Raw genomic sequence first — 58,026 nt, 5'->3', positions numbered from 1 at the left:
GCCAGGCAGTCTCCGGGCAGATCTTTGCCATGCATAACATGACCCAAGGGACTTCTAGAAGTCCTGCTGCCAGCCTTACCTCCCAAGGCGGCTCCAAAGTTTGCTTAGTCTAGGTTGCATATCAGGAAGGGCTGTTGTTAAAGACGTCCCTAGTGACTCTTACAGAGACGATGCCTGAGACCCAGAGCAATCTCAGCTCTCAGAGTCACAATATGGAGTCAGTCCCACTCAGGAGAGGGTCAAGGTCAGGAGAGACGTGGTGTACCTGGAGTCTACCTGACAGTATAAATTCCCAGGCTCTCAGATCTAGTGATGAGACCTTCAGGCAAGCAGAAAGAATGGAAATTCCCCTTCTCATGGAGGAGGTTGGCTAGGATGGGCAAGGGACTTCATCAGCAGAAGCCAGAGGGCCACCAAGAGGAGCCAGTGTGAGCTCCTATAGAGGATCCCTGTCTGGGGTTCCTTTTTGTATGTAAATGTCCTCACTTTGCTGATTTTTGTGACATCTAAGTGTGACATTATAAGTGTATATCTGCATGAGTGTATGAGTGCATGCATGTGTCTATGAATTCACAATTGCCTTCTGTGTGATGAAGGTGAATGGGTGTTTGCATATGTCAGAGTATGTGAGGGAGTGTGTGTTAGCATGTGTGTGTCATTCTGTGTGTATATGAATGCATGGTTGTGTTGTAGTGGTGGGTATGTGTGTGTGTGCCTGTGTTGAGGTATTTGAGTGTTGCAGTGTGTGTATATACATATGTCAAAGTACATATGTGCATGTGGTGAAAGCGTGACTGCATGCAATGGTGGTATTTTAGTTTCTCATCTGCTGCTGTGATAAAACCCTAACCAAAACCAGCGTGGTGTCATCGTGTTGGCAAATGCTGTCCAGTCTAGGGATGAACACACTTTATCATTTTTCCCATAGAACAGCATCCGTGGTGTCGTTTCTAGATTTTGGCTGTCATGGGCAGAACATCATGGGTCAGGGAAGGGAGCTGACTCAGCAAATAAAAGCATTTGCTATTGAAGGCTGGATGGTCAGCCCAGCATGGTGGCACACTCTTCTAATCCCGGCACTCAGGAGGATCTCTGTGAGTTCAAGGCCAGCCTGGTCTACAAAGCATATTCCAGGATAGTCAGGACTGTTACACAGAGAAATCCTGTCAAAAAAAAAAAAAAAACAAATTAAATAAATAAACAAACAAGGTTGGGTGATCTCCACACACAAATAGATAAAAAAAAAGTTTTTTGAAAAGCTTCACACACACACATGGGGCTGGAGAGATGGCTCAGAGGTTAAGAGCATTGCCTGCTCTACCAAAGGTCCTGAGTTCAATTCCCAGCAACCACATGGTGGCTCACAACCATCTGTAATGGGGTCTGGTGCCCTCTTCTGGCCTGCAAGCATACACACATACAGAATATTGTATACATAATAAATAAATATTTAAAAAAAAAATAAAAAGCTTCACACAAAACTTTGCATAATATGTAAGTTTTTTCTCCACAATGAATTTGTAGGAGTGGGATTGCTGAATCAAATGGAAAATGAATGCTTAACGTTGCAAGAAATTTTCAAACTCTATTTCATAGCTGATGTGGTCCACCAGCTACCTAGGAGAGACCCAGCTACTCTGTTCCCCTGCCAGGGCTAGCATTCACCAGGCTTTTCACCCCAAATCATTCCAACAGGTGCCTGGTGGGACCTCTGCGTGGTTTCTGTTTCTGTTTCTCTAATAACTGGCAAATGGTGTGGGATGTTTCCTCGGGTGCTGGTTGCCCTGTGAATGCCTGAGGCAAGTGCCATTCAAACTATCTTCCTTTTGGTTTTGTTTGTGAGACAGAAGTCACTATATGTCCAGTTTGTGGGCTCAAGTGACCCTCTCACTTCAGACTTTCCAGCAGCCTGGACTATAGTCATGACATGACATGCCCATCTTGACCAATTTTGAGATGGATTGTTTGTATTCTTGTTCAGTTCGGAGCTTTCTTTACAGATTCTAAATACAAGCAAACTAAAAATGCATTTTCCATTTGTAGCTTTAAACTGCTTTTTTTCTTTTTCTTTCAAAGATGAGGTCTCATGTAGCCCAGGCTGGCTTTGAGCTACCTACGTGCCTAAGATTGGACTTGAACTCCTAATCTCTCTCCCCTCCTAGGTACTGAGGTCACAGGTGTGCACAGCTGCACCCAGCTCAAACATCTTCTGAAGAAGAGAATAATAAAGTTTATTATTTTATATGCATAATATTTATTATAAAAAAGTTTAATAAAGCCCTATTTATTAGCTTGAATTTTAGTAATCAAATTTAAGAACCTTTGGCCTAACTTTTTAGGCCAAAACATTTTTCTTCTGTTTTCCTCTAAAATGTTCATAGCTCTGCACTTTTTTCCTATGATTCATTTTGTGTTTCTTTTAATAGTGTGGGATTTATGTGGAAATCACATTTTTGCATATGGATTTTCAATTATTTTAATAATATTTATGGAAATGTCACTAAATTATCTTTGAGTTGCCTTAGCAACAGTCAAAAGCCAATTATCTTACAAATATGGGATTATTTCTGTGTCAATAGTATATTATCTTTTTTCTTTTCTTTTTTTTCAAGACGGGGTTTCTCTGTCCTGGAACTCACTTTGTAGACCAAGCTGGCCTTGAACTCACAGAGATCCGTCTGCCTCTGCCTCCCGAGTGCTCAGATTAAAGGTGTGCGCCATCTCACCCAGATCGCTATCCTTTCTCAAAAATGTATTTATTCACCTCTTGTGTATGTGTGCTCACATACACGCTCATGCATGTGACCTTTGTGTGCGACTAGAAACTGATTAGTGGGAAAAAAACAGTCTTTCATCTTTATAATTTCTTTCCAAGATTGTTTTAACTATTTTAGCTTCTTCATTTTTTTTTTTTTCATGAAAAGTTTTATTGTAAGGACTGATAGGATGGACAGGCGGGTAGAGGCACTGGGTACCAAACTTGACAACCCAAGTTGATTCCTGGTACCCATATGGGGGAAGGAGAGAACTGACCCCTAAAAATTGGCCTCTGGTCTAAGCTACACATACATGGCATGCATGTGCAAACGCACACACACACACACACACACACACACACCAGAGTATATAAATAAATAATAAATAAAACAACATTTTAAAACATTTTAGAATGAACTCTTCTTTATATATGAGCAATCCTGCACAATTTTGATTGGTATGATATTACATTTACAGATCAATTATGGAACAACAGGTTTTCTGTGTATAGATATAGTGTGTTTTCCTATTTGCTTAGCTACTACTTGACTTTTTTTTTACTGTCAGTGTTTTTTTTTGGGGTTTTTTTTTTTTTTTTTTTTTTTTTTGGTTTTTCGAGACAGGGTTTCTCTGCAGCTTTTTTAGAGCCTGTCCTGGAACTAGCTCTTGTAGACCAGGCTGGCCTCGAACTCACAGAGATCCGCCTGCCTCTGCCTCCCGAGTGCTGGGATTAAAGGCGTGTGCCACCACCGCCTGGCTGTCAGTGTTTTTAGTTTAACAGAAATGTGTTTTTATTATATTTGTATCTAGTTATTTTAATTTGTAGTCATTTAAAATGCTTTTAATTGATTTGAAGAGATGGCTCAGTGGGTAAAGTATTTGCTTTGCAAGTGTGATGATAAAAATTCAGATCCCTGTGCCCATATAAATACTGGGCAGGTTGGTTGCTTTCTGGTGGTCCCAGCACATGGGAGGTAGAGATAGGAATCTTGAGGGGAAGCTTATCGCCAAATGAGCCGAAATGTCAAGCTCCAGGTTCAATATATAAAATGGAGAGCTTCGACAGCCTGGGAGAACAACTCCCAGGTCTGTACCCAGGGTTACAGAAAGAATGCCTTCAAAGTATCAGGACTTGGAAAAAATTCTTCTCAGTCTGAGGGCTAGGCTTCTCTTTCTGAGGGTAAATAAGGAAACACACGCACTTTCTGATGGCAACCTTCTCCTTTGCTTCATCTTAAAAAGTCTCCTTTCTGAAACTCTCTCCATCTCCACACAGCTACATAGCACTCCCCTCTCATCCTCCCCTACGACGGCAGAGCCTCTGGATAAATAGGAATCACATTTCCAGAGCCACGCAGCACTTCTTGAGTAAGCGATAAGAAACAGAGCCACACTGATAACATACTTTCTTTCTGGCTACAGATGTCACACTGACCAGCCAGCGAGTAATGTTTGGCCATGCACGTAGCTCTAAGTGGTCAGGGTTCCCAGACAGAAAGCAACATTGAAATTCAAGACTTAAACAATAAACAGTTAGTTGGCTGAACCTTGAGGCTAGGAGTACGTGGAGGAAGTCCATTACTGCAGGGGGTTCTGTCTACCAAAGTTGCTTCATGTCTGATCTTGATTCAGCAGTAAACACCTGGGAGTTCATCCTTGTGTATTTGTCTCCAGGGGCAGAGAGTTTGCTTAGAATTTGTTCTGAAGTCTAAAAACATCTGTCTTTGTGACTGAGAATACTATTACTTTCCTATGTCAGTCTGAGAAATGAAAAATATCCTAATATTTTTTCTGTTCATCAGAATTATACAGATTAAGAAGGAATCATCTTCCTGACCACAGTTATACATGTGCCCAGTAGATGAAATATTTATACAAGATAAACACACAGGCAGTGGTGAAAACATCCAGAGCTGTTTTTAGGGAAGAAATGTATGCATATGAGAAAAATTACAGACAGAAACAACCAGTCATTTACAGTGACCCCACAGTCTAAGTAAGGCTCCCCCATCAGAGAGCTATTCATTTGGTCGATTGACCTGTTAGATACTAATTGTCACCTGCTATATACTCCCATATCCTCCAGGAGAGAGCAACTAAGGAAGACACTTATGTCAATGTTGTACCTCCACATACACATGTGCCACAGATATGTAAAACCACACATGCATATGCATACCTCACACATATATATATATAGGAAACAATTCAAATGGTGTGTTTTTAGTACATAGCAATGCAATGGGCTTTTTGTGTTGACCTTGTATCTTGTTTTTTGTGAAGATTATTGTTGTTGTTGTTGTTGTTGCTTGACATTTGTGCATAGAACTTCCATTGCTAGTTCACAGGGGAGATGACATCTTAGTCTAGTTCCAGAAAGCACTGTGCATCCCAGCATCAAGTGGTGCTAGCTCTAGGTGTATGGTTGCTATATGTGTAGTCGGCAGTTTCTCTTCCTTCTGCTTCAGTGTTACCAGCAATGGATGTTGAGTTTGAAACAGACTTTTTTTCTTGTTCAGTTCCAACAATCTTGTAGCTTTTCAGTCCCTTGAAGAAACTGGTGTCAGTTTTTGTTTATTTCAAACAGGGTATCTCTATGTAGCCCCAGCTGTCCTGGATCTTGCTCTGTAGACAAGGCTGACCTTGAACCCAGAGATTCCTCAGAGATCTTTGTGTCTCTGCCTCTTGAGGGCTGGGGTTAAAGGCATGTGCCATCATGTCCAGCCTTGGTGATAGTTTTTGAAATATGTGATAGCATTTGCTGATGAGACCCTGGAGGCCTTTTTCTGGAAGATCACACCTACAAATTCAATTCCTTCCACAGAGTGGAACCAGTCCCTTTGGGAAGTGTGTTTCTCTCAAGAAATAAGTAACTGGGCAGAGTGGCACACACCCGTAATACCAGCAGTTGAGAGGTTGAAACCGGAGGGTCCCAAGTTTGAGGCCAGCCTGGATTACATAGCAAGACTCTTCATTAAAAGGTGAAAGAAATGAACTCATAACTCTGCTCCTTTGAAATACTCTGGAGGCTAGTCCGTATGTCTAAAACAGGTAGACACCTGTTTGTCACCAAATGTCACCACAGGTGGGCTCTTTGTTCCATGGTCACCACAGAGCCAGGTGATCTACTATGGTTAGACCTTGTCTAACTTTCCAAGTTCCCTGGCATGATTCCCCTCAGCTGAGTCTGTCTGTCATGGACGTTGCCATGACATCTACTTCCTATTGCTCTTTCCTATTAGCCATTCGGCCAGGACATCTCTTTGCAGGCCTGTGCTTTCCAGCCCTCTAACGGTTTGCTGGGCTTGTGATCAAGCACAGTGGTATCCCTCTGGTCACAGCACTAGGAGATTGTCAGCCCTTCAGTACGGAGTTTTAGACTAAATATATAGAAATTAATTGAAATTTCTTATCTAATGGGCCATCCAGATCCAAATGGGGTATGCCATGAAACAAATATTTGATGCTTTCAACATCTCCCACAGTAGAAGCAAAACAAACAAGGACCTTGAACCTAGTATGGGCAGACTAGGGTGGCATTCCAAGTTAGGTTCAGGTGGGTCCTGTGATACTTGGGTCCTCCACTCCTCTGGACAGGGCTTGCTCATTCTCTAGGATCAGCTGTTAAGTCAGCTAGTGGAGTGGTCTATGGCTCTTATATCAGATATCATGGCTCTGTTCCACAAGGCTAGCTGGGACTTCTCTTACAGAAGTGGAGGACCAAGACTGAGTGGAAGAACACAAGGCTCCTGGAGAATCGGCCTAGGAAGTGAGCTGACACCAGACTTTCATTGCCACTTGTTGAGGAGCTTCCGAGTTCCTCTATAAACCATGTGGGTGGGCTGTGGTCATTCTTGCAGATGATCCAGCACTGGGACCCAGAGTTTTCTCTCCATAGCACCCATGCATTGGGAGGGTGGGCTGAGGCTGGGGTGGGCCATACCTCCCGTTTTCTCTAGCAGCTTCCCACGCACATTCTGAAATAAGACCTGTGCCCCATCCAGGATAGTCGTGACTGCTAGGAAGACAGAGCCGTCTTTACTCTCAGGACTGGAAACGGGAGGAAGAGTTGAGCTGAGCCCCGAGCAGCTGGGAGGAGATGTAGGCAGTCATATGAGTGGCTTCTAGGGAGGCCCTGAAGGAACTGATGTCCTCCTTGCTGGCCTATTTGACAGCAGATTTAATTCTGAGCAAGACCAAGCTAAGGCATCTATGATATCAGTCCCTCAATATCTGGGCCCTATCTCTGCTGACATGCTTGCTTGGGCCTACCTGTCGGCCATTCGCCCCACAGAGCATATCATTGCTCTGGTGTAAATGATCACAGAGACCTGGTCACTCTGTCACTACTCAGCACACATTTTTAATTTATGAAATGGGGTTTGGTGGTCCATGCTTGTCTCAAACTTGTAATCCTCCTACCTCAGACTTTTGCACCCTGGGATTATGGTCTGTCAGTGAAAAGAAGCAGCTTGTGTAGCCCCAGGGCTCTGGGGACAAGGGCAGGCAGTCTGAGTGGATAAAACTTTTATACCCTTTCACACTCTTTTCCAGAAACTTCTACGCTCTCAATAACCTAGGACTGGTAAGGGCATGACATCTGAAAACATAGAATAAAATATAGAATCTCATTATGTACTCCTTGGCAGGCCTGGACCTCTTATGTAGACCAAGCAAGCCTCTAACTAGAAGCAATCTTCCTGCCTCTGCCTCTTACTGGGATTAGAGGGATGCACACCTGCACATATTTTTAATAAGGAAAAATAGCACTCCTAATCTGATAGCACTCAAAGCCACCAGTGTCAAAAATTGCCATGTATATGTCTAGGGAGTCACCATTTGTAGGAGTATATGCGTCCAGAGGAAGCTACTGGCCGTGAGACTTGAGGAGCCAGACCTGGGCTAGGGGTGAGCAAGACAGGCAGGCAGGGAGGGAGGAGGGAGGGAAGAAGGGAGGAAGGGAAGAAGGGAGAAAGGGAGGAAGGAAGGGAGGGAGGGAGGGAGGGAGAGAGGGAGGGAGGGAGGGAGAAAGGAAGGAAGGAAGGAAGGAAGGAAGGAAGGAAGGAAGGAAGGAAGGAAAGAAGGAGAAAAGATTGGTTGTAGAGAAGTACAGTCATTTACAACCTAGTGTAAAAACACATCAGTGTGCTGGTGCCACGTGACCATGCCAGTATCACCCTAATGCATCTGTCCCTGACTTCATGAATAGAATGCCTGTCGCTAACCATAGTCTGGGAGCTTAGCTTGCCATCAGGACAGGCACTGTCCCAAAAGGCAGCAGTGCCCAGGTGGTATGGACTCCCTGTGGTTGGCCCATGTCCTGTCCTGCTAAGCCTTTTCCTGGCTGGGTAACGGAAGCAGGTTTCTGCCCCTTGAGACTCAGTTTCCTTCTCCAAATAGTGATGGCAATAGCCATTCCTGTATCATGGGGTATGGTAAACAGGAAATACATAGAAGAGAAGATGCGTGCCACATGTTTGACACATGTTAGGGAGAGAAGGGTGAGCTGGCTCGGCTCCTGCCATCACACAGCTTGCTGAGCAGTGAGAGAGAAACAGGAAGAGCCACTGTTACTGTTCCCTTGACTGAGAAAACAAAGAATACTGTTTTAGTGCGAATATAAAATCACCGACAGCCAGCAGGGTATAAATTCAAACCACAGGCTGTGTGTGTAGAACAGTGGTAGACACCTGCCTCCTGTGTGTGGATTCTATCCCTGGCACCACAAACACAGAGAACCTCAAAATGCCCTGGGTTCCAGCCCTCAAAGGGAGACTCCAGCTGGAAGCCTGGCATGGTTAATCCTGTGTTAGTTTAGCTAAGCCATGGCTTCCCTCTATGACCCAGGAAAGTGTTATATAGGTGTGATTAACATTAACATCAGTGGCCTTAATAAAAGCGATTGCTCCTTAATGTGGAGTCTTTGTCTTATGTAAACAAGGAAGGAGGAGCTTCTTCCAGGCTGTCTTTGAATGTGAGGTCCAACAGCACCCCACTCTGCCCCTCAATTACCAATGAGCTCTCCCTGGCTCCCACATCTCTCCCTCGTGAGTAGGAATGCAGGTAACACACACACACACACACACACACACACACACACACACACAGTCTATACATCAAGGGCTGGAGAGTTGACTCAGTGTTAAGAACACTTTCTGCTTTTGCAGAGGACCTGGGTTCAGTTCCCAGCACCCACATGGTGGTTTACAACCATCTGTAGCTCCAGTTCCAGGGAATCCAACGCCCTCTTCTGGCTTCCAAAGGCACTGCATGCTTTTTGTGTACAACATACACACCAGCAAAAACACTTATACACATCAAATTTAAAAGTAAATCAACCTTAACAATACAAATGTGATATAGATCAAATATGCATGTTGTAGCTTAGATATTATGCATATCCTAGTATATTAACTGTGTGGGTCATGCTTGTTCCTATTGCCTCTGTTTCTCTGGAGACCCCTAATGCAAGGGCTGTGGGCAGCTCCCAGTGTGAATTCTCGGTTCTCCCTCTGTGTGTGTGTGTGTGTGTGTGTGTGTGTGTGTGTGTGTGTGTGCGCGCGCGCGCGCGCGCGCACGCACATGTGTGTACATGAACTCACATGCACGTGCTCAGTGGAGGAGTTATATCCCTCAACTTGGTGTAAAAGCAAAGCTCCAGAGAAAAGCAGTGCAGGAATTTCACCATGACTCAGTGGTGACGGCCTTGAGCCTTGGCTTCGCAGGCCTGAGTTGGCAAGTGCGATCTGTCCTCTCAGAGACCTAAAGGCACCAAAACATCTGTGTTTCCATTAAGAATATGCTGACAAGACACATAGTTGTGGCTTAGGGGAAAGGAGCGTAAGAGGCAGCCCCTCCCAGCCTGAGGGGTCATCTGTGGCCGCCTGAGAGCCCAGGGCTCTATCACAAGGTAGCTGTGAAGTTGTTGCCATGCTGGTTCATGTTGGCACTGTGAAGGAGACCCCTCAGCTGGGTACAGAAGAGCCTCAAGGACCATCCGGAGCCCTCACCCCACATGCCCTGCCTGTGGGAGTCTTGTCATCAGACTCTGGGCCTTGACTTTATGTATAAACTGAGCCCAATAGCAAAGAGGCCTGAATGGGACAGCAAGGGCTAGGCCTACTAAATTCCGGGATGAGGACAGGTGATCTTGGGGTCACACACAATCCTTAGCTGTGGCCCCCTCAATCAACCGGTGGGATCTGGGTATAAAGGGTCCTTGCAGATTTCTCCTGGTTGGTTCTCAAAGAAAGAGGAGCATGACAAATTCTGAGGTACTTTGAGAAAATACTGTAAGGGAGCCAACTACGTAAAGAATTAACAAGGACTTCCCTGCGGAGGACAGGAGAGATGGGATGTGTGTGGGGTGTGTGTGCGTGTATGAGCGTGCATGCGCACATACACTTGCTCCTGAGAGCCAGAAGAGGACATCAGGTACCCAGCTCCATCACTCTGTACCATACTTCCTTGAGACAGACTCTCTCGGTGAACCGGGAGCAGGGTTGGGGCCCACTCCAGTGACCCTCCTGCCATCCACGTCCACAGCCCTGGAGTTAGAGACACATGCACACATGCCCAGCCTTTTACCTGAGTGCCAGGCAAGCCTTCTTACCCACTAAGCCATCTCTCTAGGCCCCAGAGAGAGTATTCTCATCATTCTCTAGACCCTTCTGACTCCTCTGCCCAGCTCTCAGACAGACATCATGTTCTAGAACCATCTATGCCTGGGAAGAGCTGATGGTAGGACCCTGCTCCTCACCAAAGGCTTCATATCTGTCAACTCTGAGGCTGGGTTTGAGTTAGGTTGAGTGCTGTCTCTTTCAAAAGTAGCATAACAACAATGAGAAACCCCAAGCCTGGCACGGTGCCTCCCGCCTTTAATCCCAGCAATTGGGAGGCAGAGGCAGGCGGATCTTTGTAACTCTGAGGCCAGCCTGTTCTACAAAGCGAGTTCTAGGACAGCCAGGGCTGTTACACAGAGAAACCCTGTCTCGGGTGGGGAATGGGGAGATAAGCTCTGGTCTTTTTATTCCCACAGAAATGGAGTAATTTCCCTAACCATCTTGACTTTACCTTAAATGTTATTTAAAAGTAAGAGACAATTTTTCCACAGGTTTTTATAGTAGCACTGGGTGTTTTGCTGTGTTTTGGTTTTCACTGTTATTTCTGTGGTCTTGGAACTAATGACCTTGACCATGCTAGGTAAAGAGCTGTCCCACTATCCTGTCCTTCCAGCCTGACAGCCAGGGACAAATGCTCACATCAACCTAGGGAAATCTCTTCAAGAAAAATTTCAAAAACAAACATACAAACAAGGTATTGAGGGTTCTGGGAAAAGCCTGTGAGATTGAAGGCCCAGACAGAATGGGTTGCTTTGTCCTTTCTGGGTTGTGGGGTCACCTGCAGACCTAACTGAGGTTGACCTTGCCTAGTGACAACCTTGTTGAATTTTCCCTTCAGAATGGGAGGTCTGTTGCTGAAGGTTATGGGGAGCCTAGGGTCACCTTGAACAGGCTGAGTCTGGGATCTTCTAATGAGAAGGACTGGGCCTGGTCAGCCTTTTGCTGCCAAGCTGGCTTACCTCTTACCCTCTGCAGTCAATCAGGCAACCTCAGCAAAGCCTACAATTTAAGAAATAGGAAAATGTTTGGTTCCCAAGCCTCAGGTGCTTGCACTCTGATCAGGCGAGGGTGGTGGGTTGGGGAGAGCACAGTGGACAGAGGGACGGTGAAAAGGAGCCCCCTCACACACACACACACACTAAAATGTCCCTAGAGGAATGGAAGTGAAGTTGAGTTAGTGACATGCTGTGCCCACTGAGCTGAGAGTAACACTACATCCCACAAAAGGAAGAACGGTCAGCACCGTGTGGTGACCGAGCCTGGCCAGACGGTATCGCAGATGTGTATGTTTGGTCTGACTCAGAAAGTAACATGGAGTAGGAAGTTAACATTGGTGTCTCTTTGCTTAGATTAGTTTTGTGTTTCAGATTGTTTCTCAGGGTGGATGCTCTCCCTCAGCAAGTGAAGATAATTAATCCTATTTCAATTAGAAAATGGGGACCATTTGGGCCCTTTATCGTCTTCCATGACTCACTCATCCCCAAAACTCATGCCTCTTGAGCATTTGCCCTGGCTGAACAGAGGTTCCAGGGTCATCACCCTGTTCTCAGGTGGACTAGGGAAGCAGATTCTGAGCCTGGCTCCCACCAGCTCCGTAGCTAACATTTGGGACCACAGACCTGCCTGGCTAGTGGCAGCTGCAAAGACCCTCAGACTCCCTGTGGAAGGCCCCCATTCGCTCAGCGCCTGCCTCTCATCCGGCAGGACAGCTTGCCAAGAGCACCCGAGATCTTCCTTGGACTACCTGAGACAGGTCAGACAGGGGTGGGTTAAAGAGAGCCTGCCTCATTGAGCCATCACAGCCTCGCAGCTGGCTCCCTCTTCACCTGTGTTAACACTGCCAGGTGTCAGCCCAGTGACAGCTGGAGGGATGAAGCACCTGGTGTAGTTGTCCGGAGGGGCAGTGCTGAGGCTAGAGAAACGGTACTGCCCAGTAGTCACAGGACAGCAGGCCCTTCCTCCCCCCTCACATGTATACACCCTCCTCCTGTCATTACTTCCTGGGGCCCCAGGGCTCCACCCTGGCTTCCCATGTGTTTGCCCTTCCCAGTAAAGCTTTTGGCATTCAGAAATCTCCACTTTGCCCATCCCTGGGCCCAGCAAGCCCATCCCACATATCATGACCTAACGTCTGGACCAGGAGAGGTTCTTTCCCAGGCTACTACGTCCTGCCCCTACTGTCAAATCTCCAACTTGCACAAGAGTTAAAACTCCACTCCAGGGGTGTGAGTTCCTAGTGCGCATTCCTGAGAAAGACCCCAGCACACAGGGCTACGTGAGGGCACACGAGTCTGCTCCTTGGTGAAGCCCGCAAGTCGCAGGTGCTCAGGCTACCCCTCCCAGGTTACATGATTTGGGTCAAATCCCCTGGGTCAGCCTCTGTGTGACATGGGGACTAACATAATCCTAATAATAATCATGAGTAGAGGCTGCCTTCTCCACACGTAGATGCCAGCCAGCTGGGAAGCAGCCTCTGAGGAAGAGAAGCATGTCTTCACAGGCAGAAGTGCATCCCAAATGGAATTGACACAAGCCACAAAGACATCCGTTTTCTTTGTAGCACAGGAAGATAGGTGTGGGAGCTCGGGTCTGGGAGAGTTGGCCATGCAGTGCCAGGCAGGTAAGAACTGGTCATCAACCAGGTGCCCAGGACTTGTGTGGAAAGGATGGCCAGCAGTCAGAGAGGAAGTAGAAAAGCAAACTTCTCTTCCTGGCAATTGCCTTTTGGGCTACGCTTCATCAAGACCTGGTTACGGCGGAGGCCAAGGAGCCCCTGTGGGTTAACGAGTTCCAGGGACAACTGGGAACTCAATTTTGTCAAAAGCATCCATTGAATCTAGCCCATGAGTCATGTGTTTGGTGAAAACTCCAAGGTGTGGCAGCCTGGCAGTGTCTCCGGGAGAGTGGCCCACTGTGGCCACAACGGCTCTCCTGAGTGGCTGGACACTACCCAAACTGTGGAGGCCACATACCTCAGCTGCCCACTGGCTTGTGCACACTTCTTTTAATTATAAAACTTAGACATGGGGCTGGGGAGATGGGTAAAGCACCCATAGCGCAAACATGAGTTCTTGAGTTCAGATCCCCAGAAGTGGTTTAGAGGCTGCTGAGCCTGGAATCTCAAAGCTGGGTAGACAAAGGCAGGAGAATCTCTGGAGCTTGCTGGCCAGCTGTTCTCCTGGAACCAGTGAACTCTGGGGTCAGGGAAAGAGCAACTGAGAAAAACATAAACACCAACCTCTGACCTCTACATATGTCAACTTGCACACACATGGCTACACACATGGACATATACACACAGTACACGCAACTGGTACTCAGTGAAAAAGCCCAAAATAAGTAATGATCCATATCCCTAAGACGCATAGTCACAGTGGCGATGTATTGCCTTTCCTCCCCTGCAAGTCATACAAACCAGGTCAGACAGATTCTGCTTCGTGACATGCAGTTCCCAAATGAACGAGAATGACCTTAACCCATGATCAATTACCCAAGGCTTTTCACCTTTCTCCTTCCTGAATATTCCCCTTCTTGTCCCCACCCATGGCTCTTTTCTCTTCAAGATTTCTTCTGTTTCAATGATGTGTATATGTGTGTGAAGAGTGTGTTTTGGGGGGGGGCGAGGGCAGCAGTAGGTGATTGTGTGTGTGTGTGTGTGTGTGTGTGTGTGTGCAGATGGCCTCAGAATCGAGAAGAGGGCATCAGACCCCCTGGAGCTTACAAGCAGTTGCAAGCTCCTCGTGTGTGACGGAAACTAAACCTGGGTTCGGGAAGCACTCGGAACCACTGAGCCATCTCTCTGGCCCCTGCTGTCCTGACTCTTGAAAGCAACAGAGACTGCAAGGAAACCTTGCAATTTTTATCATCCAGTATGATGTTTAAGTTGCTTTAAGTCAGATAGTCTTTGTCAATGTTAAGTACAGTCCCATTTCCCTAAAAGAAAAATAAAGTTATTAAAAATGATCAAAACTGGACATTGCATTGAACACTTCTTTATTCTATTTTTCCCTTATTACTTGTTACATTTTTAAAAGCCTAGGGACCACCAGGCCTCCCTGACTGTTCTCTTGTTTTTCAAGGTGTCCAGTAGAGAAAGGAAGGAAAATTTCACCCAGCCCAGAATTCAGAGTCTTAAACTTAGAGTGAGTCCATCGGTGTGACAGACTAGTGATTATAAAGAGCTTTGGGTTCAAATGGTTACTTAAACACCCAGTCATTTAGTCGCCGATGCTGCCCTGGTTGTGTTGTGTCAGGGGGTGAAGTGGGGCTCTGATGGGTTGTCACTTAGCAATTTAAGCCAGCAGATTATGTTGTTCAGGTAGAGAAGTGATTCTTGATCTTCCTAATGCTGTGACCCTTTATACAGTTCCTCATGTTGTGGGGACCCCAACCATAGATTATTTTCGTTGCTACTCTATAAGTGTAATTTTGCTCTTATAAATTGTACATATCTGATTTGCTAATGGTCTTAGGCAGCCCCTGTGCCAGGGTCAGTCAACCCCTAAAGGGGTCACGACCCACAGGTTGAGAACAGAGGAGAGAGTGTCTGGTAGGGAGGGGTGCCTTGGAGAGGCTGCTCTGCCGAGGTGTTTTACAAGGCACGGGGGAGTTTGAAGCCTGTGGGTCAGACTTCTGAAGCCCGGAGCATGGTGATAGAGTGAGGCCCACAACAGTCTCTCCTCTTCCCAGAGCTGCCCCAATCAGCAGCAGCTCCTGACAACCATCCGCCAGCTGCAGGTGCTGCTCAAGGGCCAGGAGACCCGCTTCGCGGAAGGCATCCGGAACATGAAGAGTCGGCTGACCACGCTGCAAAATATTCTGAACAAAATGGCCCCAGGCGCACCTCCAGGTGGGTCCGAAATCATCAGGCTAGGGCCAAGCCCTACGACACTCAAGTTCCCTGCAACTCTCTCCATCCAGTTAGCCCCTGGCGTGTCTGTTCACACGCACACATTAAAGTTACTCCTATCCCCTATATTTGATAGTCACCTATTTCCAGGGTTTTTTTTTTAATGATTTATTTATTCCAGTTTTTAAACATGATTTATTTATGTGTGCCTGTGTGTATGCACGTGTGTGTGCATGTGCCCAAGAAGGCCAGAGAGAGCGTTGGATCCCTGGTCCTCTTCAGGAGCAGCAAGCCCTCCTGATCACTGAGCAATCTCTGCAGCTCCCTTGTTTTCTTTTTATATTATGCAGCTCAAGTTGACCTCCGATTTGCTGTGTAACCAAGGATAATCTTGAACTCCTGATCCTCCCACCTCTACCTCCCAAGAGCTATGGTTTGTCACCACACCCAGCCCCTTTCCTCTTACACCTTTTATTCTAGGCTTAATAGCTACATAGGTAGCAACCTATAATCCCACGGAATCGTCAGGCACATCACTCTGCAAACAGAGGTGCGTTTCACCTCCCTGTCCTCCCCAGGGAGCACGGTCCACTCTCATTTCTGCTTCTGTCCCTGTTTTCATTTTTGGCATAACGTCTCTTTGTCCAGCCGGTTTGAAGCTCACAGCCTGGAAGGCTGGGCTCCTTCCCACCTGTGCCCTCCACACTTCCACCCCAACCCGCCCAGAATGCAGCACTACAGCCCTTGTGATTTTCCACGAGCCAGCATGGCTCTGGCTTTTCCTGCCTGGAAGTACATTCTCCAGTGACTCACCCAGTTGGTGTGGGAACAAGGGCCCCCTGAGTAAGTCTCACTTGTCTGGGGGACAATGGGACATCCCAATTCCCTCCACCAGTGGGAGGGCTCTAACACTGGGTCATGTTTTCCTGGTGACACTTTTCACTTTCTAGGCCTGGGGGTGAGCACTGGGTTTCTCCTGGTCTAGGGGCTTAGGGGACAGGAGATGGAGCCTGTGAGATACCTGACATCATTGGTCCCCCGTGACTTTGTTTTCTTAGGGCCTTCTCTGTTATGTGAAGTCACATTTCCTGGGGAAGGCTTTCATCAGAGGTTCAATAAATCACATTTCTTTCAAGGCTCATTTATAGAACATACTCTGTGTGCCAAGCACTTGGCTGGGGCTGGGGCTAACAGAAAGAACATAGGCCAGATCACACTTAGGCAGAGGGCGCTGACAGCGAGCATGAAGACACAAATGTGCAGTAGTCACAAATGCTAAGAAGAAAGCACAGCACACGGGGACAGAGATGCATGCCAGCCAGGGATCCCTCTGGGAAGTGGTGACATTTGAATAGAGACCTGAAGAGCAAGGAGAAGCTGGCCTGGTGGTAGACTTAGGATATCCAGGAGGCTGTAGACAAGAGAGAGCAGAGGAAGTAAGTGTTGGTCCTCATCAACCTGATGCTCGGCACCGCACTGTGAGGCCCTGTACACACAATCCCCCTGTCTCTGAGCATCAGTTTCCTCAGCTTTCAATGGGCCAACCGTGTGTCCCTCCTCCTCTCCAAGAACACTGGGAGGGCTTCATGAGATGTGGCATGTAGCAGGAGCAGGTCTAGCCCCATGCCCAGCCTGCAGCAATCGAGAAAGAGAGAGAGAGAGAGAGAGAGAGAGAGAGAGAGAGAGAGAGAGAGAAAGAGAGACGGAGAGAGAGAGAGACAGACAGAGAGAGACAGAGAGAGAGAGGAGAGAGAGAGAGAGAGAGAGAGAGAGAGAGAGAGAGGAAGAGAGGTCTTGTGAGTGGCATCCAACAGTGGCAGCCCATGAGAACGGCTCCTAATCCCTCTTCTTTACCTTACAGTTTCCTGCCCTGCTCTGGATGCCCCCGCTGATGGCAGGAAGTTTGGAAGCAAGTACTTAGTGGATCATGAAGTCCATTTTACCTGCAACCCTGGGTTCCAGCTGGTTGGTCCCAGCAGCATAGTGTGTCTTGCTAATGGCACCTGGACTGGAGAAAAGCCGCACTGCAGAGGTATGGCCATTCTGCCCTGTCCACACCACACAGCCTGGGTGTGTTGGTCAAAAAGGGTCATCCCAGAGACATCTGATTCTCTCTTTTCTTTGTGTGTGTGTGAGAGAGAGACAGAGACAGAGAGACAGAGACAGAGAGACAGAGACAGAGAGACAGAGACAGAGAGTTCAGGTAAAGACATGGATTAACCCTTAGGTTGTGAGTTTATTCTCAGTCTCATTGTTTGCTACTGTGTATGCCAGGCTGGCTGGTCAACAAACTTACAGGGTTACCCTGTCTCTTCTTCTCATCCCCTGGTAGGAGTGCTGGGGTTCCAGGCACCCGCTACCGAAGTCTATGGGTAGGTTTGGGTAGGTTCGGGTAGGTCCTAGAGATCCAAACTCAGGTTTTCACACTTAAGTGGCAAACATTCCACCCACTCAGCCCCCTCCCCCCTCCCCATGCTTCTTCAATCATTCCTCAGCTGAGAAACAGGGGAACGTGCCTGCTCCCTCACCGCTATGCCAGGCCTGAGTGGTTTCCACCGTCATGAGCTTGCTTAGTCCCCACAACCATCTGGTCTCAGTTTGTCTGGAGAGAATCTGAGGTGCAGATTGGGTAAGGAATCACTCTCGCTTCTCAACAGCTTACCCTGTCCTGGGCTCCCGTGACTGAATATGTTTGTTTGAGATAGGGTCTTATATAGCCCAGGCTGACCTTTAAAACTCACTCTACAGCTGGGGATAGCCTTAAACTCCTGATCTTTCTGCCTCTGCCTCCTACCTTCCAAATGCTAAACTTAACAGCTGGATGCCACTGCCTGGCTGCACACCTTTAATCCCAGCCTTTGGGAGACAGAGGCAGGCAGTTCGAAGCCAGCCTGATCTACAGAGTTAGTTTCAGGGGTTGCCAGGGCTACACAGAAAACCCTATCTCAAAAAATAAAAAAAGAAATGGCTCTTATCTGGGTATAGTGTCTACAGCTATAATTACAACACTTAAAGGCTAAGGTAGGTGGGCTGCCTGGACTCTGAGATTAGCCTGGGCTATAGAACCTGAGATTCGCATGAGCTACAGAGGGAGACCCTGCTTTAAAAACTAAAATTAAACCAAACCAAGACAACACTAACAATCATATATGTCAGGGCCTAGGTCTACCTAGTTAAGAGAGGGAACTAGGAGAGGGGACAGCTGAGCTACCTGGGGCTACAGTCTACTGGGCTCCTGGTAGTCGGGGGAAGAAGTCCTCAGTTGTCCTCTGGGTCTAGGCTGGACTCGGTGTGGAGAGCTCTGGAGTGACCTTCCTGAGGTCACTGTGGGAAGAAGCAGTTTCTCTGTCCTGGGCTTGAGAACAGAACTGTTTTGACAATAGAGAAGAGTGAGGCTTGGCACATGAAATTTATTAGCTTTTCAGAAGCCTATAGACCACAGTTTTGTTTTGTTTTGTTTTTATTTTTTAAGTCATGGCTTTTGGTCATTTTAAAGCATCCATGGAACATCTTTTGAGGCAAAATGCCCATGAGTTTAGTCAGGATTAAAGGGAGCATTAGACCCCTTTAAATTAAATTCAAGAGCGGTGTAGACAGGGGACTTGGGGCTGTGTATTCATTTGAGATAGGGCCTCTTTATGTTACCCAGTCTGGTCTCAAACCCTTGGTGAATACTAGGAATGTAACAAAGGGCTTCACGTATGCTCGACAAGAGCTCTGTCACTCTGCTGCAATCAGTAGCCCTGAATTCTTAAAAATCCTGAAAACAGAGAGACCTCAGGAAACCCAGTACCCCTCAGGAGGAGTGGGGATTGACAGAAGGAGCGGAGACCCGCGGCAGCGCTCACAGTCAAGGTGCCCTTTCCTGTCTCCTGGAAGGAATGGTGGCTCAAGGGTTGGCTATAGGTTCCCGTTCTCAGACCTCACTGGGAACCATCCAGATGATAAATCATGAGCCATGCAAACACACCTGGGGAATGCCAGAGCCTCCTATTCACCCTGACTCTGAAGGAATTCCATCCAATTAAACACCTCATGAATGATAAAAATGTCATCCTAGCTCTGAACACAAGGCATTTGCTTTTCATTTCTTTGGGCACCTTTCGTTTCAACTTTAACTTCCAGGCTGAGTTGTAGAGCCCTGGTGGGTTCTTTCTATGTCCCCTTGGCACCTTCGGGTCCCATTCCACTTGGCCTCCTGTAGTGTGTACCCCCACATCTGCCTGTCTCTTACCCTGTCATGGACATCTGTTTGTAGTCTACCCCAACCACCATGACAGGACTGACATGATCTTGTTTCCCTACCTTGTCCCTGGACTGAGTATCTGTGTATCTGTGATGGCAGTCAACAGTCTCGACTGGTGACCTGAGTTCAATCCCTGAGACCTACAGAGTAGGAGGAGAGAGCCAACACCTAAGAAAGCTGTCCCCTGCCCTCCACAAGCATACTGTCGCATGCACACACCCATACACACACACACACACACACACACACACACACACTATAAATAAATAAATGTTAACTTTCCCCAGGAGGCTGGAGTGAAAGCCCAGCAGATAAGAGCTCTTACTGCTTTTGCAGAAAACCTGGATTCAGTTCTCAGCACCCTCCAGTTCCCGAGTTTGGACCCCAGCAATAACACAAAAGTCAGGTGCGGGGGCTGGAGAGATGGCTCAGAGGTTAAAAGCATTGCCTCTCTTCCTAGAGGTCCTGAGTTCAATTCCTCAGCAACCACATGGTGGCTCACAACCATCTGTAATGGGGTCTGGTGCCCTCTTCTGGCCTGTAGGCATACACACAGACAGAATATTGTAATATATATATTACAATATATTAGAGAGAGAGAGAGAGAGAGAGAGAGAGAGAGAGAGAGAGAGTCAGGTGCAGAGCTGTGTGCCAGCAACCCCAGCACTGGGGAGAAAAGGGATAGGTAGCTCACCAGAGTCCACTGGCCAACCAGTCTAGTTGAATTAGAAGGCTCCAAGTCTTGAAATAAAGTGGACAGTTTCAAGACATTTGACACCCTTTTCTGGCTTCTGTGGTCACTACACACATATAGTACATAAATGCACAGACAGGCACACACATGCATATAACATAAATGAATATTTTCAAATTTTCCCCAAAATATTAGGTGGTAAAGAAGGACACACAGAATGGAGGCAAAGACACATGAGCCATAAAGACACTATGGAGCTTTTATTCTCTGGTTTCAAGTCTGTCTCATATACATAGATACATACGTACGTACGTACGTACATACGTACATACATACATATGGAATTTTGAAATTTATGCCCTGGCAATGCTGAGGCATGCATGGCAGCAGCCCCTTTATGGCAACTTTGTTTGACTTGTCCATATTGGGTTTCATGGTCTAAGTTGATGAGGATGTCTGACCAGGTTTCTTCCTCAAGAGGGCACCGGATCTCACAGATAGTTGTGAGCCACTGTATGAATATATATACACATATATATATTCATGTTGGATAAGTGAGTTTGAATTTCTTGGTATTGAAGTATCTAGAACCATTAAACAAACAAACAAACAAATAAGCAAAGTAATTGATTGTGAAAGTGTAAAAGCCCAAGCAAAGTTCCATGGCTTCAGAATGGCCATTCTGTGTATAAGTTTACTGAGATGGTCAGAATTGGGACTGGGCCAGTGAGTGGCTGCCTTAAACCAACTGTGTGATGCTTGACTTGTGAGTTGGTTAGAATAAAATGATTATATTTAATTTCTTTTTCAAAATGAGATCTTGGATATTTTTCGTCTCACTAAGTGTAAACTGGGCCTAGACGTTTACACTGTACTGATGGCATGAACTAGGTTACAACCAACTGGATCAACAAGCCGCTAGGCTCAGCCTCCCCCAAGTTGGCACGCTGTGCCTGCATTGGCACACACGGGTGCTGTCTTCAGCCAGAGCCGCACAGCAATGCCAGATAGCTGCTACTGAGTCTTCTCAGGGAACTGTAACCATCCTGATTCTGGGGATGAGACTTAGCGTTGCTGGAGTTGTTAGGATCAGAGCTCAGCCCCAGCAGCCTTAACTACACTTGACCACCTGTCCTCGATGGGCCAATTAAACAGACAAGTAGTAGTGAAACCCAAGCATGAAGGCCTGAGCTTGGGCCTCAGCACCCACATAAAAGCAGGATGTAATGAGTGTATCTGTAACTCCAGCACGGGGGGCCGAGGGACAGGCAGGTCACCAGAGTCTGCTGGCCAGCTAAGCTAGTGGAATTGATGAGCTCTGAGTTCTCAAAAACTAAGACAGGGGGCCTGGAAAGATGGCTCAGTGGTTAAGAGCATTTGCTGCACTTCCAGAAGACCTGGGTTCAATTTCCAGCACCCACGTGGTGGCTCACTCACAACTGCTATAACTCCAGTTCCGGGGGATCCAATGCTTTCTTCTGGTTTCTGTGGGCACCAGACATGTACACGATACACAGACATACATGCAGACAAAACACACATTAACATGGAGTAAACTAAACATGAACAGCAGTAGAGAAAGACACTCAGTGTTGACTCCTGATCCCCATTCTGGCATGCAACGCTTGTCCCCATGCACACACATTAACATATTACATGTATCACACACACACACACACACACAAACAACAAAGAACTGTATGCAATCTCTTCCTGGGAGACAAGTCCTCCTCTGGTTGGCACCATGCTTTAGCCTTTCCTTCCCCCAGGATGAGATTCCTGGAAAAATTCCAATTCTTACTGTCCTTTGTCTCAGTCCTATGAGAGCCAATGGGTGGGAGTGTCAATTCCAAATGTCTTCAGAACGCCTCCTCTCCTGCCAAGACAGTTCCATGGGGCTGGAGCTCAGCAATCTGGTGACCAGCAGCTGCTGAGTGTGCCCAGTTCAATTTCCACATCAGCAGTTCTGCCACTGTGTGTTGTGACCACGGGGGACAAAAATCTTAATTACAGCCCTTCACGTCAAGACACAAAATCTCAGTGCCAGTGAAACACTTGGCAATGCTTTAATAACTGGCCAGTGCCCACTCTGCAGTCAACTGATTGGAAAGAGGGTGATGAACCCTACTTGGCCTAGAAAGAAATTACACATCACAGCACCATTAAAGATGCAGCAGGCAGGGGAGCTCTGGAAATCCATAGTGGAAAGCAGCCAGTTGGCATTGCAGGTCTCTGTGAAGGGCATTTTTATTGTTGTTGTTCTTGTTCTTGCCCCTTTCGAGACAGAGCCTCATATAACCCAGGCTGGCCTTGAACTCAATATGTAGCCAAGGATGACCCTGATCTTCTGACACGCTGGCCTCTACCTCCTGAGCGCTGCTGCAATTACACTGAGTTTTTGTGGTGCCAGAGATTAAATCCAAAGCTTTGTCCATGGTAGGCAAGTGCTCCATCAGCTGAGTGAGTGTCAGCTCCAGTCCAAGGGTGGGTGGTTTTTTTTAGGGTGTGAGGCTTCCTGAGTTGGGGAAGTCATAGCCATTCATTTTGACTCTTTTGACCCCAGGGACAACCAAAGGAAAATCTTGAGAGCAGTAAACCCCTTTGTCGCTTACCACAGTCACGAAACACTTCCCTACAGGGGCCATTCAATACTTTACTAGGTGACCTTTCTCCTGTTTTCATAGGCTTAAAAGTGTCAATCATTTTAGACATTTTTTTCTCTCATTAAGAAAGAAGTTCAGCCAGGTGGTGCCAGTGCACGCCTTTAATCCCAGCACTCAGGAGGCAGAGGCAGATGGATCTTTGTGAGTTTTAGGGCTGCCTAGTCTACATCGTGAGTTCCAGGACAGTGTGAACTACATAATGGAGAGACCTTGTTTCAAAAGGAAGAGAAGAAGAAAGAAAAGGAAAGGGAAGGGAAGGGAAGGGAAGGGAAGGGAAGGGAAGGGAAGGGAAGGGAAGGGAAAGGAAGGATCCATTGAGGGAGAGATAGCGCAGAGGTTGAGAGCACCAGCTGCTCCTGCAAAGGATCTGAGTTCAGTTCCCAGCACCCACATCTCTGCTCATAACCGTCTGTAATTCCATTTTCAGGGGATTCAGGCATTGCACACGTGTGGTACTCACACATACATGCAGGCATACCATTCATAGACATAAAATAAAAATATACTTAAAAAAAAACACAGAGAAGTATAGAAGGAAGATCTTATAAACTAAAACTCCAGTAACTTTCACAAGATAAATTTCTTAGTGTCGTAAAATATCTAGTTCAAATACAGTTTTCCCTATTGTCTTTTGTGTTTTTAACACTGTTTGAATTGGAACCCAGACCAACTCCGTATTTCTTTTTTTTATAATATATCTATTTTTATTTGCAAAACTTTGGTCTTAATGAGATACAGAATGAGAAAAGATGCCATACCAGCTTTGGAACTCTTGACCTGAATGGAGTATTGGACCCGCCTTTTAATAAATGCCTAACTTAAAATAAATCTTTTTTAAATTTTTTTATTTTTTTATTATTATTAAAAATTTCTGCCTCCTCCCCACCTCCCATTTCCCTCCCTCTCCCTTAACTCCCCTCCCCCTCCCTTTCCAGTCCAAGGAGCAGTCAGGGTTCCCTGCCCTGCTGGAAGTCCCAGGTCCAACCCACTCCATCTAGGTCCAGGAAGGGGCGCATCTAAACAGATTAGGCTCCCCAAAAGCCAGTACATGCGGTAGGCTCAAAACCCAGTACCATTGTTCTTGGCTTCTCAGTCAGCCTTCATTGTCCGCCACGTTCACAGAATCTGGTTTGATCCCATGCTTTTTCAGTCCCAGTCCAGCTGGCCTTGGTGAGCTCCCATTAGACCAGCCCCGCAGTCTCAGTGGGTGGGCACACTCCTCACGGTCCTGACTTCCTTGCTTATGTTCTCTTTCCTTCAGCTCCTCATTTGGGCCTTGGGAGCTCAGTCCTGCACTCCAGTGTGGGTCTCTGTCTCTATCCAACTCCGTATTTCTAACTGGTTGTCCTGTCTCTTACATCTTGGGAAGTGTCCCTTGGGTCCTCCTTCTGAGATTCATTGGTTGATTCTTCAAGAAAAATTCAGGGCCAGTTCTCTGAGTTCACGTATTTTGGAGACAATCTATTAAAGGTCAGCTTGATGGGAGGTAAAACTGCCCATCTCACCTCTGCTCCCTTGGATCTCTTAGATGCTATGCACCTATGAGGTGCCCAGCAAGCCCAGACCCTGATGTATGCTAGGCAAGCAGTCTGCCAACTAGGTTACACCTCCAGCCAGGACTCTTTAATAGAAAACCTTAGTACCAGGGGGACTCTGGACAAGAATCCCCAAAAGTTTCATGCCAAAATGTTGACGAGAACCCAAGTTGAACACAAAGAAAACAAGTGCAAATAAGATATTGTTGTTCACATAAAAATGCCATTGTGGGAGTTAAGAGAGTTGGCTCAGCAGTTCAAAGTACTTGCTGCTCTTGATGAGGACCTGGGTTTAGTTCCAAGAATGCGCAACCCCTCACAGTCATCTGTAACTCCAATACCTGGGGAATCTTTTGCCCTCTTCTGGCCTCCATGGGAACTGCATGCATGGGATACACATGCACATACATACAGGCAACTTACTCAAACACATAAGATAATAAAATAGATCTAAAAACAAAATGAATGCCATCAAGACAGAGCTGAGGAGGTAGGAGGTTCTGGTTTGGGTCATGATGGAAAAATAACAGGAAAGGAAATTTTAGAGACGTGAAGGTGCTAAAGGCCCATGGGAAACGTACTTCATGTCAATACGAGTGGGGGAAGAAAGGACTCCTGCTAAACCCATGCAAGCTGGTGTACAAAAATAAAAATAAAAAAAATGGAGAAGCCGGGCGGTGGTGGCGCATGCCTTTAATCTTAGCACTCGGGAGGCAGAGGCAGGCAGATCTCTGAGTTCGAGGCCAGCCTGGTCTACAAGAGCTAGTTCCAGGACAGGCTCTAGAAACTACAGGGAAACCCTGTCTCGAAAAACCAAAAAAAAAAAAAAAAAAAAAAAAAAAGGAAAAAAAGGAGAACAAATTTCCATGAATAACAAAGAAATACATACCCTTAAAACAGAAGGAAATTATAAGCCAATACTTCAAATCAAGTCAATAGAAGGTTGTAAAATATAAAGACTATGAAACATCTAGGCTCAGTAGGAAAAGGCTCTCACCCCCAAGCCGGATGACCTGAGTTCAGTCCCTGGAACCCACAGAGTAGATGCAAAGAACGGACTCTTTAAAAGTTATTCTCTAACCTCTCCACTCATGACATTCATGTGTTCCCTGCCCTCTCCCCAAATCAAAATAATGAAATGTAAAAGCAACATTAAAAAAATAAGAAAACCTTAGAAATAAAGTCACTGGAATAATGGGAAATTTAAAACAAAGTGCAGAAACCAGGAAAAAGTAGAATGAAAAAGGAAAAGGGGTGGGGGAGGGAATGGGAATGTAGCTCCTACGGTAGCGTGCTTGCTCAGTGTGCATGAGGCCCTGAGTTCAAAGCCCAGCACCACACAAATCAGGCATGGTGGTTCAGGCCTGTAACCTTACAACTCAAGATGAAGAGACAGGAAATCAAAGATCAAGGTCATCTGCCGCTATATATTAAGATCAAGGCCAGCCTCTGCTACTGGAGACCCTGTCTCACATACATACATGCATGCATGCATGCATGCATACATACATACATACATGCATGCGTGCGTGCATATATACATGCATACATACATATTTTTAAGAAAGAAAACGGTAGAGTATACATATTCACTTTCATGAAGCACAAGTATTCATGAAACAGGAGACGGAACCATAACTGTGCCCACGCTTTGACTCGCCAGCCTTTCTTACCATCACTGCCATGGCCCTCTTCACAGTTCTAAAGTCATAACTGAATAAAGTCAGTTATAATAAAGCCTGGGATAGCCTTGAATGTGATGACAACTGTCCTTCAATTGGGACATAGCATTTGCCAGCCTGGGCATCAGGCCATTGAATACCTCTTACTGCCTGTCAAGATAAGAAACGCAGAACGTCTGCCTGGAGCCTGCAGAGAAATGAATACGCGGGGCACCTTTTCACATCTCGGTCACCCTAGCCCCTCCTGAAGGGCTCGGGTGCAAACGCGGCTCAGTGTCTTCCACTGGAGTCTCCCCGAGGACAGATAACGGCTGTGGTGCGCTGACACCGAGCTGAGGGATATAAACGGTCACACCCTCTGGCTTCCTTCCCGCACCTTCATGGTTTATTGATCTGCCCGCTTTCAGAGGGAGCCAGTGAGCAAAGATAGGGTTGGACCTTGAGAGACCTTGGAAGACTGACAGGGTCCAGGGGGAGGGGGCTATTGTGTGTGCATTCCTGGAAACTGATCATCTGAAACAGGCTGACTGGGAAGCATGTCATCAGCCCGAGGTTACAGGGAAATGGAAATAGTGCCTTCCCTGTGGATGTGGACAGCCTGAGTCTTGAGGGACCCAGAATGAGGCTGTGGTTCTCACCGGATGCAGAGCCCCCTGCTTCTTCTTCTTGGGAGACAAACAGAGAGAAAGGTCATTAGGCCTAAAGGGGGACATTCTCATCTCTCCCTCCTCTGAGAGACGCTCAGAGGCTAAGAGCAAGTTCTGTTCTGCACTGTAGAGAAGTTAGCGAACTGACAAAGCTCCCCTTGGATAGAAATGGCTCGTGCGTGCCTGTGCTTAAATGGGCCTGGGACATTTGGAACAGTGAAGGTTTTACAAAATCATCTTTTCCAAAGTAAGACATTTTATAAGTATTTGTTGTAGAAAAGGGAAGAATACAAAAAGTATAAATGGGAAAAAAACTAAAAACAAACAAACAGCAAAAAACACCCATAAGCCTAGCACAGAAAATCGGAAACTCAAGTTTCCTTGTGGGGTCAGTACTGAGGATGGGAACCTAGACCTTCACGCATGCAGGGTAAGTGCGCAACTTCTGAGCTACCTCAGAGGGAAAAAAATCTATTGAACATTTAAAATTCTCTTTCTTTCTTCCTCCATTCCCTTCTCCTTCCTTCTCCTCCTTTTCTTTCCTCTCTTCTTGATGGAACAGCTCCCCCATTGATGGAGCTCAGGGGAACTGAGTATAAACTGGATATTCCAGTGGGCCATTTTAATTTCTTGAAATTTAGCTCCTGTTTGAAAGATGATCCAGGGATGGTGATGCGGCTCAGTTAGAACAAGGCTAGCGGGCATGAGGCCCTGGGTTCCGGCCCCGGCATCAAATAAAAATGGGCATAGTGATACACACCTGTTAGTCCTAGCACCCAGGAGGTGGAAGCAGGAAGTCCCTAAATTCAGTTTCATCCTTGACTACAAAGAGAGGGAGCTCAAGGCCAGCCTGGGCTCCACCTTGAAGCAGAGTTGAAGAGCAGAAGCCCCCCCCCCCCAGCAGATGCCAACACCTGGCTGCAGCTGTGTACACTAGACCCTCGTTAATTACAGCACCAGGGGCTGGAGAGATGGCTCAGAGGATTAAGAGCATTGCCTGCTCTTCCAAAGGTCCTGAGTTCAATTCCCAGCAGTGGCTCACAACCATCTGTAATGGAGTCTGGTGCCCTCTTCTGGCCTGCAGGCATACACACAGACAGAATATTGTATACATAATAAATAAATATTTTAAAAAATTACAGCACCAGGTTTCTTCACGGAGCCTGGATAGTGCTTTGGCAGTTCCTTCACACAGAGCCCCATGTGGGCGCAGTGTGAGGCAGGGGATGTAGTTCAGCTCCTTGGTTACTCCGCAGCTCCCACAGGTAGAGAGAGGGCAAGGACAAGGTGGAAAGGGAGAAGGCCGGGGTGGTGGTGTGGGACATGTCTGTTCCCAGGAGGCTGAGGCAGGAGGATCACAAACAAGGGTGCCCAGCTGAGCTTCATAATGAGACCTCAAAAACAAACCAGAACCCAAGCCAGACAGGAAGCTGGAGTGGTCCTACCATGTAAGGGAAAACCCGGAGTTAGTTTTTGCTTGATTTCACACTGGCATCCGTGTAATCACGTGTTGACTTCCTTTCCTAGCCGCCAGTGAGTGCTCTAGCCAGCCTTGTCACAATGGGGGCACGTGTGTGGAAGGAGCCAACCAGTACAGATGCATCTGTCCTGCAGGGAGAACTGGCAATCTCTGTCAGAATCAGACCCAGCCTGGTATGTAGCCGCTACGGGACTTGGTGAGGATGCTCCCCTGGGGGCTGGCAAAGATGCTGGTCATGGTCACCAAAGGCAGATATGTCAGGAATTCTTGGTTACCATGCACTGAACTAATCCTGCTACTACCCTAAGGTACTCATTTGGATGGGCTTAGCTCTTTTTTTTAACTTTTATTTTTTATTATTTTATTTATTTTTTTATGTGCATTGGTATTTCTCCTGCATATATGTCTGTCTGAAGGTATCAGATCCCCTGGAACTGGAGTTATAGACAGTCATGAACTGCCACGGGGTGCTGGGAGTAGAACCCTGGTCCCCTGGAAAAACAGCCAGTGCTCTTAACCTCTCAGCCATCTCTCCAGTCCCATAAGCTCTTTTTTTTTTTTTTTTTTTTTTATAACCAGAGTTTTGATCCTTCCTTTGGAGAGATAGACTCCAACTTACCAGCGTGCGGGTTAGGGCCTGGGAAGATGCACGGGGCACCTTTGCTCGGTCACTGTTTCATTCGCTAGCAGAATCACTTCTTCCCATTCCTATCACACCTGCAGAGTTAGCAGGGCGAGGCATTTTAGATATGAATAACCAGACATTTGATTAGTGAGTTCCAGCAGGTACTATTCTTGCAGAGGTCAGGGGTTCCCAGCACCCACATGGTGCCTACAGCCACATGTAACTAACTCTCCAGTTCCAAGGAGATCAAGAAATCCTCTTCTGGCCTCCATGGGCGTCAGGCACCACAGATTGTACATATATATATACACACACAGGCACTTACCCATAAAATGTTTTCCCATAAAATTTTTAAAAAAAATTATTTCATCCCAGCACTCAGGAGGCAGAGGCAGGAGTTAAAGGCCAGCTTGGTCTGCACAGTGAGTTCTAGGCCAGCCAAGGCTTTGTAGTGAGCCCCTGGTTTTGCTTGTCTTGTTTTGTTTTTTCCATTTACCTTATTTTTTATTGTGGTTTGAAAACTACTGTTTGTTCTCGGAAAGACACAAAAACTGTAATAAAAGAACAACTACCCTGAACACATTGAGGAGGCCACAAGCTTGTATACACAAGTGTATACACACACACACACACACACACACACACACACAACAAAAAAAGTAGAGACTCAAATTTTTAAACTTTAGCGCTCCCTGCATTGTGGGTATTGTGCTCCCTGCATTGTGGGCATTGTGCTCCCTGCATTGTGGGTATTGCACAAGATTGTAAAAATGAATCGGGGCCGGGGGGGGGGGGGGGGGGGGGGGGGGCTGGAGAGATGGCTCAGATGTAAGGAGCATAGCCCACTCTTCCAAAGGCCCTGAGTTCAATTCCCAGCAACCACATGGTGGCCCATCTGTAATGGGGTCTGGTGCCCTCTTCTGGCCTGAAGGCATACACACAGACAGAATATTGTATACTAAATAAATAAATAAATAAATAATCTCGGACTTTACACTGCAGTATACCTGGATATCCTGCTATTATTGCATTCTGTTCTCTTGCGGGTCCTGTCTGGGTAGCAGTACCTCTCTTTAGGTTGAAAATGAAAATGAGTTTTATGCCCTGGCAATGCTGAAGCATGCATGGGCAGACCGTATATGGCGGTTCTGTTGAACTTGTCCATAATTGAGTTTCATGGTCTAAGCTGATGAGGTTTCCTCCTCAAGAGGGCACCAGGTCTCATTACAGATGGTTAGTGAAGTGGTTGCTGGGAATTGAACTCAGGACTTTTCACTTGTCATTCCTTCCCTTCTGTGGAGTACACATTGGGAGATAGGGTCTCGCCCGTCGTGGGGCGCCCAGCAGGTGCCGGGGGTGTGGGGCGGGTCAGGCGCTGAGTGTGAGTGTGTCTTCTTCCCGCAGAGGACGGCGTGATCAGCGACCCCGGAGCCCCGGAGGGCGGTATGCCCGGCGACTCCGCCTTCAGTCACCCGCCGCATTGCACGCAGGTGGGGCAGGAGCAGCATTGCAGCTGCGAGGCAGGATTCCACTTGAGCGGCACCCTGGGCAGCGACGGCGTCTGCCTGGGTAGGATTGGGCTCCGCGGGGGAGCGGGGACCACGGGAGGAGACGTGAGGATGTGAGCCTGGGAACAAAGGGTCCCATCTGCAGTCCTGGGGCCGAGTGCGGGGTGGGGCGAGGTTCTCCCTGGGCATGGTCTCAGAAATATCTGTGATTTGCCTTTAGGTAAGGGTTGCCAAGATGAATGAAATTAGCGGGTAGATTTCAGGGGGATTCTGGAGAAAGACGTGGCTGCGAGCCCATCTTGGGTCTCCTCCCAGTGTACCCTCTTATCTTCCCACGGCTGGACTCCCAGGGCCTTCTCTGAGACGGTATAGACAGCAGATAGAGTGCTGGGGATTTGCATTCAGTCTCTAGAGCACTTGCCTAGCATGCACAAGACCCTTGGTGCAAACTCATCACCGCTTAAACTCGGCAGAGTGCCGTGCCTGTCGTCGTAGCAACACTTGAGATATGGTGGCAAAAGGATCAGAAGTTCAAGGCCATGTTCTGTAACACAGTGGGTAGGGGAGGAAGAAGACAGTCAGGGGGTGATAGCCTAGAGGAGCCTTTTGCCTACAAGTGTCCACAACCTCCTCCCCGCTTCTGGGGGGCGTGGCAAGCGAGTTGCTGGGAACATTTATGGCAGACAGAGCCATGGATGTGGGCACAACCTGAGACTCATTCCCTAGTCACCTCCTCAGTTTAACTAACTCTAGATCCCGCTTTTGATAACTACAGCTAGAGAACAGTTCCACCCTAGGATCCGGCCAGTTAATGCTAAGTGGTTCATTTCACAGCATCCCCACCCCCTTCTAAAGAGGAGTCTCAGTGTACAGCCCAGACTGGCCTCAAATGGAGATCGGTGCTTCAACCTCCCAAATGCTGAGCATACAGACCTGCCCCACCCAGGCTGCAGGGCTCTCTCACCTCATTTCTCCGTTCCTGAAGATGAGGAGGGCTAAGATAGGTGTCTGAATCTGGTTTTCCTCTCCCAGTGGGGTACCTGACTTGCTAGACTTTGTAACGTTTCCCAAGTCAGACTCAGGAGCCCTCCTAGGGTCGCCCACATCAGCTCCTCCCAATCCTCCCTTCAGCTGTCTTGGCCCTAGACTGGGGGAAGGGGAACATCCCAGATGCTCCTCTCTAGGTGTAGCTTGTCGCTTCATCCAGCTGTTTAGGCACAGCTGCCAACAAGTCTAGTTGAGACCACACAGCCTCCTGGAATCAAGGTTACTTTTGTCCCCAGATGTGAACGAGTGTGAGATCTATGGGCAGATGGGAAGCCCCCGGCTCTGCTTGTATACCTGCGTGAACACCCCTGGCTCCTTCCGCTGTACCTGCCCCAGCGGATACCGGGCCCTGGCTGATGGCAAGACCTGTGAGGGTGAGTGAGACCGCAGCAGAGGCGGGGACCACCAGGCTGGAGGTCACCCCTGCTCTCACCCCTGATTCCCATTCAAGAGTGATTAGGCTAAGAGAATCAAAGCTGGGTACACATTCAATCTTGGAAAAGAAGTTAAAGAGAACTCTCAAAGATCAGGTTATGTATCTTCTATACAAATTAGCTGTTTAACCAGCCAGCCTCTTCTGACCTCATGTGAGTGACATTTCTGGGGAAGGTCACTTCCTCTTATTCAGCAATACCTTCAGCCAGACCTGAACCCAAAAGCCAAGAAGCCAGCCAGAGTCCACTCTACCGGAATCTGAAGGGACCTAGGAGGCTTCATGGCCCTGTGTGTCCACCTACTAGTGTCCTCTGACTATAGGTGCTGTACCTCAGCATGGCCAGGCTCTACAGCGCTGGCCATGTGTGGTGGCTAGCTAGGACAACAGAGAGACAGAGCCACCAGTGACAGGCAAGAGCGAGGGACCGGGCTCAGAGGAGCCTGACCACAATTGTGGCTGGAGTGTGCATCTACCACCAGAATGCCCCCAGGCTGAAAACAGAGACCACAGCTGCTCACTCTCCATATGCAGGCTCCACTAGACACCTGAAGCCTGAAAACAAGAGGGCCTGGGGGCCAAAAGGCCTGGGAGCCTAGGCAGACAGCCGGGCCAGTCAGTGTCCCAGGAGCAGATTTGGAGCGTGGGGTGTAAATGCAAAACACCTCAGGTTCTACCTAAGGGCCACCCATCCATTGTGACCCCCTGAACGAAGGGGCTGAGGTTTCTCTGTTTCCAGACACGGTGCAGATAAGCCCCTTCACCAGCAAGGAGTGTCTGCAGGGCAAGTGGGAGTGGGGCATAGAAAGGAGAGGCTGAAAGCTGCAGTCCCCTTCATGGACACCAGACAAATCTAGCGGAGGCTGGGCACACCAACAGGAGGCATCCCGCTGCCACAGCTCCTCTGAAGACAAACATAGAGATTAATAACATAGATATATCAGTTCTCCATACTAACACGATGAGAATACAGCAGCCCCTCCCCCATCCATGGATCAATACCCAAATCCAGTCAAATGGTATTAACCCTACTTGCACAACATTTCTGTCCTATAGTACCTACCTAGCGTGAAGTTTAATTTATAAATTAGGCAGAGCAAGCATTAACAACAAGTAATGACAAGATAAATAACTATAATATACTGTAATAAAATTTATTAAAAAAAACAATAAATTACCTGTTTCTAGAGATTTTTATTTAATATTTTCAAGCTACAGTTGGCCATAGGTAAGTCAAACCATGTATCAGTTGGGGCTGCTGTACACAGTTCATTCCTGAAGGCAAAGCCGAGTCTCCTCTTGCTCAGCTCTATTGGGGTTTGGGGCTGCAGGGGACCTCTGGGGAGAATGCGGCTGCTTCAGGCTCACACTGGGAGGATGTCTGGGCCTGATTCCTCCATGGACAAGACACAATGAAGGAAACCCAGCAGGTATCCAAAAAATGGCTCTGAATTACTGGAGAAGGCAAAGAGAAAGGGCTTGGTGCCTAAGTCACAGACTGACTTGGAATATAAAGAGAGATGTGGTTCTCTGGTGACATCTTATTGGACTGCAATGTATGTCTTAGAGGAGTGGGCAGCTGGGGAGTAGGAGACGTCCAGACAGCCATTATCACATCTACCCATCTATACTTCCAATAACCCACCAACCCATTGATCTATCATCCACCCATCCGCTCCATCTCCTCCTCACAGGGCTCATATGAGCCCACATCCGATTACTTGGGCTTGGGAAGGGACAGCCTCCAGCAGGATAAACTCACTGGATGTTTGTAAAGGGCACAGAGAATTCTTATATATATATAAAAAAAAACTGAGCAGGGCTGTTTGCTTTTAGTATGAGAGGCAGGTGTCCCTAAAGGTCTGAGTCTGATGTGAGGACAACCATGGCATTAAGGAGACTCAAAAGCACTTGGGGCTGAGAAGCAGGCAGGCGACTCATTTGGTGTTGACACGAACCCCTGCCACTTGTCACACCCCAGGAAAAGAAGACAGCATCCCAGGGAAGGGGATTCACCCCACAGTCCTAGCGTACTTCTGCAGGACCTCAGTTTCAGATGTTGAAAGAAAACAGAATACCTGACAAGGTTCTTGCTCTAAGGGGGTGGGCCCTGGCACTCACTAGCCAGCCGACCTAGCGGAACCAGTGAGTCCCAGGTTCAGTGAGAGACCCCGTTTCAAAAAACAGTGTGGAGATGTTATTGAGGAAAATACCCAAATAGTCAACCTCTGGTCTCCGCATCCATGCACGCTCACACGCATGACACACACAGAGTAAGTGTTGGGTGTTTGGAAAGTTCGCCCCTGGTGGAGTCTCCCATCCCATTGCCTATTGGGGTTTCAAGTGGCTGTATGAGACAGGAAAGTCAGGAAGATTCACAGCCTCCATGGTGTCTCCTGAAATACAGATGTTGATGAGTGTGCGGGCTCACAGCACACGTGCCCGCAAGGGACCACATGCTTCAACACTGGAGGAAGTTTCCAGTGTGTCAGACCCGAGTGCCCTGAGGTCAGCGGCAACATAAGCTACGTGAAGACGTCTCTCTTGTGAGTAGATCCGGAGCTGGCCACGGCTGGGCATGCAGTTCATGGGGAGGGAGGATAGTTTCACCATACACAGGAAATAGGAGAGACAGAGAAGCTTCTCTGAGATTCCATTTCTCCTATAACTGTCAACTCACATGAAGCGCGGACATTTTGTGCTTCCAAAGCGATGCTAGAGTCTACAGGAGTGTGGCCTCTTCGGGAGGGCAGAGGGGGCAGCCCCTCTTGAGTTTCCCCAAGCCTAACTCTCTCCGTTTTACCTCTGCTCCAGCCAGTGCGAGCGAAGCCCCTGTCCCATGGATAACAAGCCATGTCGCCACCTGCCCAAGACCATCACCTTCCACTACCTCTCTCTACCCTCCAACCTGAAGACGCCCGCCACGCTCTTCCGCATGGCCACAGCCTCAGTTCCTGGCCAGACGGGGCCCAACAGCCTGCGCTTTGGAATTGTGGGTGGGAACAGCCGTGGCCACTTCATAATGCAGCGCTCAGACCGGCAGACAGGGGAGCTCATCCTTATACAGAAACTGAAAGGGCCTCAGACTGTGCAGGTGGACGTTGACATGTCAGAATACCTGGACCGCTCCTACCAGGCCAGCCACACTTCCAAAATCACCATCTTTGTGTCTCCCTATGAATTCTAAGGATGCCATGGTAGTCGGAGGACTGAGATTTGAGATCTGGGTTGATTTCTCTTCCCCAAGGACACAACTGAAGGCAAGAGCTGTGATGGCCGTTGGTCATTTCTCCTCTCTGCTGTGTTCCCACACACTTTGCCTGTTCATCGAGCACACAATGTGCTGTGCTCTGTCCCGTGGGCAGGCACAGAAGGGAAGCCCGAATACAAATGCTGTACCACCCTTGCTCTTCTCTCCTTTTCTGCTCTAAGTCCTGCTGTAGCTCTCCTCTTTGGAGACAGCACAGACTCTCAAAATGCTGTGTGAACAACTGTGTGAGTTTGAATGAGCTGAGGTGGGGAAGGAGCTCATGGGGCATGCCTGAGATACAGGCCGACTGTTCTGCATTGAGGTTGCCACGCTTGTTCTGGCTGAGCATGTTCTAGCTCTGTGAATGGTCTAACATCCCTGTGAGCCTTCTTATTGGGGGGGGGGCTGTAGGAGAGCCTAGGAACCCAGAGTGGATCCCTCTAGACCAAGGAGTCAACATTCAATCATAGATTCTGCCAGATTTTCTTTACTTTAGAGAAAACATGTCTCAAAAACATGACCTGGTATTATGGCTGTGGAAATAGCGTTCTGCTCCTCTCTGCCCATCTGACTTCTCCCTGAGCTGGAGAGCACATCCTGGCAAGGGATAGCTCTCTTCCAGCCCAGGTTGGACATAGAGGGACAAGAGAGGGAGAGAGGTAATGTTTCAGATTGCTTCACTCGTTTCTATATAGGTTGGTCACGTGGGAGATCAGTAAGGACGGCATCTGGTCATGGAATGTTTAGAATACTCAAATTGTCTTTCATTTCATGGCTTTCTTCTGCTGCCGCCGCTGGAAGAACCAAGAGGTGATGTCTTCTTCTAGATGAACAGAGCAGGAAAGCGCTCTCTAGCACTGAGGACTGGGTGGGATGGGGAAAACACTTCGATTCAAATTCGAAACTAGATGGGCTGAGAGGAGTTACAGTGTCCAAATATGTGTCAATCTATTGATATTGCTTTTTATACCTTTTATTTAAAAACTATTTCTTGAGGATGGGACAGGCAGATTGTGAGTTCGAGGACACCCCTCTGGATGACGCAGTGAGACTGTGTCCCAAACAAGACAAGGGGGCTAGATCTGTAGCTCATTTGGAAGAGTTATTACCTAGCATGCACAAAGGCTTTAGTTCACTTCCGGGCACTGCATAAAACTGAGTATGATTCTACATATATCAATTGCATAGCCAGTTTGAGGCTTATTCTCCAAACAGTCTTTATACCAAAACTTAACTTAGGGGAAATTCATTAGCATTCTGTCTCCTAGGTAACCAGGTGAATGGCTTTTTATCATGTCCACAACTACCTGTCTGCACTGCATGCTAGCTCTTACATAGGCTTGAATTAACATCTCAATCAGGCATCCTCCAAATTACAAAGAAAGGAGCAAAAATCTCCCGACCTTTTGTTAGGTTAGCAACAGCCTGCCTGGCAGGATACGTGACCACCTCAGGTGTGGCCTATGGCTTGATGGCTTGGCTGCCATGCCATAGAGAAATATGGGTCTACCTTTAGCAAACTAGCTGTGATGGTCCACTCATAGAGAAAAGGGTTTTGGTTTTCTTGTTTATTTTTCCTCCGTGATCCTCCGGCTCTCTTGTTTTGGAGCTGTGATGAGGTGGTATATCATGATGACAGGAGGCAGAGCAAATCCTGTTCACCTCGTGGCGGGGAGTAAAGACAGCAGAAGACCATGTCTCATAATCGACTTCAATAACATGCCCTCATGGGCCAAAGATCTTCCATTAGGCCCTGCCTCTCCCCAATACTTCCAAACACATGGGCTTTCGGGGAGACATTCTGGATCCGAACTGCAACAATGCTCCCTCCTTACTTTCAGAAATCTGCTTCCGGGTCCTCTTAAGGCCACAGTCTTTGTTAAGTCAGTGTGACCAGTTGTCAACGTGTATGCGTTTACCCGTTTTTCTGGGTAAGACAGAAAACATAAGACAGTAGCAGGGAGGCATTTCAGGAATCACTCAGGCCCTGAAATCACCTGCGTTTATTTCCCATAGTTTTTATACACAATGTAAACTGGGGGAGAAGGTAACAAAAGAGTTCATTAACTTGATACGAGAAAGGTTAATTCTGAGACATTCTAAAGGTTAATTCTGAGACATTCTAAAGGTTAATTCTGAGACATTCTATCATCCGCATTCTCTTGCCTAGGTAGGCGAGGTGCCCCACTCAAGTACCCAAGTCACACAGACTGAAGACAGCCCTCCCCAGGTGACCTCATAGTTTCAAAAGAAAGGAGCAGAGGCATATTTGCATATCCTGACCACCCCTGTGAGCTCTCTTAATTTTAAAAGAACCAAGCAATCACCTCCTGAGTTAGGCCCTGCAACTATGCTTGTCAAATCTCCAAGCTCTCTGACCTTCAGACAAGGTGGAAATGGGCCTGCTATTTTCAGCCTCCCCAGTAGCCCTGACTGGCCTAGAACATTCTTGTAGAATTTCTCACACTCTGGGTTTTCTTGAGAGCTTTTCTACCGAACCTGTGACTGTGATCCTCTGTCCTCTCTTTTCCATCTACCCTTGTGGTTCTAGTCAGATATTTAGTGAGATTTGGATTAGCTTTATTCTGAAGATGACATTATCATCAGTAGTGGCTGGTACCTCAAGTGGAAGGCACCTAGTATCTGTCTCTTTCTTTTTAAAAATAAATTATAGTATATTTATGGCTGGAGAGATGGCTCAGCCATTAGGAATACTTGTTTCTTTTGCAGAGGACCTGGGTTTGGTTCCTAGAACCCACATCACAGTTCCAGGCCAGCCATGGATACACAGTGAGACCCTGCCTCAAAACAAAACAGTAATAATTTCCTGTCTTGGAAATCTCTCCCAGAAAAGCACCGCCAGTACTGCTGGTTACAACGATTCTTTCATGTTTGTTTCTAGGGTTTGTTGTCGTCCAGCATGAGCGTTGTATAGCTGGTTGGTTTGTCAAATCGCTGCAAATCATTCTTTGTGTCTCCGTCTCAAACTACGATCAGAACAGCCACATTTCATTTTCCTAAAGTTTTCAACATTTTCCGCTTATTGGTCTGTGAGAGGGGTGGCGAGTGCCACAGCACGCCTGTGGAGGACAGTTTGTAAGAGTCGGTTTCATCCTTGACTACAGTGCTCTAGGGATCAAATTCAGGTCACCCCTCTTGACAGCAAGTGCATTCACGGACTGAGCCATCTTGTTGGCCCTGATGTTTTTAGAAATTGCTCGTGATTTTTGGTTTTTAATTTAATTGAATTTGATGTGTATGTGTGTTATCCCTGCATGTATATCTGTGTTCCACCTGTGTGACCCAGTACTCATTGAGGCTCTATCTCTCCAGCCCCCCATATTTCCTCCCTCTTAATAGCCAATTTCCCTTTTATCTTTTTACTTAATATAATGGGGCTGGAGGTATGGCTCCATAATTTTGAGTAGTGGCTGCTGTTAGGAAAAAATCCTAAGACGAGCCGCTCGGCACAAAGAAATCCAATCAGGTCAAATTAAAATGTCCATGTTTTATTAAATGCAGCACACTTGGGTGGCCAAGAGCATGGCAGTGGAGTCAGAAAGCTGGAGAGTGCGTGCAAAACCCGGACCACATGTTCCCTCTCTGGGCGCCCACTTAAATACCCTGTGGGAGTCGCCCTGACCCTCCCCCGGGGAGGGGTTAGGTCCTGGCATGCTGGGATTTGGAGTTCAGACCAGGGGACGCTGGGATGGATGCTAGGGACCGTGGTGACTTCCCAACTTAACATCACAGCTACTCATGCAGCGAACCCAGGTTAGATTCCTAGCAGCACCCACATGGTGGCTCACAACTACCTATAAATACAGTTCCAGGAGATCCAACACTCTTTTCTGTGTGTACAGACACAACACACATACACACAAAAATAAAACAATACAAATACATTATGAATATTAATAATAATAAATTAAAAGTAAAATAATATAAATTAATGATAGATAATATAATATTCAATGCTTTGACCTTTTAAAAATTATTATTAATAACATTGGTTATCACTTCTCATAGCCATATCCCATATCAATTCTCTACTTTGAGAATTTAGCATGGTTTTTTCATCTTGTCATTTGGGGATGACAACTAGGCCATTTCCAGTCCTTTGCCATTGAAAATGTTACATCAGTGTGTGTAGCTTTTAATATTTTTGCCTTCATGTCTTAGATGCCAATATTTCCTCCATAAGACGTAGGCAGCCTTCAACCCCACACCCAAAAGACCCTGTTCCTCACTAAGGAGGGTCCCAGCAGTGCCACTGCCATGTCTGCTTCCCGAGCAGACCCTGCTTTAAGAAAAAGCGGGCCCCAGTGCAGGGCTGATTACAGCCTGCCCCACTGTCTGTCTCAGATCTCTGAGGAGCAGTCCACCAGGAAGACCGGCGTGACCAGCCAGGAAGCCATGAGCTGTCGAGCAGTGGAAAGTTAAGTAGGAGCTTGGATGCGCTTTCTAAAATCGCTATTTTTAAATTGTAACCTGTCCAACAGTAGCAAACAAAAAGGAAAATACGCCAAACCCCAAAATGCCATCCCAGGGTCACAATCAACCTGACGGGTTTATAGTCTGAGATGGGACTGGAATGCATCTCTTTCCACCAGCCACTGTCCCAGCTTGGCCACGTCCTCGTGGCAGGGCTAGAAAGATGAACCCTCCCAACGCTGGGCTTGTTCAAAGACAGCCTGCGTATCCACTGAGGACTTGCCCCTGCTCTGGCTCCTGAAGATGCAGTGGATGATGAGACCGTTAAATCCCGTCCTGCTGACGCTTATATTTAGCAGAGGAGATTGTATGTATCTTCACAATGTATGTGAAGATGAGAAAATATGTGACCAAAGAGGGACAGGGCTACACGAATACAAACAAGCCAGGTGTAGTGGCTCATACCTTTACTCTCAGCTCCTAGAAGGCTGAGGCAGGAGAAGTTCAAGACCAGTCTGGCTTACATAGTGAGTGCTAGGCTAGCCTGGACTACGCATGAGACCCTGCCTCCAAAACAATAATAACAATAAAACAATAGGCAGAAAATATTACATTTCCCTAAGTCTGCTACAGTCTTGACTATTCCCATAAACTTAACAGAGCTTTCTATAAACAAGTAAAATTAAAACAGTAAAAGAGGGCTGTGAACATGCAAAAAATGCATACAAGTTATATATAAATACTGACATCTATCATCCATGCAACCTGCGTGCTGTAGACACAGATCATATGTGGTGACAGTTGGATCACACATCCGTGGTGTTTGGGATTACGGCTCAGAATCCCTTGCAGGCACAATCAGGATGTAAACCCAAGCCTGTGTGATCACATTGAATTCACATGCATGAGGAAAAGGCCCCTGGTCAGGATACAGAAAATAATGATGCCAACAAAGGAAGAGAAGAAAAATGGGTACGCAGACTCTGAGGATGAGTGCATAATTTTGTGTTCTAAGTATCTATTTTCACTACTACATGAAGTAGCCCCAAACTCAGTGACTTTAAGTTATTATCTTACGACATCATCATGTATTCTGTGGGTCAAGAGTTCAGCTAGAGTGGGGCTTCTTAAACCCTTTCCATTCTTAGAAAAAAAAAAAAGGAAACTATTTTTACTCTTTTTATTCTGTGTGTGTGATTTTCTGGGTGGGGATCTACATGTGACAGTGCAGATGTCCTCAGAGGCCGGAAGAGGGTATCAGAGCATCTGGAGCTGGTGCTGGGGTGCTGGGGGGTGAACTTGGGTCCTCCCTAAGATCAGCAAATGTCAACTGCTGAGCCATCTCTCCAGCCTCACTTTTTCCATTCTTAACGCATTTGTACTTGGCAAATTTTTTACATGACCTCAGATACAGTGTGCTGGCTAGTTTTATGTCAACTTGACACAAGTTAGAGTCATCTGAAAGACAAAAACCTCAATAGAGAAAATGCCTCCAAGCCAGATGATAGTGGCACATGCTTTTAATCCCAGAACTTGGGAGGCAAAGGCAGAAGCAGGTGGATCTCTGTGAGTTCAAAACCAGGCTGATTTACAGAGAAAGTTCCAGGACAACCAAGGCTACACAGAGAGATCCCATCTCAACACCCACCCACCTACCCACCCACTCCCACCTCCATTCCCAAAGAAAAGAAAAGGCCTCCATAAGATCAGTCTATAGGCTAGCCTGCAGAATATTTTCTTTATTAGTGATTGATGGAAGAGGGCCTGACCCTCCTGCATCAACTAACAACCAAGACAATCCCACACAGATGTGCTCACAGGCCAGTCCGATGTGCCTAGTCCTTCAATTGACTCTAGGCTCTGTCTGATGTGCATAGTCCTTCAATTGTGTCTAGGCTCTGTCTGATGTGCATAGTCCTTCAATTGTGTCTAGGCTCTGTCTGATATGCCTAGTCCTTCAATTGTGTCTAGGCTCTGTCGGATGTGCCTAGTCCTTCAATTGTCTCTAGGCTCTGTCTGATGTGCATAGTCCTTCAATTGTGTCTAGGTTCTGTCTGATGTGGGTAGTCTTTCAATTGACTCTAGCCTCTGCCGAGCTGACAATTAAAGCTAAATAGGACAATTACTCATACTGGGCGATCTGTGGGTTTGATTGAGAGTCCCTGCCTCAATGAGTAAGGTGGAAGATCAATCAAGGATGATTCCAGCATCAATCTTGGACCTCTCTGGGTGCATGTACATGGCCACCCACACATATTTATGAGCACACACATGCAAAAATGTGTACACAGATAGAGACCATGCACACATGAAAAACAAAAAGGGGGAAAGATGAAAATGATAAAATCAAGCATTCTAACACAATCCAATCCACAATCCAATCAAAAGATAAACTAAGCTGGTACATTTTTGCTAAGAAATCAGAGTAGAAAAATATTAAAAGACTTTGCTTCCATAATTAAATCATTATGTTTCTGTAATGGCAGAAAAAAGGGTAAAATAACTGCAATTCACAGCATACGATGGTCTCAAATCTGAGCCATAGTATTTCAGACAGCATCCAATGGTGGTTTGTGGTGCGACTCTATGTTATGTGTAATACAAAACGTACCTGTTGTGTGTTCCGAGCCAAGGCTATACTGACGTATGACACAACACGTGTGAGTCCTGCCAGAAACCCTTCATCACATGCTTGATTCTGAATTCATTTTTGTTCATTACCACCTCAGAAACCTTCCACTGGTGTCAAATATTTTGCACCCCTACCTTTAGTTTATGACTGCATATGAGGTCATCACCCCGTTAAAGAAGCCTGGAGCTAGAGCACTTGGGGTGTGGTGTCCACCAGCCATAACACTTTCTGAGCTGGGAAGACTTCATGCCTGAGGCTCTTGTTACCCAAGGGTTATTTGGTCAATCTTGTAGTTGGCTTGGGCTCAGTTGAGTGAAAGACGGACGGACCAACGGTTGGGATGCCTTGGGGCTTCTGCATGATTTAGCCCTCTCAGAGCATGGTGGCCTCCATGTAATTGGACTTCTGACACCATGACTCAAGTTTCCAGCAGAAGGGACATTTCCTGGAAGGGTCACAGATAGTTCATGGAGAAGTTGGCACTTGAAATGGTTCTCTTTAGAGTAAATTTGATGAGAAACACAGGCCCCATCCTTCTGATACAAGGATTTCCAACAAAAGCCAGCGTGAGCAGAGCCATGGGAATGGAAGCTGACTCACAAACAGGAGCATCTGATTGATGCCAAGTGGGTTTAACTCTCTCCTAATGAAAATTAAGGTCTTAGACATCTAGTTCCTTATCTCAAAGAAACTTTGTTGTTGTTTTTGCTCTTTTACTCTTTTGGCTTTTGGGGGGGGCACCACCCAGCTCCCAAGTAAATCACACACGGAGGCTTATTCTTAGTTATGAATGAATGCCCGGCCTTAACTTAGCTTATCTCTTGCCAGTTTTTCTTAAGTTATTCCATCTATTTTTGACCGCAGGGCTTTTATCTTTCCTCTTACTGTATGCCCTTTCTTTCCTTCTTATTCTGTGTCTGGCTGTGTAACTGGTCCCTGAGGTCATCCTCCTTCCTCTCTCATTCCCAGATTCTTTTTTCTCCCAGATTTCTCCTCATATTTATCCTCTCTGCCTGATAGCTCCACCTATTTCTCTCTCCTGGATCACTATTGGCTGTTAAGCTCTTTATTAGGCCATCAGGTGTTTTAAACAGGCAAAGAATCACAGCTTCACAGAGTTAAACAAATGCAGCATAAACAAAAGCAACACACCTTAAAATAATGTTCCCCAACAAAACTTTCCAGAGTCCTGCTGGGAGAAAGTGGGCTCATATGGTAGGACTCATAGCCACCATGGGTGCACTTGTAGAATAAATAGCTTGCCTTCGTGTCTTTCCATTCGTGGGACACACATAGCTATGCAAAGTTGGCCACTGAGATGTTCCACACACTCCATCTTCAGTCGGGATTGCTATGTTCCCTCCATGGCTGGGGGATACAGGAATGAGCCCCTAAATTCTTTTTTTTAATATTTATTTATTTATTATGTATACAATATTCTGTCTGTGTGTATGCCTGAAGGCCAGAAGAGGGCACCAGACCCCATTACAGATGGTTGTGAGCCACCATGTGGTTGCTGGGAATTGAACTCAGGACCTTTGGAAGAGCAGGCAATGCTCTTAATCTCTGAGCCATCTCTCCAGCCTAAGCCCCTAAATTCTTGCATTAATAAGTGACCCAGCCCCTGCTGACCTCCTGGGCCCCAGATTGGCTCCATTGTTCACGATGCCACTCATGTGCCCCTGACTCAGCCAAGCACCTTCCCATTGCTAGGCCTTTGTGTTTGCTGCTCCTTCCCTCAGCTGCCCACTTGGCTGGGGCTCAAAGTCTCCTCAGAGAAGCTTCTCTAGTCACTCATGCCAGTGCTGCCCCGCCTCCTAGGTTTTCTCCATCACCTCATTCTCTTTTATCTTTTTAACAACTTTTTAGGGTTGAGGATATAGCTCAGTAACAGAGTACTGACTAACATGCAAGAGCCCAGGTTTGAGCCCTACAATGGGGGGGGGGGTGTGAGTTGATGAAATTTAACTGGACATGCGTGGTAGTTCACATTTAGGAGGTTGACACGGGATTGCCATGAGTTCGAAGCCAGTCTGGATTATAAAATGAGTTTTAGGTCAGCCTGAGCTAAAGAATGAGACTTTATCTCCAAGAAAACCCAACCAAACAACCAAACCCCAAAGCACTTTTCTCTACTTGAAATGATGATAAACAAATCTTTCTCTGCATTCTGGACCCATTCTGTTGCCTTCCCATCCGGTATTCATTTTCCTTTCTCACATTATGTAAAGAAGTATTTGGCTCATTCCATCTTCCTTCCTTATTCTGTGCTAAAGTATATGTTACCTGCCCCTCCACCAATCGAAATGCTGAAGTTTTTACCCTCAGTACACCAGAATAGAGACAGGGTCTTAAGTCACTGGAGAGGGCCATAATCTAATACACCATCTGTCCATGTAAAACACAGGACATGAATGGGCTCCCAGGGGAGACAACATACAGATCTAGTGAGTAGGCAGCCAGATATAAGCCAAAGAGATGTCACACAAGAAAGCGCCTATGGCCACGCCTTGATTTCACGCTTCTAGTTTTCAGAGCTATAAAAGAATATCTTCCTGGCTACTTAATATTTTTATTATTACTTTTACTTTTATTATTTATGAGACAGGGTCTCACTGTGTGCCCTAGCTGACCTGGAACTCGCTATGGAGAATAGGTTGATCTCAAACCCACAGAAATCCACCTTCCTCTGCCTCCCAAGTACTGGGATTAAAGGTGTGCATCATACTGACCAGTTTTTTTGTTGTTGTTGTTTTTAAGGTTGTGTGTGTGTGCCTGTGAAATTCAGAAAAGGTCATCAGATCCTCCGGAGGTAGAGTTACATGCAGTCATAGGCTGCCTGATATGGGTGCTAGAAACTGAATTCCAATCCTCTGAAGGAGCAGTAGGTGCTATTTCTTCATCCCCGAACCTTTACCGTTTAGCTCATCAAGGCTATGATACTTTCTGATGGCAGCTGTTGTGTCTCCGTGGAAGACAACCCACCTCCCACCCTCCAGACACCAAAAGGCAAACACTGAGTCACTGTCAGCAGAAACTCAGGCTAGAGCAGCTGCGAATGAATGGCATTCCTAGACGGCTGCTGCATCTCTACAGGGAGAGCCTTAGGTAGAGTGAAGGAAATCATTTTAAAATAAATATCCTTAAAATAATTTTTATTATTTTTTACATGTGTATGGATATTCTGCCTGCGTGTATGTGTGTACACCATGTGTGTGTCCGTAGCAGTCAGAAGAAGGTATCAGTTTCCTTGGAACTGGAGTTACAGAAAGTTGTGAGCCACCATGTGTGTTCACATGAACTGGGGTCCTCTGGAAGAGCAGTCGGTGCTCTTAACCACCGAGCCATCTCTCCGGCCCCTGAAGGAATTTTCTTTCTGAACGGCCTTTTTCTTTTCCACCAATGAGAGGAAATATCTCATCACAGCTGCTGCTGGAAGCCATCTTTTTAGCAACAAAGGAAGCCAGGAAAGGACAAAACGTCCTGGTGAGTAGAGCCAAGAAAATGGAGCTAGGCTCCCAGCAGGGATGGACCTGAAGTCTTTCCTGCCTCTGGGCTTCCTACTATGTGAGATGACATAGGATTGACGTGATTTCAGATGAAGTTTTCATTGAAGCCAAAAGCATCCTTACAGATTGAACCAGCTGGAATCCCAACTCCACTTAGAGCAAGCATCTTGAAGCAGCCCTGGCACCTGCCTGTACCATGGACAAGATGATGGACAGGTCACAGAAGAAAAGCTGGCGTCTGAGGCTGGCAGTAGTGATTGGCCACCTCTGAGCCTAGTGGCAGGCTGGACTTCCTACCCACTTGCAGTTAGGTGTACTGGATGAAAAAGCGGTCCAGTAGCTTGAAGATGCTGGAAGTTCCAGAGTGCACTTCTTCACATGGCAACTGGTTCCACTCAGGGTGGTGGTTGCTCCATTAGCTCAGCTTCCTGAGTTACGACAGTGAGCTGCTGCTGCAGATGCATACGGACATGGGTGGGAATGGTACTGTTCACTAAGGCTGTAGTGTTGTTCCTCAAGCATTGCAATCCAGACAAAAAGGGGGGAAATGAACTAAGAGGCCTACCATCATTGACAATAAGATCCCACCATGGACTAAGACACTGAACCTATTCAGCTCCTTCCACCTGCTTTATAAATTGTCTTTAAATTGCAAAACTGGACCTTTAATGAATTTGAGAAGGTTCTTAAGAGCAATCCATAGCTTTATCCCAAACTTTCCTGGGGGGGGGGCATAATAAACCTGTGCTGAGGGTGGAAGTGTACCCCACATAATATTATCATTAGTCCTAACGCCTGCCACCCCTCAAGAGGACCTTAACTGGAAGCAAGGTCTTCTACAGATGTAAGCATTTAAAATAAAGTCATTCTAGACTGAGGTGGGCCCTTAGTTCAGTGGCTAGTGTTTAAGAGAAAACAGACACAACAGAGAGGAAAGATGGTGGTCAGATTGCAATTGTACTGTGACGGTCATGTGATGCTGAGGGCTTCTGGAAACATCCAGAAGCCAGCAAGAAGCAAGAGCAAAGTCTTCTCTAGAGTCTTCAGTGGGAAGTCCCTTCTGGAAAGGTGTCCCTGCTGATACCTTTTAGGATTGCAGTCCTCAGGACTATGAGAGAATCCATCTCTGTTATTTTGAACCACCCAGTCTGTATGGCTTTGGAATGGTAGGTAGCATGAGGAACTAACCACAGATTCCTCCCAAACATCAGCTGAGTCTGCCACCTCCCCTTGCTGGGGGAGGGTCAACCCCATCCTGGGGAACACTGGAGACCACCACCTGCTAACAACACACATTTCTTCACAGTGCCCCTTCCGACGAAGTCACCCTTTTCTTTGCCAAGAATGTGGAGCAAGATGGTGATTTTATTAATGTAATTGCTGTTGGATTTGGTAAGAGAGGTCAGCCATTTGCAGGGAGTCCAGAGTAGGACACTCAGCAGGCCAGGTCTTAAACATTGTAGTCTTTTTTCTTTTTCTGAAAGAGACATTGACTAGTTTTATATCTGATAATGACATAATTCTGCTTACTTCAACAGTAAAAATTGAAACAAGGGGCTCAATCAGCAGATTTCATAAAGAGATTCATTGAATTCAGGAATAGGAAGGAATCTGGACTCTTAATCCAACCCTGGATTAGCCTAGAGCCCAGCTTCTCAAATCACAGGACTATAGGCTGCAACTGCTCATGGGATGGTAACTGAAGGTGGTGTTGCCCACTCCCCCCACACACACACACACACACACACACACACACACACACACACACACACACACCCCACAACAAGGTTTCTTATTGCTAACTAGGGAAGCCAGCCTTCGGTTAGCATCAGGGTATGCAAAAAAAAAAAAAAAAAATCACAAATGAGGCAAGTGCTAGACTTTTCTATCTGAGGGGTAAATAAGGAAACAGATACTTTTTGATAGTGACTTTCTCTTCATCTTGAAAAAAGTCCTCTCTGAAAAATCTCTCTGGCTCCTCTACATAGCTCTACACACCTCGCTAATTAGCTCTACACTGGCTCCTCATTCTCTACACAGCAGCCTCCCCAGTTAGCTCTGCACAGCCTCCACATCTCTAGCTCTATGCCCTTCCTTTCACAGCCAAACTCTGGACAATCATGTGTTACATTTTCAGGACCCAATCCACTCTCATCAAACAAGATAAGTCACACAGTTTTTCTCAGGCTAGGGAAGTCCCATGAACTGGCCAGTGAGTAATACTTGGCCATGCACATAGCTCTAAGTTGATGAGGGTTCCCAGACAGAAAATAACAATAACGATTAGTTAGCTGGGCCTTGAGTGGTAGGGAGCACATGCAGAAAGTCACTTCTGCATGAGATTTGTGTCTATTAAAGTTGCCTCAAGCCTGACCTTGAATCAGCAGCAAACACCTGGGACAATAACCTCATGTATTTGTCTCCAGGGGCAACCAACCGATTTGCTTTGAACTTTTTCCTAAGTCTGAAATTAACTGTCTTCGTGACTGAAAGTTCTATTACTTTCCTATGTCAGTCTGAATAATGAAAAAATCTCCTAGTGTTATTTCTAGTCATCAAAATTATACAGTTAAGCAGAACTCATCTTCCTGACCATCCACAGCTATATGTGTGCCCAAAGATGGAATATATTCATGAAATAAACACACAAGCAGTGGGAATAATACCCATAGCTGTTGCTAGGGAAGGAATGAAGAGGCCTGTGAGAGAAATTACCAACAAGAGCAGCTGGTCATTTACAGTCAGTGACTCCATGGTGGGGCTTCCCATCACAGAGTCATTTGTCTGGTGGGTTGACCCGCCGAACACTAGTTGTCACCTGCAGTATACTCCTACGGCAGCTCTTAGCAGTTTCTGAATATGCAATGACCAAAACCTAATTCAAAATCTAATGTGCAGTGACTCTGAGGTGTTGGCAGCTCCAGGTGTGCCTGTGGCTTCAGTGCAGCTTTGGTTGTGAACACACAATTTGTGCGTTTGGCTCTGTGTAGGCTGTCACACTACACTATGCCCACAAACACCACCTGAAATACCTGGGCTGAGATGAGGCCGTCGTATTCCCAAGTACAGAGTTTCTGCTGTACAAACTAAATTTTCTGTTCTTCTAGAAACATAATAGAATCATGATAACACAAACTACTTTTTAAAAAATATTTTTATTTTTATTTTATGTACATTGGAGTTTTGCCTGCATGTACATTTGTGTGAGGGTGTCAGGTCTTTTGGAACAGGCAGTACAGACACTTGTGAGCTGTCATGTGGGGAATTGAACTTGGGTCCTCTGAAAGAGCAGCCAGTGATCTTAACTGCTGAGCCACCTCTCCAGCCCCCATAAACCACTTTTAATATGCAATGTTTTCCTTTCTCATATCTCTGCTTAAAAATATTAAATTATTGTTTCTTTAGAGTGTATTGTCCTAGGATATTTGATTTTGAAAACTATTGTTTAAGTTGCGACTTGAGTCTCATAAGACAAATAATCAGTGAATTATAGCTTGGGATTAATAAAAAGAAATTCCAATTATTTCTGAAATGTCCCTAAGCATATTTCTGCTATTTTGTATTATGTTTCATGAATTAAACACTTTAGTGATGAACTCTGAGTCACCAACAATGTGCTGGTGTTATATTAAGAAAAGAAATAAAAGCAATTCCTCTTGGTATCATTTAACAAAGAGCAAGCCCAGATTTGAATTCTTTGCTTCTTGCTCCCCATCCCTTTTGCCTTCTGACTGTTTGCTGTATGGATCTGAATCTGTGCCTGCTGGAAAGCTGTCTTGTCCATCTGTCCCTGTCCCGGTGTTTGTTTCTCTCCATGTGTGTTTGTCTGTCTGCTGTGTGTGTGTATATCAGTATGAATTTGTGTCTGTTCCTAATAAAGGGTTTCGTATTTACTGAGCAGCACAGAAAGCATCGCATGGCAAGGAATGGGATACCGTTACAGACACCTTTAACCGAGCTTCATAAGGAATTAAGGTACTGGCTCCAACTGGCTCTTACTGACCTAGACAACAAACAGTATTACAAACATCATTATTTATCAAGCAATATTCAGATGTTGTGTTCGATATTTAGGATGGATATTCCTTTTTAAAACTGTTTTCAACCTCTATTTTGCTGCTTTCAGCAGATGAGTATTAGAACATGGTGATTACTCTGGATCAGTGGCGTAGAAGAATACATAACTTAATATTTCATCTTAGGCTGTAAATGTTGGTTACATGGGAAATCCAGGGTGAGGAAGGTTGTCTGTTTTATCGTTCTCTTAAATGCAGTCTAGACAAATAGGGTAGCAGCCTTAAGTCTTCAGTGACTTCAAAGTGTATTATTAACTCTGTCTGTGCAGTGAGGTCCAGCAAAAGTTTCAGTCTCTTAGAATGTGAGATATTTTTACCATAGAACATCACTTTACTACATATTTTATGTGAAGTGAGGTAGCAAATTCAGTATACATGATGACAGACTCAAAATATTAATTAACACTGAAAAGTGTGAAAGATGATTTATGTCCTTCTCTGTCAAGTAGTCAGCTAACACTTAATTCTTTTCATATATGTGCATGTACATGTTCATGTGTATATGAGTATATGTGCACATGTGTGTGGAAGCCAGAGGTTAACATCGAGCATCTTCCTCCAGACTCTCCACTTGTCTTTCCTGGACTTGGGGTTTACCAGTGCCGTCAGCAATCCCCAGGGATGTGGTGCTACCCTCCACGCAGCACTGGGATTACGCAAATGCCTTCACTACTCCTGGCTTTTACATGGGTGCTAGGGTTTAAACTCAGGCCCTCATGCTTGCGTGGAAAACACTTCACTGACGAAGCCTTCTCCCCACCCCAAATATCTAATTCTTAAGTAAAAATAGCATTCACATTCATCTTATGTGTACATAAATTTGCTCTCATCTTTAATAAATTGTAAATGTAACATATACCAAAGAAACTTTTAAGATTGGTTTTATTTTTAGTTATGTGTTTGTGACTGTGTGTGGGCAGGGGCATGTGACTGAATGCCCATGGAGGCCAGAACAGGAGGTCAGTTCCATTGGAACTGATATTACAGGCAGTTGTGAGCCATCTGCCTGGGTGGTAGGAACTGAAATTGGATCCTCGGCTAGAGCAGTACACACTCTGAACCACTGAGCCAGTTCTGCCAAAGAATTGTTTTAAAATGAATTTCTTTGTAAGGTACAACCCAACATAGCAGAAAAGGAATGGCCACAGGAGTGTGAGGCAGCTTGTCATATAGTGTCTACAGTCAGAAAGGGGGCAAAGATGGAAGCTGGTACCCAGCTCACTTCTTCCTTTTTATTCTAAGTCCAGGACCAGAGACCGTGGAATGATGACTCACACATTTAGGGGAGTTCTTCCCACTCCTGTTACTCCAATCTAGACACTCTGCTGCAGACAAGTTCAGAGGTCTGTCTCCTACATTATTCTAGATCCTGCCAAGATGCCAGCATCAATCTCCACATCCACTGGCAGGTTTATTTTTGTTGGGGGGTGGTGTTTGTTTGCTCTTTGCTTTTGCTTTCTTGAGACAGGATTTCTCTATGTATCCCTGGTTGGCCTTACTCTCACTCTGTATCCCAGGCTGGCCTTGAACTCATAGAGATTCACCTGCCTCTGCCTCCTGAGTGCTGGGATTAAAGGCATGCGCCACCATTGCCCGGCACCACTGACAGGTTTGTAATGAGCTATTAGGAGGTAATTGAAGTAGTTTGTTTTCTAAGGCTCCCATCCTCTCAGCTTCCTGGAGGCCACAGGGTAAACAGCATTCCTGAACCAGGCACTTCCTCCATGATGTTTCTACCTTTCCATGCCTTTAGCGGCAACAGACTGAAAACTCTGAAACCGTGGACCCAAACAAATCCTTCCTTTGTTAAGCCGATTTTTTCTGAGGTTTCTTGTCATGGTGAAGAGAAGCTGAGGACAGGAAGTGATTGGGTCAGGAGTGTGCTACCTCCACATATGGGATGACCCAGAGCCTCTGTTTGCTCCTCTCACCATGTGAGGAGGCAGCATCTATGAACCAAAAGTGGACCCTCTCCAGCCCCTGAATCTGCTGGTACTTTGAGCTTTCATTTCCCAGGCTCCCAAATGATGAGAAATAAAATTCTGTTATTATAACCCATCCAGTCTAAGCTAGTTAGCAATCCCCTGATGAAAGCCACGGCAGCTGCCTTTCCCAGCGTCTACCAGGGAAAGAATCAGCCTAATTTCCCCCACCAAAGTCTCTGCTTTTGTTAGCTTCAGAAGACAGCCTAGGACAAGGGAAGGACTGTGTGAGCGAATCACAGCAGGCCGTGGAGGCGCATGATTTTCTTCCCAGCACTGGAGAAGCAGAGGCAAGTGGATCTCTGAATTTGAGGTCAGCTTGGTCTACCCAGGAAATCCCAGTCTAGCCAGGGCTATATAGTGAGATCCAGTTTAAGAAAGAATCAAACGACAAATGGCAGGGAATTCCACAGAAATTCTTCCCAGGTCAATCTTCCTCACTCCTGAGAAGGCTCCTCCTCACTCTCTGATGGGCCTGTGGCTCTCCTCCACACACACTATGCTGGTTGGGGACAATGTGAGGTGCGAAGGTCCTTCCTCAGTCTCTTCAACTCGCTCGTTTGCTACACATTCCTCCAGATAGGGAGGAAAACTGATCACTAGAAGTGAGGCAGCTGGGGAGAAGTAAGAATTGAAATAGAAACCAACGTGCTGCTCTGGGCCTTGACAAAAATACTTCTTACCAGGGTAGGGGCATGGGAATTGAAGAAATATAAGTAAAGAATATGAAGACACATAAAAATAACAAGACAGAAACTATAGAAAGTATCAGGAGAGCATTCCAGTGACTGAAATCCTAAAATTCACCTGCATTTATTTTTTCACAGTTTTTATACCCAACATAAACAGGGGAGAAGGTAACAAAAGACTCTATTAACATGATACAAAGGATAACTCACACAGTCAATGGCTTTATCACTCTGAGACATCAAATCCTTAGCATTCTGTCGTCTAGGTAGCTAATATGCTCTGGGTCACGTATGCTGAAGACCGCCCTCCCCTAGGTGACCTCATAGTCACACTAGAAGGAGCACAAGTACATCTGCACATTCTGACCACCTGTCAGGATGACATGGACTTACTAGAATGAGCTATATTAATTTCAGAAGACCCAAGCCATCACCTCCTGAGTTAGGACGTGCAACTGTGCTTGTCAAATCTCCAAACTGTCTGACCGTCAGACAAGGTGGAAATGGGCCTGCGTTTTTTTTTTTTTGTTTTTTTTTTTTTGCCTCCACAGCAACACTCCTGGACTGTGCTCATTCAGGGTGAGAGCACCCAAATTGTGTAAGCCCACACTCTCCTAACCCTGGGACCCACAGCCAACAGACATCACTGACTCTTCTAGTAACTTTCTACTTATGACCTCTGGCCTTTTCCTTCCAGAATCATCTGGAGATCTCAAACACCCAGTCATTATCTTTAGCTTCCTCCTCTTGAGATAGCCCCAGTTCCACCATATACGCAATCTCTCTTTTGTAGCAAAATCGACCTTATTTTGTTGACAGTTAGTGGGTTTCTGATGGACTCTGACTGATGGGCATCAACTCCCACTACGAGCAGCCACTAGTTGCCGCAATTGTCCTTAGATCCACCAGTATGTAGTGACCAGCTTTAGAGCATGTGTAGATCCACCAGTATGTAGTGACCAGCTTTAGAGCATGTGTAGATCCACCAGTATGTAGTGACCAGCTTTAAAGCATGTGCTGGGGAGTTGGTAGCTAGTACAAACTAAGATCCTCAAATCTGGGGGCTGGAGAGGTGGCTTTGTGGTTCAGAGCACCGCTTGCTCTTCCAAAGGTCCTGTGTTCAACTCCCAGGAACCACATGGTGACACACAACCATCTACAATGATCTCTGGTGCCCTCGTCTGGCCTGCAGGCATACGTGCAGGCAGAACATTGTGTAATAAATAAATAAATTTAATTTTTAAAAAATCTTCAAATCTGGAAGTTAGAAAAGAACATAGCTCATTCAGGAACTGTGCGATGCCGTGGGAGACACCTTGCGTGGACACACAACTGTCATATTGTATTCCGGGTCCACGCATAGGGAACTACTGAGCTGCATCTCAGTACCCTTTTTAATTTATGCCTCCGGGAGATTCTTCAATTGACTGGGTATAACGTTCATTACTCCTGTATGTGCTGCTTCATGAACTGACCTTGCTATGGCAACATTTGAACATTAGTTTTTTTTAAAGTCTATTTTTTTTCTCATGATGGAAAGAAAACCCTTTTAAAAATTTTTACATTTTATTAGCTCAATGAATACCTTCTCTTGATCTGATTCTGCAGGAAATACAGCCTTGAACACACTGCTTGGTTGTCCTTCATATTCCAGAATATCCAATGGCAATTTAACACAAGAGGCCCATGAGGGTAGAGAGTAAGGAATGGCTCTGCCTGTTGGGCAGACAATTGAGTCCTTCTGTAATACAGCAAAGGGAAGTGAGGCCTCAGAGACAGCAGGTGTGGCCCATTAACAAGGTCCATGAACACCAAACTTTAATTCCTGGGTGGGCACAGGTTTGTTTATTGGGCTTTCATGAAGCTCCCACATGGCAGCTCACCCACAGGTATGGTATTCCTTATTATTATTTTATTTGTGTATAGATCTTTTGCCTCCATGTGTGACTGTGCTATTGGATTCCATGGAATTATATTTACAGACAGTTGTTAGTTGCCATGTAGGTGCCGAGAATCTAATCCGGGTTCTTTGGAATAGCCAATGCTATTCTTAATCACTGAAATATCTCCCTAGCCCCCACGGCTATGACTTTCTTCCCAAGATTTTACAAGGTCACAGCCCCTGCAATGTCTTCCCACCTGAGTGTCTCCCAGGTCTCTCCAATTGCTCCAGGGAACCCTTTATCACCTTGGCCTCTAGTGAAGAAAGTCTGCACGTCATATTAAAATGGGGTGCTTTTCCCCTCATCTTTCATTTTCCTGGTTCAGACTGAGCTGTGGGGTGCATCCTAAGGAACACAGCTCTCTAGAATTCCTGGAAGCCAAGAACTGGTGGGGGCTGGAGGGGCTGGGCAAGCTTTCTATTTCCTGAGGGGCTGCTCACACCATCTCTCCAACTTTCAAGAACACAGAACCCTTTACAACCACATAAGGACAGGCATTCAGCCCCAGAGACAATAAGGAATTCACAGGGACCAGGCAGACCTTCTTTTCGAGCTGCAATGGCTGTTTTCATGCACATTTGGCTAAGGTTAGGGTCATTTCTGTTGATTTTAGGTTTGCCTAACTGAGTTCGGCTACATGAGGAAGTTTAAATTGGCTTGCAATCTGGAGGCATCTGGAAGACTAGAAAGAGCTGGTCAGAAGACACGGGTCTGGAATCAGAAATTCTTTCAAGAAGTCCAAGATTAGAGTCTAGTGTATATTATTGTATGAAAAATCTATCTGCCAAACAACACATCCCAAGAAACACATGTAGAATATTTTTGCATAGGATATATCTGAGATATAAAGCATGTATTTATTTAAAAATCACGGGGATCATAAGACCATTTCTGATTTATAAAGTCTCTTATAAAGATAGTTTAGGGGGCTGGAGAGATAGCTTAGTGGATAACAGCACTGCTGCTTTTTGCACAGGACCAGGGTTCGATTCCCAGCACCAGCTTGGCAGCTCGCAACTGTCTATAACTCTACTTCAAGGGGATCTAGCACCCTCACACAGACATGCATACAGGCAAAAAAAAAAAAAAAAGACAATAGATATAAAACAAAAATGAATTTTAAAATAGTTTAAAAATCTTGGAGCACAGTATAAAAGTCTGAAAGACACAGGAAACAGGAGCTTCCTGCCAGTGGTCACATACACTTTGGTCCATGCTTACTGTCTCGTCCTTCTGTGTGGGACTGCATTCCCAGAAGATGAGCCTGGGCACACCAGGCAGGGAAGGGGGATTCTGGGATGAAAAGTGCATGAGAACAGCTCACAATCAGCTTTTATCCAGCTATACACATGTATAAACATACACATGAACACAGCTATTTCTTTTTCTATTTATTTATTCTAGTCATTTATTTATACATTTCTGTTTATATGAAATATAGTTAGAAACATATATTTACAAATTAGATGTCATCACACACATCTGAATCTTTTGGTACAAACAATACTTAAAAATGAATGAAGCTTTCTGTTTATGGAATGGCAAAAAGAGGATTTTTAAAACTCCTTATGAAAAGCTTGAGAACTGGTAAAATGATCAAATTAAAGTTTTCCAGAATTCTGAAAATGAACTAATAGCTTATAAGAATTTGAGGAGAATGTATTCAAGCAAAGCAGATGAATCTGGGTGAAACCCCTCGCACTCTCCTTTCCCTAGCCCCTGAAATCCTGCGCTTCACCGCTGTGAAAAATTCCTAGTGACCATTCCTGGAGCGGGTAGATCACGCTTTGAGTGTTCCGTTCCTTTCAAAGCATCACTGTTGGGTCTGTTCGGTGGCTTACTGGAAAAGCTGCACACTTAGGAACGGCCCTCACATGACCAGTGTCAAGAGGGCACTCTGACTCTGGAGGCTGGGGGTCTAACACTTGGCCTAACATACACAGTCTCTGGTTTGGATCCCAACACTGAAACACAAAAACAGCTAGATAGATTTAAATAGATTTATCGGCGGGTTATTTGATCAAAACAACCAGCAGCAACTGTTTAACACTGCTACTGTGTTTCAAAACATAATAATAAAGGGGCTGAAGAGATGGCTCAGTGCTCAACAGCACTGGCTGTTCTTGCAGAATACCCAGCTTCAATTCCCAGCATTTGCATGGCAGCTAACAACATCTCTGTGCTTCAGTTCTAGGGGATCTGGCCCCCATTAGCCTTTCTGGTCGTGAGGCTAGTCTTTAAGGGCTGAGCCATCTCTTCAGCCCATAATATATTTTTAACTAATTTTTATATGTATAGGTGTTTTGCCTGTATGTGTGTCTGTGTTTCATGTGTGTGCCTAGTACCTGTGGGAATCCAGAAGACATTGGATCCCTTGGGACTGGAGTTACAGGTGATTGTTAGCCACCATGTGGGTACTAGGCCCTCTGCAAGAACAGTCAATGCTCTTAACTGTTGAGCCATCTCTCCAGCCTCCCTGAAAACAACATCAACAGAAGTCTCCAGACCTTTGAAGCAGACACTTTGCTTTCTCCTTGCAGGCCAGAGCTTTTTACTTTGGAATTCTGATATGCTGTTTGCATTAATAAACTCTCGTTGGAAGACAACTCGATTCGGTGCCCTTCTCTGTCAAATATCTTCTCCTTGTCTCCCTCAAACTTAGTACCTGGTGCTGAAGCCTGGGAGGGAAGTATTGTTGAGAAGTCTGCGCCATGGACTCCTCTACCCTCACTGCTGCTCTCTCTGCATCCAGCGAAACCCTAGTGCTAGGGCAGGAGTTCCCCCTGGCTTGGGTCCATCCCCTTCCTCTACCTGCTGAGTCTAGGGATGTCTTTTCTTACCCCCAGTGTACCATAAGTATCCTGGCCACACTCCCAGAAGGGAAACTGAGTAATATGCTGAGCTTGTCTCCCCGACTCCCTTTCATCCACACCAGCTCAATTCACCAACCAATCTCGCCTGCCTAACTAAAACTTCGCTCCTAAGCTACTCTCTCCATAACCTCAGAATCCTTTGTTCTTGGGGAGAGATGATACTGTGTCCTTGAACTGAGGACCAGAATAGACTTTGCTTCCTTCAGCTGCTTTTGTGTCGGGTATCTTGTCACAGCCACGGGATCAATAAGGAACATTTCTACGTTTGCTCTTTATTAATACCAGAGCGGACTGTCAACACAACGGCAAGACAGAAGTGGTAGCACAGCAGAAGCCACAGTGGCAGAAGCGGTGGTGATGGGGACAGCCGAAGAGATGATGAGAGCAGAACCAGGGAGCAGAATGACAAAGACGAGGACTGAGACCCTGTGAGTCCTGGTTGCTAGGAGACAGCTGTGATGCCTGAAATGCCGAGGGTCTCAGACACCTGGGGTCAGAGCGCTGTAACACTAGCTGTTGTCAAGGGCTGAAGATCTTGACGTCCCAGGCCCAAAACTGTTAACACTTGGCTGTCGGCCTAAGGTGCCAGCCCCCGAGGCCTGTATACACACACACTTTCACAAGTGATTGTTGCTGTCTGCTGCTCAGAGTTGTTGTAAGCCACACGTTATGGTGACTTCTGTCATGGTCCAGCCACAACGGGTTCGTGCGTTCTAGGGTAGGGGTGTGTAGGTGGTAGGAGGATCAGAAATCGTATGTTCCTGGGTAGGGATGTGTAGATTAGGATCAGAGATATAAAAGAAATACAGAAACACAGTATAGTATTGGGAGGGCAACTCAGTGAATATTT

At 46.2% G+C, this 58,026-nt stretch overlaps 1 protein-coding gene across 1 annotated transcript; it reads left to right on the top strand.

The window, feature by feature from the left end:
- Positions 1–12,827: 12,827 nt before the first annotated feature.
- Positions 12,828–34,975, top strand: Fbln7 (fibulin 7). Its single transcript, XM_042055139.1, has 7 exons — positions 12,828–13,154; positions 15,036–15,228; positions 17,090–17,260; positions 28,223–28,348; positions 31,592–31,729; positions 34,196–34,334; positions 34,603–34,975. Exons 1-7 carry the CDS (start codon positions 12,828–12,830, stop codon positions 34,973–34,975), a joined length of 1,467 nt encoding a protein of 488 aa, XP_041911073.1.
- Positions 34,976–58,026: the final 23,051 nt, after the last annotated feature.

The sequence above is a fragment of the Arvicola amphibius genome, chromosome 5 (assembly GCF_903992535.2).
Source record: "Arvicola amphibius chromosome 5, mArvAmp1.2, whole genome shotgun sequence".
In the NCBI taxonomy this organism is placed as follows: domain Eukaryota; kingdom Metazoa; phylum Chordata; class Mammalia; order Rodentia; family Cricetidae; genus Arvicola; species Arvicola amphibius.
The sequence above is the reverse complement of the archived record's forward strand: the minus strand, read 5'-3'. Positions and strand labels throughout refer to the sequence as shown.

What these genes read in the sequence shown, in the direction of transcription:
- Fbln7 (XM_042055139.1), top strand. Translation starts at nt 12,828, where the DNA reads ATGCCAGCCAGCTGGGAAGCAGCCTCTGAGGAAGAGAAGCATGTCTTC. An exon ending in GCGGAGGCCAAGGAGCCCCT is followed by an intron (nt 13,155 to 15,035) that starts GTGGGTTAACGA and finishes GCATGGTGATAG; the next exon opens with AGTGAGGCCCACAACAGTCT. An exon ending in AGAAAAGCCGCACTGCAGAG is followed by an intron (nt 17,261 to 28,222) that starts GTATGGCCATTC and finishes TTCCTTTCCTAG; the next exon opens with CCGCCAGTGAGTGCTCTAGC.